This window comes from Pongo abelii, chromosome 4, assembly GCF_028885655.2.
Source record: "Pongo abelii isolate AG06213 chromosome 4, NHGRI_mPonAbe1-v2.0_pri, whole genome shotgun sequence".
Lineage (NCBI taxonomy): Eukaryota > Metazoa > Chordata > Mammalia > Primates > Hominidae > Pongo > Pongo abelii.
The window spans coordinates 168,505,058-168,577,146 of NC_071989.2; the positions used below are offsets into that span (position 1 = coordinate 168,505,058).

Below are 72,089 nucleotides of genomic sequence, written 5' to 3' on the forward strand. Positions count from 1 at the left end.
AGGGTCCAGAGTATCACTCAGGAGCTACTCAGCCACAGGGGCTAGGATAAAAGCAACAGCTTGGACAAAATCCTGGAGGTAGAATGGGATGTGTGGAATAGCCACTGCAAGACAAATGCAATTGCTGAACACCAATGCAGTATCCTGGTACCAACACTAAAGGTGTCCAGAGGGTGAGATTGACACCCTATGTACTGTATTTTTCTCATTTATACCAAAGCCTGCAATGTCCTCCTTGGCTCCTCTGTTTTTACAGATTCTACTTCTCCCTCCTTAAGTCACATGTCCTCCTTGGGACCTTTCCCAACAACTCTAGCCTATACTGAGCTCTCCCTTCTCTGAACTCCAGAAGTACTTGAGACAGACTCACTCTGTTCAGCAGCTAGTTGTTCTTTCAACTACAAAACAGGAGAAAAAGTACCTAGAGGTTTCTCATGTACATTAACTGAAACAATCCTTGTAATGCCCTCAGCATAGTACTTACTGCCTCATCAGTGCACAGTAAACATCGGCAATTCTTCTGCTGTTGCTCCTCCTCCTCCTGCTTCATGCTGATATTATTATGATTGCCTAAACACATGTGGTAGATGACATCCTTGGGAACAACACACTCCGGGAGACAGGGGTGCGTGGGCCGTAGCTGTTATGCCTACTATTTCTCTCCCACTCAGGAAAACATTCTAGAGAACGAAGTGAATGAATATGACATTATTATTGCGATAACCTTGAATCCACTCTAATTCATGTTTGTTTTTTAAATCATCTGTCAATATTGGTACTTTAGCTTCATGAGTCACAAATTACTTGTGGTACAACTCATAATATATTGTGACTCACCGATGTGCTGTGGCCATGAAGGTAAGAACTTCTGCTTGAAGTATTAACCTATGTTAGTTCAGCCTTCCTGGCTAGACTGCACACTCAGTGAGAACAGGGACCCTAGTTGGCCCTGCTCCCCACCATGGGTACACAGCAAGTGCTTGGCAGCTAAGCTCTTGATTGTCATGTGCTGATATACTGATACCTAACAGCACTTCTAGAAAGGTACTGGTTGATTAAAGCTGGCGCTTTCATAGTTATGTCTAATTCTGCCCAATTCCTGTGAAAATCTCTGTGAAGGGAGAACATTTCATGAGGACTTTTCTGTACGTTCATCAGAACTTTTTGGGGTACAGGTGACAGAAACCTAATTCAAACTTCCCTCAGCAAAAAAGACATAAGTTTTTTCATATAATCGAAAGGTCTAAAATTGTAGTTAAATCCAGGTGACGCTGATTCCAGATGCTCAAATCATATCAGTGTAAATGTGTTTCTCTCAGTCCCTCAACTCTGCTTTTCCTCTGAATTGTATTTTCTAGCATGTTCTACACTGCTTGTGGGAAAGATAAGGCACCAACGGCTCTAGGCGCATTTCATCAGCTTGACAACAGCCAGCAAAACCCTGTCACTTTCCTAATCACTTCAGCAGAATCCCAGAGCTGACACTCATGGATGCAGAATGGGTCACGTCTATAACTAAAAACTTCCTGTGACTTAGTTTGACCAGGTATAAGTCACATGCTCAGCTTAGGGCTGGGGTAGAACACATACTATCTAAAACAACAGGTTTGGGAGTTCAGCAAGGATGACTTCCCAAAAGATAATCTTGATCCAGTTCCTAGAGGTAGAAAAAATGGATGCTGGGCAGACAAATATTTTCAACATTTGGTAAGCCTGGGTGAGGCATAATGGTTATGTGTAGAAGCAAGAACAACCGTTTCCATGTCAACTGCTGTCCCCATGGTGAGAAAGACACTGACCCGTTGCATCATCTGTGGACAGAAGGTGGCCTTTGCAGACAGCTCTGCGCCTTGACTTTGGTGCCAGCATTGCAGAGCTGCAGTTTCAAGGCTCTTGCAGAGACTGATTCCATCAGAATGAAGAGAAGTTGATGGCATCTGCTGAGCTTCGTAGAGAAAGGCTTTGCATGTGAGTGAGCCTGGCTTACATAACCAAAATGGGGGGCATCTGGAAACAGCTGCTAGCCAGTTAGCAAGAAGGTGAACACACATTGTCCTGGTGTGATTAGTCTGTCTCAGGAATTGCCTTTTCATGGGGCCCTAAAGAAGACAGTAACTTCTTACCCCATCCCACCTCCATGCTTGGCTTTCTCTTTTTCATTGCCTTCCATTCTCTGTAAACAAGAGTTGACCCTGGCCAAGATTACCACTGTCTATGACTATGGAGAAATGTGCAAGGTGAAGTTTTTCTTGGCCAGTGTGCTCTTTAAGAGAAAAAATTACAATGACTGAAAGACAAGTCTTACTATGTAGACACCTTTTGTCTACATAGACATGAAAGGTGTCTACATAGAAGACTTATGGGTTTTTCTGCTAGAGAACTGGACTGAGTGGTCCTAATGGACATTGCTGATATTTTACAATAATCCATTAATAGTGGTTGGTGGGCAGAACAAGAACGACAAAATTTTAGGATAACAAAGCAAGAAATGACCCTAGTAATCATTCTGACTGTAAGATTTATGAGTTCATCAGCTGAATCTGTCTTGTTCACTGCTATATTCCCAGTGCCCAGCACTCTGGCACTCTGGCACCCTGTCTAGCACTCTGGGAATTCCACCATACCTCTTTACTGTGTTCACAGCAGACATCACTAATCAATCACCATGCTTTTTCCCACTGATGGAGGATATGTCCTCAGAATCATTTCTCAACATGGAATTCGAAGAATCTAATGCCAGTCAATCAATAGTGACACATAAACCAAAACTGATTTTTCATTCCTGACTAATGGCTTCTCAAAAGTTGGTAGGGTCTTAAGGACAGATGACTTTTTTTTCAACCATGTAGCTTCCATTTGGGAGAAACCAGAAACATAAGCAGTTTTCTTGGTCATATTGAATGGTGGCTTCTTCAAGCTTTAAAGTTGGTACAGAACGATTTCGTTTTATACCTGTAGCATCACTTCTCGGAAGAAATTCAAAAATCAAATGTTGTATGGCATAGATTAATTTGTAGAGGCTATGTATGCTTTCCCATGAATATTAACTCCTTAGTAAACTGTAGGATAATAATTAGCATGTGGAAACCAGTCTATTTCAGAGAAAGGTTAGAGATTTAGATGCTAAAGAACATCCCCAGGAGTTCTTTTCCTTCCTTTGGTGCTGGCCATTTAGCATTTCAAGTGATGGAGAAATGGCACTCAGAAAGAAGTGCTCACTCAGGCAGCACACTCCCTTCCTTTGAGATTTTAGCCTAAGTGGCATTAGGAAGTAGTCAAAATGGACAATGTGGGCTCCTGCAAATAACTCTACAAGTTAAATTGACTTTGTATGTAACAGAAACATGCCCCTGGAAGACATTTATTCAAATAACTCATTGTGCAAGGTGGTGGATGCAGCCAGAAAGATCTTTAGCAGGCTTGTCAAATTACTGTAGTAACAGGAGTAAGAAAGGGGCTGGATAACTTAGATAATTGAAGCTGCCGGATGATCAAAAACTCTTTTGTTGAATTGGACTAATAGGCTCCTGATCAGCATCAGTCCTAGTGAACAAGGACTACTACTACATACACTAGCAATAAGGTAGTGCTTCTGATATCTGACCATTAAATTCAAGAGAAGAGAAAGGAAAGAGCCATTTCAAGGCAGGTTGACTTAAAGGCTGTTATGCAAATTCCACAGACATAAATAAAGCCTACTAATCCAGAGGCTCTCTAAGCATCATTGGGCTTTAAGGAACAATCAGCCATTCCCTGCTAGGAAGAGGCAAAAACACCTAATATCAGTCTTTGTTCTTGGGTATTATTAGAAACATCTGGTGATTGAGCATCAGTCAGCAGCAGGGCTCAATAGCAAGTTTCTGACTTGAATCAGCAGTTGGGCTTTGCGCATTTCTAACCAGCAGACAGAACTCACCTTTACGTCTGTATTAGCAACTGATGCAATTGTGTTTATGCTAGAAAGGAGCAATTTGGGAGATAGATTTCAAGACTTTGAGAGAAAATTAGCCTCTGAACTCAGCCTCTTTAGAATGAGTGGTCCTACCCAGCTTATGAGGAATGGATGTGGGTGGGTTAATCATGAAAGAGTGGTTAATAGCTTGGTTTTGGTGTCAGATGAGAGCATATTCCAGTTCTCCTATTTAATAGCTGTCTGGCATTTAATATATTATTTAAGTTGATTGATTTTTAGCCTTTTCTCTTTAAAATAAGGAGGACAGTATCATCTATTGGTTCTTTATTAAAATGGAAATGATAGTACCATTCTTATAAAGATTAAATATAAAAAAAGCCATTTAAGGTGCTTAGTTATATGGAACATCTACCAAGTTACACCATGTTCTGGGACATAAAACAAGCCTTAATACATTTAAAAGGATACCAATGATACAGTATGTTTTCTGACCAAAACAGAATTAAATTAGAGATCAATAACACGAAGATATCTATAAAATCCCCCAAATATTTGAAAATTATATAAAACACTGCTTAATAATCCTTGGATGAAAGAGGACATCAGAAGGAAATTAAGAAAGTATTTTGAACTGAATATAAATAAAAATAAGGCAGGAATTTATGAGATGCTGCCAAAGCAGTATTTAGGAGAAAATTTATAGCACTAAGTGCCTACACTAGAAAATAAAAACCACAATGAGATGCCATCTCACACCAATCAGAATGGCTGTTACTAAAAAGTCAAAAAATAACAGATGCTGGTGAGGTTGTGAAGAAAAAGAAACACCTATACACTTTTGGTGGGAGTGTAGATTAGTTCAACCATTGTGCAAAGCTGTATGACAATTCCTCAAAGAGCTAAAAACAGAACTACCATTCTACCCAGCAATCCCATTACTGGGTATATACCCAGAGGAATACAATTCATTCTACCATAAAGACACATGAATGTGTATGTTCATTGCAGCACTATTCCCGATAGCAAAGACATGAAATCAACCTAAATGTCCATCAGTGGTAGACTGGATACAGAAAATGTAATACATATACAGCATGGAATACTATGCAGCCATAAAAAAGAATGAGATCATGTCTTTTGTAGGAACATGGATGGAGCTAAAGGCTATTATCCTCAGCAAACTAACACACGAAAGAAACAGAAAACCAAATACTGCAAGGTGGGAGCGAAATGATGAGAACTTATGAACACAAAGAAAGAAATAATAGACACTGGGGTCTACTTGAGGGTGGAGGGTGGGAGGAGGTAGAGGAACAGAAAATATAACTATTGGGTACTGAGCTTAATTCCTGGGTGATAAAATAATCTGTACAACAAACCTCCATGACATGAGTTTACCTATGTAACAAACCTTCACATGTGTCCCCGAACCTAAAACAAAAGTTAAAAAAAAAAGAAAATAAGAAAGTTCTCAGATCAATGACCTGAGATTCCACCTGAAAAAAAAAATAGTATGTTAAAGCCAAAGAAGCAGAGAAAAGGAAATAATAAAAATCAGTGAACATGTCAATGAAATAGAAAAACAATACAGGAAAATCATTGAAATAAAAAACTAGTTCTTTGAGATCAGTAAAATTGATAAACCACTAACTAAACTGAGTAGGAAAAAGAAGAGAAGACATTAATTATAAAAGATCAGAAATGAGAAAAGTGACAGAATTACAGATTCTACAGATATTAAAAGAATAATAAGAGAATATTTTGAACAACACTATGCCTATAAAATAAATGATATATGCTTATAAATTTGACAAAAAATGAAATGGACAAATTTATTGAAAGATACAATCTATCAAAGATCTCTCAATGATAAATAGCCTGAATTTGTAGTTAACAAACTTCTCACAAAAATGCACAAAACAAACAAACAAAAACCCCACCAAATTCCAGGCACAGATAACTTCCTTGGAATCCTATCAAAAATATAATAAATAATACACAAACTCTTCCAGGAAGTTGAAGATAAAAGAATACTTACCAACTTATTCTATGAGCCCACCGTTAAAAATGATATTACAAGATAAGAAAATTATAGGCCAATATTCTTCAAGATCATAGAGCAAAAAATCTTAACTAAAACAGTAAATCAAATTTCAATGAATATAAAAAGGATAATATATTATTGATACAACTCTGATGAGTGGAGAACACTAGGTTTTTTTTCTCTAGTGGAAAAAAAAAAACGACACAGACACATGTTGAGTAGTTTTAAGGAGCAGGGAGTTTAATAGGCAAGAAAGAAGGTAGAAGAAAGAAAGATGCTCCCCTGTACAGAGACAGAGGGAGGGGGACGCCAAAGCTGAGAAATGGAACCCCACTTTCAGGTAGTATCAGCCAGCTATATTCGATGGCTGGAGGAGGTGGTATTTGATTTGCATAGGGCTCAGGGGATTGGTTAGACCAGGCATATCATTCATGTAGCCTGCGAAAAAACTGGCCCTCCCACCCTAGTCTTTTAATATGCAAATGCAGGGCGCCATGATATTCCACACATGGGGATATGTGGGGGCGGCCATGCTGCTAGGCACATACGGGGGCAAGCGCAAGAAGACAAAGGTAGGAATAGCCATGTTGGGTGGACCCAGTTTCTAAAGGTTTGCATTTGCATATCAAAGGTTGCCTGCCTGGGTCTAAGAGCCAGGGCTTTCATGCTAGACAAGAGCTGTGAAAAATCTTCCAAGGACCCCCTTTTTCCTCTCTAGCTGCCTAAAATAATTTCTTAATAATTCCTACCTCATTATGACCAAGTAAATTGCATTATTCTAGAGTTTATCCAAGATATGCAAAATTGGTTTAACATTTGAAAAATCAATCAATGTAATTCACCATATTAACAGACGAAAAAAGAAACACACACACACACACACGCATACGAAACCACCAAAAATGCAGAAAAACATGTAACAAAATATAATGTATATTTATGAAAGAAAAAAATTCTTAGCAAACTAGGAATAAAGGAAAATTCCTCAACTCAATAAAAGGCCCATAAAACACCTATTTTGTATAATAGGTGTTTCACAATAATAAAATTAAGTGAAAGATTGAAAGCTTTCCCCCTATAATCAGAAACAAGAAAAAGATGTCCATTTTTTTTTTTTTTTTTTTTTTTTTTTTTTTTTTTTTTTTTTTGAGACGGAGTCTTGCTCTGTCACCCAGGCTGGAGTGCAGTGGTACTATCTCGGCTCACTGCAAGCTCTGTCTCCTGGGTTCATGCCATTCTCCTGCCTCAGCCTCCCCAGTAGCTGGGACTACAGGTGCCCACCACCACACCTGGCTAATTTTTTTGTATTTTCAGTAGAGACGGGGTTTCACTGTGTTAGCCAGGATAGTCTCGATCTCCTGACCTCATGATCCACCCACCTCAGCCTCCCAAAGTGCTGGGATTACAGGAGTGAGCCACCGCGCCTGGCCAAGATGTCCATTCTTACTACTTCTATTCAACATTGTACTGATGTTTTAGCTAATAAAATAAGACAAGAAGAAGAAATAAACAATATATAGAATAGAAAGGAAAAAGAAAGCTGTCTTTACTCTCAGATGATATAATCATCTACATAGAAAATCCTATAAACCTACCAAAAAGTCACTAGAAGTTGTAAATATGAGCATGGTTTCAGGATAGAAAATCAATATAAAAGATTACATTTATATATCATGGCAGTAAACTAAAATTAAGAAACTATGTCACCTATAGTAGAATCAAAAATATGAAATAGGACATATTTTTGACAAAATATGTATAAGATGTACACTGAAAACTACAAAACACTGTTCAATTAAAGAGCTATAAATGGAAATGTATACAATGTTCATGGATCAATGAAGATGATGCAATATTACTAAGATGTCAGTTCCCCCCCAAATTAATCAATAGTTTTAGTGTAATCCCAATAAAAATCGTTGCAGAGTTTACTGTACAAATTTACAAGCTAATTATAAAATTTATATAAAAATGCAAATGACCTAGGATAGCCAAAATAACTGTAAAAAGAACAAAGTTGGAGGGTTAACACTATCTGATTTGAAGACTTATAAAGATACAGTAATCAAGTCAATGTGATGTTAGTGTCAAGACAGGTAAATGAAACAGAAAAGAGTCCGGAAATAGACTTAACAGATATATGCGCAACTGATTTTTGGTAAAGGTGCAAAGGCAATTCAGTGAAGAAAGGATAGTCTTTTTAACAAATCATGGTGGAACAGTTGAGTATCTGTATGGAAAAAACAAAGACAGAACTTCATCCATCTCTTGAACCATATACAAAAGTTCACTCAAAATGAGTCATAGTCCTAAATGAAAAACCTAAAACTATAAAACTCCTAGAGGAAAACATAGGAGGAAATTTTTATAACCCTAGATTAAGCAAAGATTTTTTTAGATGCAACACCAGAAGCACAATTCATGAAAGAAAAAATTGATTAATTGTATTACATCGAAATTAAAGACTTTTGCTCTTTGAATTACATGGTTAAGCAAATGAAAAAACAAGCCACAGAATGAGAGAAAATATTTGTAAATCACATATCTGACAAAGAATTGTATTCAGAATATAAACAGAACTCTCAAACCCAGTAATAAAAAAAAAACAACTCAAAAAAATAAAGAAATCTTTTACATTTATAAAAAATATGTAAAAGGTTTGAACTGACACTTTACCAAAAAAGATACATGGATGACAAATAAGCACATTACAAAAAGGTTCAACATCATTATTAAGTAAATGCAAATAAGACAATGAGATACCACTCTACCCCTGTTAGAATGACTACAATTAAAAAGACTGATCACAGTAAGTATTGCCAAAGACAGAAAGCAACTGACGTTCTCATACACTGCTGGTCAAATGATCCAAGTACATTGGAAAACCTGTTTGGCAGTTTCTTAAATAGTTAAACATATGCATACCCCATGTCCCAGCCATTGTACCCCTAGGTATTTACACAAGAGATGTGAAAGCATAGGTCCATACAAATACTTGTGCATGGGCCAGGTGTGGTGGCTCACACCTGTAACCCTAGCACTGTGGAAGGCCAGGGTGGGTGGATCACCTGAGATCAGAAGTTTGAGACCAGCCTGGCCAACATGACAAAACCCAATCTCTACTAAAAAAAAAAAAAAATACAAAAATTAGCTGGGCATGGTGGCGCATGCCTGTAGTCCTAGTTACTTGGGAGGCTGAGGCAGGAGAATTGCATGAACCCAGGAAGTGGAGGTTGCAGTGAGCCAAGATCACACCGCTGCACTCTAGCCTGGGCAACAGAGTGAAACTCTGTCTCAGACAACAACAACAACAAAAAAAACAAACAACAACAAAAAAAAACACTAAAACCTTGTGCATGAATGTGTATAGCAGATTTATTTGTAATAGCCCAAACCTGGAAGCAACTCAAATTTTCATCATCTGATGAAAAAAACAAACAAAATTGTGTTTTACATTGAAATGCTACTCAACAAAAAAGCAATGAACTACTGATACACACAGCAACGTGGATGAATCTCAAAGTCATTACACTGAAAAAAAAAGACAAAAATGCAGACTTCTTGTATGACTTCATCATTTGAAATTCTACAAAAAGGAAACTAATCTCTACTGATAGCAAATCAGTGGTTATCTGGGAATAGAAGAAGATGGGATGGAGTGGACAGAGGGATTATAAAGGACAAGCAGACTTTGGTGAGGATGGGTATGTTCGTAATGATGCTTATCATAATAGTTGAATAGAGGTACACGTAAGTCAAAGCTTATCAAATTGTATACTTTGAACATGTAGTTTGTTACATGTCAACCATATCTCAATAATGCTGTTTTGATTTTTTTAAACATGTTCAGCACATGGCAGTTGCTTTCTTTTGCTTCCAGTTGTTCTCTGACTGGTTTTGTTTTGTATCTTTCCTGATGAATCTCCAAAGCATGGATAGCTTTGACTTCACGGGCCAAATGGATTTCATGTCTCTGGTCAAACTCTGACCCACTAATAGTGGCTGCCTATACCACTGCATTGAGCAATGTAGACAAAATAATGGCCCCCAAAGATGTCCATATCCTAACCCCTGGATGGAAAAAGGGACTCTACAGATGTGATTAAAGTTAGGGATCTGGAGATGGGTAGGCAATCCTGGATTATTCCGTGGCCCAATCTAATCACAGTAGTCCTTAAAAGCAAAGAACACTTTTGGCTGTGGTCAGAGAGACAGACACCAGTGTGAGAAGGGTGTGGCAAGCTGTTGCTGGCTCTGAGACGTATGGGACTATGTGCATGGACCAAACAGAGGCCTCTGGAAGCAAAAAAAAAAAAAAAAAAAAAAAAAAAAGCAAGGAAAATAGATTCTTTTTCAAAGTTTTAGAAAGAAAGGCAACCCTGTTTGATTTTAGCCCAGTGAAACCTGTATTGGACTTCAGACCTATAAATCTGTAAGATAATAAAGCTGTGTTCTTATAATCCTCCAAGTTCGTGGTAATTTGTTATAGCAGCAACAGAGAATTAATCCAAGTAGCAAAGAATATCATCATTGGTTAATGATGTCTACCTGGAATACCACAGGGGAAAGAGGCATGTGTGCTGCTTTTCTGCCATCTTGGTTCTCTGTTGAAGGTATACTGGCAGTGGCAGCTAGGAAGGCACCTTCATTTGTGGTGTCTACTGTGTGCCAACCTCTACATGAGGTTCTTTGAATATGTTCCTTCAGTCATCTTCACACCAGTCCTTTCATGAAGTAAATATGACTTCCTCCTTTGAGAGATGGGGATCAGAGAATTGAGACCTTATCTAAGTTCTGAATTTCAAATGTTGTTTTTTATTCCTCCTTGCTTGCAAACAAAGCAGGGAATCCAAATAAAACATAGGTGAACAAGGTTTCAAGTGTTGATGGAAAACGAGAACAAACACAGATGAAGAGCCTTTGTCTTGGAACAATACTTGTGGCCCTGGGAGTGGTGCACCTAGCGTTATTATCTCAGCAGGAGATCCTAGAAGTGTCTTGGGAGTGGGGAAGGAACAATACATGTCTAATATTTGCTAATTATCATGAATCTCCTTGTTTACACTTAAAATTCAGCACAGAGGAATACCACTTATTTTCTCTTCAGCACGATATGTGTGACGCATCCAGCCAGCTGCCGCACTGGGCTCCTGGCCCCTCTGGGAGTGGGGACTTGTTTATGCCCCTGCTGAAGAGGCTTCACTGCCTGCATCCTTCCTGCCTGCTCTCTGTCTTCCAAGGACACTCCAGGCAGCCATGCTGGGGACAGCACTACTGAAGTCTCTTTCTTGGAGTGAAATTGCAACATCATGTGTTGGGGCAAGTGAGGGAGCAAGGCCCCGGATAACCTTCAAAACAGAGCTGTGGAACCAGGCCAGGCCACTGTCATTTGCCATTGCACCATTTTTCTTTCAAAAAAAAGTTAGTAGTTGGGGAAGCATAGGGAAAGGTTGAGGGCCTGGGTTTGGCCCTGAATAATTCCATGAGTTAGTCTTTCTGAGCCTTAATTTTTTTCACTTATAATGTGAGAGTAATAACAGCACCTCACATGGATACAACAGTGGCTACTATTTACTAAGCATATACTGTGTGCTAGGCACTGAGCTAAAAAGTTCACATGCAAATCTCACCCCAATAGTCTTATGAAAGACAGACCATTGTCCCTAGAGATGAGAATACAGAGGCTCAAAGAGAATTAGTTACTTGCCCAAATTCACACAGTAGTAAAGGAAACTAAGCAAGACACCTGACTCTATACTCAGAGAACTTTACTGCCATGGTAAAGGACTTAGCATAGCACCTTGCATATAGTACATGTTCAGTAGATTTTAGCTAGAGTTACATTGGCTTTAGTGTTAGTATTCAGTGTTAGTTGGGATCTGAGGTCCCCTTAACCTTCACTCCTTTTATTATTTGCTTACAGTAAAATAAGACACAGATATAGAAAACGTTACAAAACTGCTGTCTGGCTCAATGAGTTGTTATATGACACACACCATTATTTAGCCACCACCAGGTCAAGAAATGGAACTTTCCAAGCCATCCCAAAGCCCACCATGGGCCCCATAAAATCACAGCCATCAACCAAAAGTAACCACAGTCTTGACTTTTGTGGGAATAACTTTGTTGGACTTCCCTTTCATTTCATCACTCAGTGTGTGTCCCTAGACACTGTAGTTTATTCTTTGGTATATGTCTTGTATGTCTCTTAATTTACAGGCATCTATCCCCACCTCAACCCCTCCCCCAGTTCTTTCTTTCTTTCCTTTCTTCCTTTCTTTCTTTCTTTCTTTCTTTCCTTTCTTTCTTTCTCTTTCTTTCTTCTTTCTTTCTTCTTTCTTTCTTTCTTTCTCTTTCTTTCTTCTTTCTTTCTCTTTCTCTTTCTTTCTTTCTTTTCTCTTTCTCTCTTTCTTTCTCTCTTTCTTTCCTTCTTTCTCTCTCTCCCCTCCCTCCCTCCCTCCCTTCCTTCCTTCCTTACTTGAGACACAATCTCATTCTGTCACCCAGGCTGGAGTGCAGTGGCATGATCTCAGCTCACTGCAACCTCCACCTCCCTGGTTCAAGCAATTCTTGTGTGTCAGCCACCCAAGTAGCTGGGATTACAGATGTGCCCCACCACGCCAAGCTAATTTTTGTATTTTTTAGTAGAGATGGGGTTTCACCATGTTGGCCAGGCTGGTCTCAAATGCCTGACCTCAAGTGATCCACCTGCCTCGGCCTCCCAATCTGCTGGTATTACAGGCATGAGCCACCCCACCCAGCCAGTTCTTTCCTTTTCTTACAATTTACCTGGCTTGCTTTCTAGGATTTTCTCACTCTTCCTCCCCATGCATCTACTTGTAACTGGACTTCTTTTTCTTCATCTCTGTTGTCTGTATCCTGCTCAGTTTTTATTCTACTCCCAGCAGTTTTGTCCTTTGTGAGCCCATGTCCTAGAAGGGAGACCAAGGTGTCAGTTTAGGGAGTTCATAGGGGCTAAATTGCTCCGGATCCTCCACCTTTTTCTCAGATCCCTTATGCTGCCCAGCTGATGGCTCAGGCAAAATGCCTCCTAGTTTTAGCCGCCACTCTCAAATTGCTTCATGCGTTCTGCAGTAAGTTACTGCTCCTGTTTTGAGTTTCTCCTGTTCTCAGGTCTATCAGATACTACATTGCTTCCCTTCCATCTGCATGCACAGACACCAACACTGTGTGAGTCTTGGGGAAGTTGCTGCTTTATCCCTACAGCCTGTATTTGGGATTCATGGAAATACCTTGCCATTAATTTTTTTATTTTGTTATGTATTTTCTTTGTTTTTATGTGGATGTCAGGTAAACTGAAAAAGGATACTACCAACGCTCTTATCTACCAAAGTCTCCTAGAACCCTTGATTCTTCTTTGATCACAGGATCCTTTTCAGATCTTGCTTCTCCTTGTGTGCATGCAAGACCACCAAAGTTACCCTACAAGGACCTGCCTCATGATCCACTGAACTCTGCTTTCTATCACTGATGATGGAAATATTGTGTTCTAGCGAGACAGGTCCATATTCCTTCACAACAGATTTTCAACTCAATTTAGCCGTGAAAGAAGCTGCTGGGCAGAGAATAGATCAAAGATCTTGTAGTAGGAGGCAGCTGGACTAGAAATTTAAGATCCCTTCCATCTCTAGTATCTTGGGGTCTCTGACAGTTCAGGAAGGACCCACCAAACATCCCCAGCTTCCTCTAATTAATCTTATCCTGAGAAAATAGTAAAAATCTCTGGGGATTAGACCTCTAAGCCTTTGAATATGAGATTTCCAAAGGTCACCAGAACAAGACTGGAATCCTCTACTCCCATTTGCATCATCATAGGTATGTAAGTGGTTTTATAAAAGAAGTTCCCATTTTTACTTAGCTGAATTAGACACTATCCAAAGAAGTAAGCATTGCGCCTGCTTTTCATGAACTCATGGTCTGAGTCAACAGTATAAATTGCCAGTTTTTATATTTGTTTTATTCATACTTTTAAGGAACCATGAAATAATATTTGGCACAAGAAGGAAAATTCTTATATGATCATTAGCATTAATGGCTTGTCAATGAGTTTTCCCATTTATAAAAAAATAAAACTTAAATACAACAAGGAGTTTTAGGATTTTGCTGAACACCTCTCACCAGTTATCTTTTGGAAAAATATTCAAAACTTTTTAGAACTCTGATGTTCGAGGAAGAAAGGAGAAGATGTTAGCCTCTCTCTCTCTCGGCCCCTCCCTTTCCATCCTTTTCCAGGAGAAAAGAATAATCTGACGGATCTCATCTGAGGATGCTAATTAGGTCCCTATAATGTGTCCCAGAGTCACTGTGTATGTCATGTTTTGTTCTGGTGATAAAAGACATGTATTAGAGGCCTAGAATATTCTTTTAGACCGCTTCCTGTTTTGTTCTATCAATAGTTTTTCAACCACATCCTAAGGACCCAAAAGATCTAAAGGACATCTCAGGGATCCTTAAAAATATTCTTCAAATTTCATTTTTAAATACATATAAACCACTTTAAAATTTGCAATAAACAAACATACCTTCAAATGTGCCATATATCAATTTTTAGTGCTTTGAGTCTAACATATATATTAATGTATCTCACACTTCTGTGTCAAAGTATATATAAATCTTGGAATAAATCTTCTGCTATCTTTTTATTAAAGAGTTTCCTGACATTACAAGATGAACTGCTTTTAAAACCATATTATTATTACAACTAATCTGTTTGAGTCAGATTTTCTTAATATTGGATATATTAGATATGTTTTGGTTGCACAAGATAGAAATCCAAATCAAACTGGCCTAAAAGACAAAAGGGATATTACTGGTTTGTGTAACAGAAAGGTCTAGGGGTAGCACTGGATTAAGTTCCAGCTAGATCCAGACACTTCAGTGGTGTCCTGTGCAGTCCTGAGCCCCTGCTCGTCTGGGTAGTGCTTTCCCCTTGGTTGGCTTCTTCATTTATGTAGTGCTGAGGTGTGGTTGCCCCCAGCAACCCGAGGCTGATGCGCTTCCAGCTTCGAGGCAGCAGGAAGAGCTTGTGTTTCCTGGTGCTCCTGAATCCTGCCTCCCAGACCTACCTCTCTAGCTGGTAGTGGGACCACCTACTCCAGAACGACATGACCAGAATTGGGGGTGGGGAGAGGTGTGGAAAGTAGACAATAGAGACTAGGTCCACAACAGCAGTCCACTCTAGTGGGCCGGGTAAACAAATTACAGGAGCACACTGGACCCCAAGACTGCACTGTCCCCATTTGATATCAGTCTTTGATTTCAAACACCTGAGTTCCCCAGAATGGCCTCATTGTTCTTATATATTGATTGCATAATAGGTAAATATTATGCATTTGAATCTAAAAATAAAGTTAGGATATAAAATAGCTTTTTATCCATTTAAATACTTGGAGGTTCTACATAAGATCTCTCAAAAAAAAAAGGGTGGGTTTGGTACCTTAAAAAAGTTGAAACTTATTACTGTACATGCATTTACATCCAAGGTAAGTTCAGTCAATACAAAGGCTTCTTGGCCACACAAGCTCATGGTGATACCTGTCTCTTTTGCGTGTGTTTTGCTCATTTGGATCTTGGTCTAAGAGGCTGTGAGGCAAAGGGGAAGCTTGTCATCAGAAGTTCAAGTCCAGGCTTTACTCCTTACTGTCCTTGTGACTTTCCTTATCTGTAAAATGGGAACAGTGATGGCTGTTCCCTAATCATAGAGGATAATTAAGCCAGAAGGTTTTGAGGGAAAGTTCTTTACAATCAGTAAATGCTATGTGATTACAAAGTATTATCTTTCATCTTATGTTAATTATATATGTATGTTTGTTCAATGTGTTTGTATAAAATTTAATTATCTACATATTTATCTAGTTCCCTTGAAGTAGATTAATTGCATTAATGACCTCATTTATTTACCCCTACCTTCATCCATATCCTTTGACATGCAGGTATATATTCCCCTCATACTGATTCTGCATTTAACCACGTGACTTGCTTTGGCCAATAGTATGTTAAGTTAATGTGACACAAAGGCTTGAAAAGCACTTGTACAATTGGGCTTGCTTACTCTTGCTCCTGTACCTTTACCAGAGAACAGGCCTAGGCCAGTCTGCTGCAGGATGAAACACATAGAACAAAAGCCATGTTGACCAGGCAGTCATGCCCATTGAAGTCATCCTAGACCAACGAATAGTCAGTCAACTCCCAGACATATGAGCCTAAACCAGAAGAACTGCCCCACTGAGCCCAGCCTAAACTTCCAACTTGCAGATTTGTAAGCTAAATACTCACCATTTTAATCCCTTAAGTTTTCCTTTTTTTTTTTTTTTTGCATCTTGTTGTGGTAATCAATAACTATTGCACTCCCTGATAAGGAGACCGAGCTAGTTATCCATCACTGTGTCTTACAAACAGAAGTTAATAGATATTTGCTAATGGAAATATGTTAAGGACTCTCAGCTTTTATAAGGTGTCAAACTCTGAAGCTCTCCAATTTCTCCAACCCTCTAAAGTGATATGAGAGAAGTGGAATTCCAATATTATTTAAAGCTTTCTAACATTCAGATACTCTATGAGGTAGTTTTTCTGCAGTACTTCATTTAATCTCCACAGTATCCTTGAGAGGCAGGTATGAATTTTCCCATTTTAAAGATGAAGAAACTGAGGATAAGAGAAGTGAAGTAAGTTACCTAAGGTCACACAGCAAGAGTGGTAGAGCTGGATTCTCCCTGTAGGTGAGCCTGCTTCTCAGGCCAGTGCAATCTCTGCTACATTTGAATGCCATACACCCCTTGCTCTAAGGGTTAGAACCACCTCATTTGGCCTCTCTCTAAATACCATCTTTTTCTCCAGTGGTGTCATATTTGTTTATCTTGGATCCTAGACCTTTATTAGATTTTATTTTCTCTCATCATACTGGAAGATAATCTATTTATTGATTAGCATACTTGTTTGATACTTTAAAAATTACAAATTGTTGATTTCCTTGTATTTGTTTCTAAGAAACTTTATTCATTGTAAATAAATGTGGGAAGAAGTTGCTTTCCAAAGATCTTGAGAATCTAGCATTTTCTTAGCCCAAATTTGGCCCTTACTCTGGGTTTCTGGCCCCAATATTTGAGTTGTTCTCCTCTCCACACCCAACAGAAGTTATTTTTAAGTTGCATTTTATCCAAAGAGCATTTTTCAAAGAATGCCTTGGAAGGTCCTGGAGTTTCTCTTCAGCTCAAGAACTGTCCCTTGGCCCCACCCCATCAGTCTGGGGAGTTTATTTTGGTCTATGCAAGAGTTGCATGTTTTCTTTTGATGAAGTCATCTGGGTATTTTGCTTCCATGCCCTTGGTCCTATTTCCTTAAGAAAGGCTGGTCTCTCTGTGATCTGCCAGGGACAGAGAGGTGGGCACTCTTTTCTGTCAGTTAAGAAGCAGAATCACCATGAAGACCCTGCCTCTCCAACCCCAACCACACCCATGGCTTTCCCCTGGATACCCCCCAATCCAAATCCTTCTCTTTCTTCTGAGCCCAGCGCATCCCCCTCTCTGCCACAATGAGCTCCCTGACTCATGAATTTGTAATAATATCCCTCTTTTCTGAATGATTAGAAAACCTAAAACACTCGATTGTCTATTTATTTAGCACATACAGACGGTCCCCAGTGAATGATGATTCAACTTACAATTTTTCGACTTTACGACAGTGTAAAAGCACTACACATGCAGTACAAACCATACTTTGAATTTTGATCTTTTCCCCGGCTAGCAATATGCAGGATGATACTCTCTCATGATGCTGGGCATCAGTGAGCCGTAGCTCCCTGTTAGCTGTACCATCAGAAGAGTAAACAACTGATAAGCTTCAGTGTGCTATATCCGATAAATTACCTAAGATAGTCAATACTTTATTATGAAATAGGCTTTGTGTTAGATGATATTGCCCAATTCTAGGCTTATGTAAGTGTTCTGCCTATGTTTAAAGTTGTCAAGGCTAAGCTGTGATATTCACTGGATAGGTTAGGTATATTAAACATATTTTTTTTAAAAAATTTATTTCCATAAGTTTTGGGGGAACAGGTGGCTTTTGGTTACAAGAGTAAGTTCTTCAGTGGTGACTTGTAGGATTTTGGTGCACCTATCACCCGAGCAGTATACACTGAACCCAATTTGTAGTCTTTTATCCCTCACCCACCTCCCACATTTTCCCCTGAGTCCCCAAAGTTCGTTGTATCATTCTTATGCCTTTGCATCCTCATAACTTAACTCCCATTTATGAATGAGAACATGTGAGGTTTGGTTTTTCATTCTTGAGTTACTTTACTTAGAATAATAGTCTCCAATTCCATTTAGGTTGCTGTGAATGCCATTAATTCGTTCCTTTTTATGGCTGAGTAGTATTCCATCATATATATATATAGCACAGTTTCTTTATCCACTCATTGATTGATGGGCATTTGGGCTGGTTCTACATTTTTGCAATTGTGAATTGTGCTAGTATAAATATGCATGTGCACGTATATTTTTTGTACAGTGACTTCTTTTCCTCTGGGTAGATACCCAGTAGTGGGATTGCTAGATCAAATGGTAGTTCTACTTTTAGTTATTTAAGGAATCTCCACATTGGTTTCCATAACAGTTGTACTAGTTTACATTCCCACCAGCAGTGTAGAAGTGTTCTCTTTAAATGTATTTTTGACTAACACTATTTTCAACTGACAATGGGTTTATCAGGCCATAACCCCATTGTAAGTCGAGGAGCATCTGTACTTACTGGGTGTATACATGTGCCAGGCTGTACCCTCATAGAGCTTACAGTCTGCCATAGATGAAAAACCACAAATAAATATGATACATTCAGGTGGTGACAGTAATTATTTTAAACACAGGATAATGGAATGTAATAAATAGGAGGATGAGGAGGGTTACTTCAGATAGGGTGATCAGGAAAAGAACTCTGGGAAAGTGACATTTGCATTGAAAGGACTCCACCTTTCCTCTGAGGGAAGAGTGGCCCAAGTGAAGTATATGATAAGTGCAAAGGCCATGGGGCAGAAACTAGCCTGGTGTGAGCAGAAAGAAGGCCTGTGTGGCTACAGCAGAGAGGTAAGGGGACAGTGGTGCTAGATAGGGTTGAAGGGGAAGGGTGGGCCTATCAAGTAGACCAGAGGAAGGAGTTTGGATTTTGAACTAAATTCAATGGAAGTATTGGAGGGTTTTAGGCATAGGAGGGATATCTAATTAATATTTATTAAAAATCTCTTTGACAGCTGTGGGAGACTAGAATAACTAGAGGGATGCAGGAGGGTGATGGCTATTCTAGTAGAAATAATAGAGATTTGTACAAAGATGGAAGAAAGATTGTCATGTTTTTTTTACCAGCCTTTCCCTACATGTAATAATCTCCTTTCTATGTATATTAAGTTCACTTACTTTTAAACTTGGACTGTGTCTTGTACTTTGTTCTATTACTTACAAACCCAAGCCAGACTAGAACCAAGGCAGGTACTTAGATATGTGACCAATTAACTCTGTTTAATTAATTAATTTTTTTTTTTTTTTTGAGACTGAGTCTCACTCTATCATCCAAGCTGGAGTGCAGTGGCATGATCTTGCCTCACTGCAACCTCTGCCTCCCAGGTTCAAGTGATTCTTGTGCCTCAGCCTCCCGAGTAGCTGGGATTATAGGTGCCTGCCACCTCGCCTGGCTAATTTTTGTATTTTTAGTAGAGATGGGGTTTCACCATGCTGGCCAGGCCTGTCTCGAACTCCTGACCTCAAGTGATCTGCTTGCCTGGACTTCCCAAAGTGCTGGGATTACAGGCGTGAGCCAATGTGCCCAGCTAACTCTGTTTAATTTTAAATTTCTATGTATTTAGATTGGGCATCTGGTAAACCACCCCTCCCCCAAACTGTAAGTTAAATTTGGAATGCACCTTTGAAGTCTTTGGGTCTAAGTTTACATTTCAATTTGCCACCTACTAAATCTTTGCATACCAACCTTCTTCCAGACTGATTTACAACAGAAATGCCCATGCCATTGACACCAGTGTGAAGCAGTGTCTGCCTACTTGCAGATGTATGATTACCTGATAAAATAAACCCTGTCTCGTATAACATATTCTCCTCTGGTCTCTGTACCTTGCAGCCACTCACAATCCTAGTTGATATAATTGATCACTTGAACATTGTTTAGACATGCCTATACCTTCTTCTACTCTGTGAAACAGTCAATGACATATGGTGGTAGGTTCTGGGGCTCTGCCAGACACCCTTCCAAGGATTTCACACATTTACAAGGCAGCAGGTGACACCTGGGAAGTCTCCAGGCATTTTCAATGCCTCCTCTTCAACAATTTCCTCGCTCACTGTCAGATCTCACATCTCACCAGCAAAGCTTATTATTCAAGGTGGCTAAACTCCTCCAGGTGAAGTGAGAATATCCTGACCTTTCTCTGTGACGTGTCACTCTTTTTGTAAGCTCAAACAGTGTTGCTAATGGATGATGAGATGATCTACCGTGCACTTTGGTTCCTATAGATTTCTTAGGTTTATTTGAACAAGTCTTTTCTCTGCCCCTGGTAGTTGGCTGGGTCGAGGAAAGGCAAGCCAAATAAAACCTCTGACAAACTTAAAGTTTCCTTTTTAGCTAGAGGGTACTTTTAGGGTAAGGGACTATTTGATTCTTTAGTATAAGATTTTTAGAAACAGAGGACTTTAGAGTCAGAAGAGCTCTCACACATCATCCAATCATTTGGCAGAAGAAAAATGGGGAGCAGAAAGTTTAATTCCCTCTGACATTGGAACTATGCACTATTCTGAGTACCAAGGCAAGGCAATCTCATGTGCATAAAATATTATTTTACGCTAGGCACTATAGTAGGTTTTATACACAAATTAATTTTATTTCTTCCTCCCAACAATTTTAGAAAACAAATGCTGATATCACCGTATTGCACAAGGAATAACTGAAGCCCAGAGTTTCAAAATCTTTAGACAATGTGGTAGCTTGCATTATTATTTTCCATTTTCACCTCCTTCTCCCCATATTGGTACTTATCCCTACCACATAGATGTTGGCCTTAGCAATTTGACTTGCTTTGACCAATGGAACATGAGCAAACACAGCATAGGTCACATCCAACCAAGCAAAGGCTTTTAATATGATTGCATGATTCAACTTGGTTTGTTGTTCCTGTGCCCTCTGTTATGAGAAGTCATGTCCCAAAAGCTGCTTCTCCATTAACTTGGGTCTTGCAGTAAGAAATGAATCTGAGCCCACCAATGCCCGAGGAAGAGCTACAACTGACCTGTAGCCAACAATATGTAATACGAGAAAGAAAGAAATATTTTGTAAGCCATTGAGAGTTGGAAGCTATTTGTTACACAGCATGGCCTAGTGAAAGGTAATGAACACAAATGGACAGAGCCGGGATCTATATCCAGACCTATCTGCCTCCAAATGCAATATTCTTTTCCCCACCTAACAGTCCTTTCTGTCCACTCCGGTATGCTTTAGTCTCAGTAGCAAATACTGCTTTTTCAGACCCATACCTTTAAACTCCCCTCTCTAGCACCCAAGACATTTTCCTTGACCATTTTCTTTAGGCTCAATATCTTGCTCACACAAGCGTCCCCCTGCCAGCTCTCACAAAATGATGAACCACCCTGCCCCACAAAGAAAAAGAGGGGCTAGCATGCATAAACTCCTTCAGCTTCCCTCTTGCATTTCTAGATGTATCGATACCACTGCCTATTTTTTCTCATCACCTCTCACCTCCACGGAAAAGCTGTTCTATCTCCTGTCTAAGGCTGACCTCCCAGCTGTTCTCTTTATCCTCCAGAATCTCACTTCAGCAATTATCTCTTTTTCTTGTTTCATTCCTTCATCTCTCTCCACTTCCTTTTTCTGTCACCCTACAAGCACGTAAGTTTCCCTATTTTTCTAAAAAAGCAAGAAACATCTCTAATTTTATTTTCTTCCCAGGCTACTTTTTTATTTCTTACTTTCTTTTGACACCAAATCAATTCCCTTACCAGTTTTGCTGTTCTATATTTTTTACTTACAAAATCTGACAATCCTATCAACTTGCTTCTCTTCCAATCTGATCTCAATAGCAGGTTTTTCTTCCTTGAAATCTTCTCTCTCGGGGTCCAATGATATTTCTGTTCCCACCTCTGTGACCACTCTTTTTCTATCTCCACAAGGGTTCTTCTGTTTTTACCTAGGCCATAAAAGTTGGTGTTCCCAGGGTTATGTTTTCAGTGCCCTTCTCACTCTAGGGAAACTGATCCACTGTTCTGGATCAGTTACGGATGAAACCACTGTTATGGTTTCATCTCATTAATGCTGACTTCAAATATTCACCACCAATTCTATTTACTATCTCGCCTTTTGAACATCACATCAACATACCCAGTAATTAACTGAACATATCCTCTTGGGTGCCTGCATGAAAATCTTGACCTCAACATTCTTTAGACAATACTAGGTCCTTCCTGCAAATACGTTCCTCCTCCTATGTTCTCTTCCTCAATTAAAAGCATCATCAAGCCCAAAAATCTCAAAGATGTCATTGATTCCCATCCTGTCCCTTAAGCATCTCATGAACTTAATGTCTGTCTTTATTCTGCTCTCTCCTATCTACGCCATGGCTACTGTCCCAGTTCAGGTCCTCATTGTGACTTCCCTGCCCATCTCCTGTTCGCTAGTCTTATAACCCCTCCTGGCCATACTCTGCACTGTAGCCAAAGTGATCTAAGTTCTTTACCTCTCTCCTACTTAATAATGTGATTGTTCATAGGATAAATCCTAACCACTTAATATGATATTCAAGGCTCATCAAAATCTGATGTCACTTTATTCTTTCGGCATTACCTGCTGACACACCTGTTCATGAACCCTATGCTGTAGCCACAATTGATGACTCATTATTCCTTAATCACAAACTATGCTTCACTTAACTCACTTATGCACTTTCCTTTGCAAACATTACAAATATTACAAAAATGTTATTATATTCTCTGTCCAATAATCTTACCCCTCCCCTTCTACACACATACTTTCTTTGTTTCTCTGGAAAAAAATTACATACCCTGCAAAGATCATTTGAAATGGCAGCTCTTCTGCAAAAGCTCCCCGGTTCCCTCCATAACCAGTTTCCCTAAATAATGTAGCACGTAGTAGATTCTACTTCAGATTTGTCAATGAGTGAGTTTTCTAAGACATGCTAATATTAATGAACACATCTTATCTCTTTTTCAAAGAGAATATGATACTACCAGAGGTGTGTCTTTTATGTGGTACTCGGGATTAGAAGGTAAAGTCAAAGGGTACAAATGTGCAGTTAAGTAGAATCAATAAGTCTAGAGATCTAATGTACTGCATGAGGCCTATAGTTAATCATATGTATAATGAAAATTTGCTTAGAGAGTATATTTTAAGTGCCCTTAGTACAAAAAAAAAATAAGGTAACTACGGAAGATGGTGAATATGTTTCTTTGTGTGGCTGTAGTAACTATTTTACTATGTATGTAAATATCAAAACTTCATGTTGTATACCTTAAATATATACCATAAAAAATAAATATTAGAAAAAGAGTATAGAATTTAATGTCAACTCCAAGGGTAGTTTGGCTCTGTACTCTGTCACCCAAGTTGCTGAACTGAATTGACCACTAATTGAGCAAAAGCCCCTTTCATCCCTTCTAGCTCCACACATGTGCCCCCTGAAGCTTTCAATTCAGTCAAAGAGGGCAACTCTCCAAAGCATAAAACAGGACCGCAGGATGCCAAACAGGCTTCATTCTTGGTCTAACACCTTAATCAATTAGTAATATCTTCCTAAAATACTATATGGAGACAAATTCCAAAGCCATGTCCAGATTTAGAGAAAAGAGTGGTATGACATTAGTTTTGCCTGCCATGGACCTGGACAGATGAGTAGCACTCATGTCATAATTTTGCCATTTTATCAAAGGTATTTGAATAGCTACAGTACCATTCTATAATCACCAAATAAGCCTCCATGGTTATGGTCTTAATGTGAAAATGTGTGTGTTTGCCTAAAGTCCTATTGGTACTTATATTCCCTTTAAATCACATTTTTATTCATTACAGTTTATAGCTCTGATAAAGAATATTTAATTATAATGTTTAACTCAAAGAAAACTAACAAATACTTTTTTAAGCATACAGTATTAGACAAAGAAGCATGAAATATAGTCTCTGTCTTTAAGGAAATCACTATCTGGATAGAAGATGAGCCACAAATTCATTAAAATATTTCAAAACTTTTGAGAGTTAAAATGACAATACAAATAAAAATGCAAACTATATTGCATTCACTGCATGGTTAATTGCCAAATGAGTGCTTTGAATTAGTGTGATAGAGACAGCATGAAGATATTTGTTACAGCCTTGATTGCTTTTGCCTCTGGAAGGAAATGATTGGTGAGTTTAGATCCTTGCTAGAAAACGCATGATGTAAAATGCACGCATGTCTGTGAGATGTGAGTATATCATCTCTGAGGAACAGTAAGACAGTAAGGAGGTTTTGCCTAATAGATTACTGTTTGCTAGTAGTAATGACTGATTTAGATTTTTTTCTGAAGAATTCCTCACTGGTTAGTCTCCCTGGTGGATATTTGAAGTGCACGTCATCTGGTGATCCAAATGGGGCTCTCCATTTCTTGTGAGGCATAAGCCAGTTCCGTTCCTTGGCCACAGTGCTTGGTTCAGGATAGAAGCGTGGCCACACCAAACTAATCAGGCTCAATTCTAGTTAATTGTGGGACTTCACTTGCAAGGCAAGGAAGAAAGAGTCATTCATACTTTCCCACCAGGCTTTAACTTGAAAGGCTATAACCACCAGCCTCTTTACCCCCTCCAGCCACCTTGTCCGTATGTGGAGTCTAGGAATGAAGGCACCACACAGAGGAGAGGATTGCTAAATCCAGAGACAGGGTCCTAGTAGTATTTTTTTGTCCTGAGCCCATCTGTGCCTGAAGCAAGATCCAATCTTGGACTTTTCAATTACATGCACCAATAAGTCCTTTTTCTTGCTTAATCCAGTGTGGGTTGAATTTCTATTATTTATAACTAAGAGCTCTTAGTGTTAAAGTCCTTCGTCTCATTTCAATAGAACATCTTGAATATATCATCTAACATACTTTACATATAACATCTCACACTACACCCTTCTACTATTCTCCCAAAACTTGTTCATCCATAACTGACTCAACTCCTCCCACAATTTTCTGAAGTAAAAATAAGATTGGACAAGCATCATTGGCTTGTCCAGTTGATAGAAGCATTGACCTTAACCAAAAGGGTCTGAATTACTGATGCTCCGAATGGGAGTCCCCAAGTTAAAAACAAAAAATGCCTGGACTAGAGCCCAGGTCTCTTGATTCTTAGCCCTGGTACTAAATCTTACCCCCACCTCCAAATATTCCCCCACATTTCATTTCTGCACCTGCTCGCTTGTAGCATCATTCCCAGAACTGTGATTCCTAGTCTGATTTGGGTAGAATAGAAACACCTTTTCTGTTGAAAAACCTTCTAAAGGTTGCTGCAGGACCAAGGAGATTTTGTTGATTAGGGCTTCTTCAGCCAGAAAATTACCCCTATTAAAGGATAATTAGTGCTTTGTGATGGTGATTATGATGATGATGATAGTGATGATGATGATGATGATGACAATGACAACACAGCATCAGAATGAAGAACTCTTCAAATGAGCAGCAGGCTCTGAGGAACCAAGACCCAGAGACTGACCACATTTGCAACTAGCAGTGACCACCACTGACAACTCATTGCCCTCAGCAGCCTTCACCCTCACAGTGACACCTTGTGCTAAATTAAAATGTACTCAAGCTGGCCAGGTGCGGTGGCTCACGCCTGTAATCTCAGCACTTTAGGAAGCCAAGGCAGGCGGATCACAAGGTCAGGAGTTCGAGACCAGCCTGACCAACATGGTGAAACCCCATCTCTACTAAAAATACAAAAAAATTAGCCAGGTGTGGTGGCACGTACCTGTAATCCCAGCTACTCAGGAAGCTGAGGCAGGAGAATCACTTGAACCCGGGAGGCAGAGGTTGCAGTGAGCAGAGATCACACCATTACACTCCAGCCTAGGCAACAGAGCGAGACTCTGTCAAAAAAAAAAAAAAATGCACTCAGGCTGAGTGATGGAGTGCAGCATCATTGGAAATCAGAACCCCAGGTTCTGGAAGCCACTAGAGCCTGGCACGTAGACAGAACCACTTGGCAGTACAATATCCCCCTGAGGGAGCGCACTGGAAGTGAAATAGATGAATTTAACAGTGTGAGCTATCACCAAACATAAAACTATTTCCCATGCAAGACAGTAAGAGAATTCTGTCCTCTAGAGAAGGGGTCCCCAGTGAGAGGTCAGAACCTGCCTGGTGGGTCTCAGTCTTCCCAGGAGATCTTAGATGCCAGGGTGTAGCATCCCTTATCCAGCCTACTGACATCAAGAGCTGATTTGCCTCTAATCCAATAGTAACCACCACTCAACCTACCCTTGCTCTTCCTCCACACTTTGATGGGTCTCCCACAGGGAGGTTAATTCTGGGCCTGAATCTTAATTCGACCTCCCCACTTCACTCAGAAATATTCTCCACACCTCTTCTCATCCCCACTCTTCATGGAATAGTATTTGCTACCCTTCCAAGAAAGACTGAAATCCTGTATTTATAAAGGCAACTTCATTGTTTTTAAGCCAATTTACCACAATCAACTTCAAATCAGTTATGAATGTTCATGCATTCACTCCTTTGGCACAAATTTATTCATCATCTACTATTGCAAAGCACCAACATGTCAGAATTTAAGATGTTAAAATTTAAAAGTTCTAACTATGTCAGGTTCACCATCATATCGTAGTCCCTAATCCGTGACTTGGCACATAACAGCATTCAATAAATATTTTTTAAATAAAGTAATAAGGAAATTTAAAGAAACTGAACATTAAAAACCTATGCCTCAAGAAGCTTATAGAAAGTCCTCAACTATGTAAAAGTGAAGAAAATATTGCTAAGACCCTTCCTCAGTCCAAAATCCTAAGAATCTGTGATTCAAAGTCTTAGTTAGAAGACAAAAAGGTTAAAAGACAGGGCAGGGGTTATCACAAAGAGTCAATAATAAAAATCATAGGGCTGGGCACGGTGGCTCACGCCTGTAATGCCAGCACTTTGGAAGGCCAAGACAAGCGGATCACCTGAGGTCAGAAGTTCAAGACCAACCTGGCCAACATGGCAAAACCCCATCTCTACTAAAAATACAAAAGCAATTAGCCAGGTGTGGTGGCACGCACCTGTAGTTCAGCTACTCCAGAGGCTGAGACACAATTATCGACTGAACATGGGAGGCAGAGGTTGCAGTGAGCTGAGATCATGCCACTGCACTCCAGCCTGGGCGACAGAGCGAGACTCTGTCTCAAAGAAAAAAAAAAAGAAAAAGAATAATCATATGAGAGGTAAAGATTGAATGTGCTAGAAGTGATCAGAAGAGGGAGAGATCTTTTAGGCCCGCAGAAGGAAGTCAGAAAGAAAAAAATGTGGAGGAGATGGAACTTGCACAAGACCTTGAAGAAAGGAATTGTTGGGAAGGGCACAGAGCTAACAAAGCTGGGAGTTATTCCAAGGGAACAGAGGAGCTCAGCCTTCAGGGGGCTCAAATGGGACAGAACTTTCTGAGCTGGAAGAAAAAGCAGCTAAAAGGAATGCAACACTTACTCCATGGGAAGTACTGTTCTACTTAGTTTATCGAAAGTTTTGCAAACTTTTAACATTATTTATTAAGCACCTATTATATTCCAGATGCTCTCCTTAGATGCTAGGGACACTGCAGTCAGCAAAATGCTCCATGGCCTCATAGAGCCTCTCATGGGGAGAGCAGGCAATGCACAAAATAAGTAAAATACAGAGTGTGCTGAATGATGCTAAGTACAATGGAGAAAAAGAAAGCAGAGAGCAGGGATGAATGTTTGTAATAGAATGAAACAAAGTGGTCAGGAAAGAACTCGCTGAGAACATGATATCTGAGTGAAGACCTGAGGGTAGTGAGGGAGTGAGACTTGCAGGTGAAGAACATTGACAGCAGAGGAACCAGGAGTGCAAAGGCCTCCAGGTAGAACGTGTCCCATGTGCATGAGGTCAGCTGGCTGGAGCTAAGGAGGGGAGGGAGAGAAAGTCAAAGAGCTAACACGGGTCAGATCAGAGAGGCCTCGTAAGCTATTGTAGTGAACGCTAAGCCTCTGGTTGACTCACAAGCTACCTGTCATTCATTTTCCTTTACAAAGGGACTGAAGCTCTGCGAGGCTGTGTGGTTTACCCAAGAGCACACAGATAACAGGTAGCAGAGCCAGGGTCTAAACCCAGGCTCGCTGGCCCCTGCTACTTCACCTGACCCCACCCTCCCCTCTCTTCATGATTCATTCTTGTGTGTGTGTGCACGTGTGCATACACATGCATGCACACTCACACCTCGCCCTACTATTTTCAGTCCTCCAACACCCCCAGGTCCTCCTTGTCTTCCCTCGTGCTGTTCCCTTTGGCTGGAGTGCCCTTCCCCTACTCTTGATCTGATGGGTACAGCTTTCAGGCCTTGGTTCAAATTTAATGGCCTTTCCTGACCCTCTCATATAATTTGGCTGTGCCTTGCTGTACCTTCTCAAGGCTTCCAGTTCTACTTTCCTTTGTAATTACATGTTTATTTGTGTGTTCGTTTTTCTTCCCCCGCAAATTCTCCCGCCCCAGACTGTGTCTCTACCCAGCACCCAGCCCAGTGCCTGGCACATAGAAGGCACACAATAAACATGTATTGAGTAACTGAGAAGACCAAAAGGGCAAAGACAAAGTAGGAAGACCTCAGAGAAGTTTCTGGGCATCAGTAAGAAAAGGAAACCAATGGCTGTTGCAAGAGAGATTTGGGGTTATCTGTGGCCCAGCCTGTTTCCTGCCTGGTTTTGGAATGAGATGCTGCAGCCTGTCTCTGGCTGCTCCACAATCTAATACATTCATCACGTGACTCACCACCCCCCTCAGCAGCCTCTGGAATGAATGTTATTTGGAGTAATTGGCCAAGCACTTAGAAAATGCTAAGGTTTATTTTTAAATATGATTACGACCTGTCTCTTGCTTTCCGGAAAATCACGTGTGCTCTTCAGAGATACAAAATCCGATCATTGCACTTTTAAAACCAACGTTTTAATCTTGTCCTCTAAACAAACTTGCTAAGTTGGTTTAGGGGAAAAGCATAACCATCCCCATTCGATTGATAGGAAAACTGAGGCTTAGGGGAGATTAGATGCACCATCTCAGGCCAAATAGCTATTTAGAGTAGCTATCTTGAAACCAGAGAAAGCTGCGTCCACTCTACTATCCTGCCTCCCCCATGCAAATAGTGCAGATGGTCCCCCAAAGAGAAGAAGAATCTAGAAAGAGGAAACCATGGACTTCTTGGTTTGGTGTTTTATGTGGCAGCAGGGCAACCAATCGTTCTAATTAGGCCACAGGAAGCCTGTTTCTCTTTAAGAACCTATTAGCAAGCTGGCAAAATCTCATCCCATTACCATGTAAATAAATAAGGATAAATGTTCCCACATCAGCCTCCCAGGGCTGAACCAAAACTCTCCTCCTTTGAATATTTTCGATAACCTGCTTATTCTGGAATACCTCACAATTAAAGATAGCATGCTCTGGACGTCAATAATTCATCGTGGAGTGGGAAAAAGGATGAGATAATGAACATTCTCTGGCTGGCTTTGGCTGGGAAGTAGTTTAGTAAGCACAAGGGCATGTTTTGGGCTATTTCCATCATAAGGGTAGAATAAATAAAATGGATCCTTTCGCACACTAGACTTGAAGGATTCGTGTCAGGCTAGTTGGCCCCAGAGCTTTCGGAGTTGGGTTTAGATCCCCACTGTGGCAAAGGCAGCTGATCAGCAAATGCAGCCCCAGGGCCGGACTGGGTAGGTGGGTTACAGGGAGTAAGGGCAGCATGTCTCAAAGCCACTCTTTAAGCTTCTAGCTCATACTGTAAGCTTTAACTTTTTGGCGAACTGCTCTCTGACCTTCCATTTTTTTCTTCTCCGATTCCTTTTATCAAGCCGTGTAACTTTGATGGGCCCTCCTTAGTTTGCCCTTCTGTAAAATGGGAAAGATAATGTGATTTCGAGTAATTGGCCAAGGACTTAGGCGGGGTGTCTAATCTTTTGGCTTCCCTGGGCCATATTGGAAGAAGAAGAATGGTCTTGGGCCATGGATAAAATACGCTAACACTAACAATAGCTGATGAAAAAAAAATCACAAAAAAATCTCATAATGTTTTAAGAAAGTTTGCAAATTTGTATTCAGCCTCATTCAAAGCTGTCCTGGGCCACATGCAACCCACAGGCCTCCAGCTGAACAAGTATGCCTTAGAGCAAGCAGGATTACTGAGGATTAAAACATCATCATTATCATCATCATCATCATCATCATCGTCGTCACTATCCCTTATGAATCATTTATGATGTGCCGGGTTTTATCATGTGCTAGATATATTTCATTTGCATTATTAAGTTTGATGCCTACTGGGATAGATGATCAGTCTTCGAACCTCAAAATAAGCTGGAAATAGAATTTTTAAAATTTTGTATCACACGGTTGAAAATAAACTAATGAAACACAGAACCCCAAGGGGGATAGCACAAGCAGTGAGAGAGTTTGAGTATATTTATGCATGACAGAGCCATAAATGGGTGCTGGGATATACCTAACCTTTATGGTTGACGTCATGGGGGAAATGGCTTCTCTGTCTACTAACCGAGATCAAGGGACTGTGCCCTCTGGGTGCTCATCCCATGGGACCTCTGTTGGCAGCAGAATATGAGCCTGTGTGGACTTGTGTCTGTCCCAGTATGGCAATTCCTATATTTTATGTTGTTATGATTCCTAAGAGAAAACAATTTTTTCAGCTGAGACTCTTGTTTCTATGATGATGCTCTGACTGGTACCTTTATTCCTTCTACATTCTATTTTCCTAATCGAAGTAGTGAAAATTAGTAGCAATTTACTACAGCAAGTCAGAAAGGAATTGTCCTAAAATGTCTGAGCATTTTAACCAGCACACGGAAAACTGTCCCCCACCTCTGTCCTATTTGCACACTGTAACACCCCTCACCCATCTTTGCCTCCTTTCCTTCAGGCCTGGTTGAAGGATCACCCTCCTCTAATCTAAGAATTTAAGACTAGTCTTGCCACCTGCACTTCATTTTGGTACATACTGCTCAGGTATCTGACCTTATCTGTAAACTCTTCCTCTGTCCATCTTCAGTTGCCCTCAACTCTCTGGCTGGCTCCTTCACAGAAATAAACTTCTTCATCTCTCCCACCATCTTAAAATAAGCCCTCATCTTAAAAATAAGCCCTCCCTTGATCCCTTATCCTTTTCCAGCTACTGTCTTATCTCTTGCTCCCCATCAAAGCCAACAGTCTGAGTTGTCTTCCCTTGTGTCTCCACTTCCTCACTTCCCACTCTTGCCCCTGCAATACAGGCTGGTTCCACTCCTGGTTGACCTCTGAAATTGCTCTCACCGAGATTACACACTTGGTAGTCCATTCCAACAGGCACACGGAGCCACCTTATTCAATGGCTCTATGGTGGTTGACAGGGAGGGCCTCCTTCTTAACACTCTACTCTTGGACTTCCCAGGATGAGATTTCCTTGCATTTTTCCTCCTCATTTTTCTTCAGCGGTTATTCCTGATTGAACCTTTTCTAGGCTGTCTTCCCCTTTCACTTCACATCATCTTTCTGGGAAATTCGATGTTATCATCCAGTCGATATGCTCTCTCCCAGACAGAGCATGTCTATCACTCTACCGTCCATATCTCCATCCCAGATGTTTCCTCCTCAGTCCTTGGACACTTACTCCTGCCTGGACTTCCCACAGGCCTCTTGTATGAGTTTCCCACTGCTGCTGTAACAAATCGTCACCAACATAATAGCCTAAAACATGCAAGTTTGTTATCTTACAGTTCTGGAGGTCAGAATCCCAAAATCAAGTGGCTAAGTGGGCTAAAATCAAGATGACAGGAGAACTGCATCCTTTCTGGAGGCTTCAGGATAGAATCTATTTCTTACTTTTTCCAGCTTCTAGAGCTGCCTGTATTCCTTGGCTCATGGCTCTGCACACTCCAACCTTGGCTTCTGTTGTCCATCTCCTTCTCTGACTCTTACCCCCTTTCCTCCCCTTATACGGACCCTTATTATCATATTGGGTCCACCCAGATAACCCAGAATCATCTCCCCATCTCAAAATACTTGAGTTAATCTCATCTGCAAAGTCTCATTTGCCATATAAGGTAACATATTCACAGGTCCTGGAATTAGAATGTGGACATTTTGGAGCAGCATTTATTCAGCCTACCATCCCCCTAAAACTCAGTTCATGTCCGAATCTGAAATCATTTTTCCCACCAAGATGAACTATGACTATCCATCCCAACTGAGCCAGCCAGAAACAAACATGGCATTATCCTGACTCCTTTTCTTGCATCCCTATATCCAATCAATGAGCAAATCCTATCAATTCTTAATATCTGGCCAATAGAGTCACATCTCTCCACCCCTCCTACTGGTGTCTTGATTTGAGCCACCACTGTTTCTCATCTGGAATACTGCCACATGCTTTTTTCTGCTGTTCTTGCCTCTGATCTTGACTCCTCTCCTCCATTCTGAATGCTGTCCACAGAGTGTTCTTTAGAAAACACAGATGTTAAAGTTCTTCCAACTACTACCACCACAACCACCATTACCAGGATAGGAAAGGCTCCTTAATTATAATATTGTGATATGATAAAAATATATATCTGGTCTTCATCCTGGGCTCCTGGCACAGAGCTCCTAAAACCCTTGGAATTTCCTGAGTCTTAGGGGCAAGATGAGCATCTTTTGTTATTCACAAGCCTAATGAGGTGACTCCTGGAAGATGCAGGATAGTTGCCAGAGAAACCAACCATGTGATTAGAGGATTGGAACTTTTAACCCCAGCCCCAGAAGGGAGCTGGGGCTCCTTAGAAGGGAGAAGGGCTGGAGATTGAGTTCAATCCCCAATGGCCAGTGATTTAATCAGCCATGCCTATGTAATATAGCCTCCATTAAAAAAAAAAAAAAAACATAAACTAGGGGTTCAGAGAGCATTCGGACTGGTGAATACATGAAGGTGCTAGGAGAGGCGGGACAAGCCCAGACACAGTATGAAGCACCAGACAGCCCCTCATCCCCATAACTTGCCCTGTGCATCTCTTCCATTTGACTGAGTTGTAGCCTTTGCAATAAACTGGTAATGGTAAATAAAGCACTTTCCTGAGTTCTGTGAGCCACTCTAGCAGATTGTCACACCCAAGGAGGGTGTCCTGGGAACCCCTGATTTATAGCCAGTCAGAGAATATGGATCATAACCTGGGACTTGTGACTATTGTATGAAGTGGGCTTCGGTGCTGTGGGACTGAGCCCTTAACTTCTGGGGTCTGTACAACTCCAGGGAGTTAGTGTCATAATTGAATAATAGGGCACCAAGCTGATGACCAGAGAGCTGGAATATTGCTTAATGTAAGGAGGGAACTCACTCATGTGGTTGCCTAAATGTTCTCGGAGTATAGAGAAAAGCAGTTTATCCCTTTTACTAATGTATAATTGACTTCAAGGTCCTTCAAGACCTGGCTCCCTATTTACCTTTCAAACATCATCTCCTGCTGCTCTCCTCTTGCACTCTTAGCCTTTAACCACATGGAACCACTAGCAATTCCCAGATAGGGCTGTGGACTTTTGCACTTGCTGCCTCATCTACTCTAAATTACCTTCTCTGCAACACATCAGTCACTCTTCACCTAGCCAACCTCAATTCATCCTTTAAAGCTAGCTCAGTTACGATCTCCTTCAAAAAGTCTTCCCTGATGTTGCAGATGACACAACTGGTCTGAATACTTCACCCCTTTCTACATCCTCACCCTTTGCAGGGTAGCTTAACAGCTCATCCCATTAGGAAGGAGATCTGGGTGGGGCATGGTGACTTATGCCTGTAATCCCAGCACTTTGGGAGGCTGAGGCAGGTGGAGCACTTGAGGTCAGTAGTTTGAGACCTGCCTGGCCAACATGGAGAAACCCTGTCTCTACTAAAAATATAACAATTAGCTGGGCTTGGTAGCACACACCTGTAATCCCAGCTACTCAGGAGGCTGAGGCACGAGAATCGCTTGAACCCAGGAGGCAGAGGCTGCAGTGAGCCAAGATCACACCACTGCACTCCAGCCTGGGTGACAGAGCGAGACTCTAACTCAAACAAACAAAAAACAAAAAGAAGGAGAATCTATTTCCGTATTCCCCACCATTTTCTCATGTGGCTTGCTTTGGCCAATGGGGTGTTAACAGCTTCACATGCAGAGATGCTTTGCTTTTGGGGTTTTGTTTTGCTGTGACAGCAGTTTCCTCATCCTGCAGCTCCTTTGGTGGCCCAGTTCTGTGTCGTGGTTTGCAAAGTTGTCTTCCAGGAAGCTTGCCCTAGAGATTGTTTATTCAGCCCACCCAACAATTGTATGAAGTATTTAGTAATAATACTCCAACAAAAACAACAAAAATAATAATAAACATATCAACCTATTTATTAATAAATTCCTTCCTACTTAACTAACTAGAATGGATTCTGTTGTCTGTAATTAGGACCTCTAACTATTATGGAAGAGGAGAAAAGGAAAAATGAGAAGAGAAGGGAAGGAGGGAAATAAGTGAAAGGGGAAGCAACTGGCTGGGCGCGGTGACTCACGCCTGTAACCCCAGCACTTTGGGAGGCCGAGGCGGGCAGATCACCTGAGTTCAGGACTTCGAGACCAGCCTGGCCAACATGGTGAAACCCCATCTCTACTAAAAATACAAAAATTAGCCGGGCATGATGGTGCATCCCTGTAATCCCAGCAACTTGGGAGGCTGAGGCAGGAGAATTGCTTGAACCTGGGAGGTGGAAGTTGCAGTAAGCCGAGATCGCACCACTGCTCTCCAGCCTGGGCGACAGAGCAAGACTCTGCCTTGGAAGAAAAAAAAAAAAACAGAAGCAGCGACCAAGGTGACAGCTTATTTTCTCTTTATAGATTTATTTAAAGTATGTTAAATCCATGCAAATATGTTCATGTCATGCTACATTTTTAAATTTTATTTTTTTAAATATATAATATAATCAATTTTTGCAAAGAAAAAATCATATACACATATATGCATATAGATTGGTAATAAACATTTTAAAGAACAGAAACATAACATACAAGTTGTTATTTCTAGATAATGGAATCAAAGATATTTTCTTTTTGATTATTTTTAATTGTTCTAGAATAAGCACAGATAATAATAGGCTCATCTCATTTTCTCCATACCCTATTCTTATTCTCTAATCTTGGTGAGTAATAAGTTTTTCAGACACATCAGTCCTTGCAAATGGATGCAAGGCCTAATATACAGTACACATTTATCCCTAAAAGGTGTCCCTATTTTCACAGAAAAGCAAGGCTCAGAGAGATGGCATAACTGATCCAACTGAACTCCTTTTAACATGCTAACCTCTACAGGTAACAAATGCCAGCCATGACAGTAGCAAGAAGCACTGGCTTCTAATCATTTTGGTCATTTAATAGCTATGTAAGCACTGGACTTTTTTAACTTCTGTGAGCCTCCGTTTCTTTCATCTGAAAATTCGGTATAATAATGGCACCTACCTCCCAGAGTTGGTGTAAGTCTCCAATGAGATATACATATGGAAAGCTAAGGACACTGCTTAGCAATAAATGCTCAATAAATATTGGCTGCTACTATTACTATTATTATCCTACTGTAATAGGGTTACTATCATTAGCCTACATTATTACTATTTTTATATTACTCTAATTACTATTACTACAGTTCTTATCCTACTATAATAGAATTCTATCGCTCCTATTTCTTTAATTCCGAGAGAGTCAGGTGGAGATGCTGCCCTCATTATCTGTGTGTTCCCAGCATCCAGCATAACAGATGCTAATTTAAACGAGTGAGGGTGTGGGTGGATGGATGGATGGATAGATGAATGGATGGATGGATGAACTGAGACAGGTAGAGAGATGGGATGTAAATAAATGTGTGCTATGGACAGGTGCATAGAGGGGACCTTAAGTAACTCAGTATTTCAAATGCCTGAATAGGAAGGCAGGTAGGTGGTTGGCAGAGGAGTGGACGGGTGGATGAATGATCAAACGGGTGGATGGGTGGGTGGGTGGATGGATGAAAGAGATGGGTCTTAAGTGACTTAGTGTGAGAGCCTGAATGGCTAACGGTAGAGCAAGTGACTGAATGAGGGGTGGACAGACGCCCAGATGCCTGCTTCCTGGCTTTTCTCCCGCTCTGTCTTCACAGCCTGCCCTTCCTCGGCTCCAAGGCGCCCCCGAGGGGTGAGCTTCCTGGGCGCGCTCCGCAGCGCCCTCCGCCCCCAGCTCGCGGGGAGGGCGTCGCTCGGCTGCTCAGCGGGGCAGCTGCCTAGCGGCGCGGACCTGGGTCTCCTCCCTCGCACCCGGCCGAGCGCCGGGCTCGTCTGCATTGACGTCTGCGGCGGCGGCTGCAGCAGCCGGGCTCTCCGGAGCCTGGGTGAATTATGATGCACATCCACCGCGGCTGCTAAAAAAAGGGCGGTGACTCACCACTGGCCGCGGAAACTTCCACGAGCGCCGGCCGCACAAAGGCGGGGGCGCCAGGCCAAGGGCGGCTGCGCCCGGGGCGCGCGGCAGCAGCCAGGTGTGTCTCGAAAGCAAAACGGCGAGGACCGTGGCGCGGGGTCGGGAGGGAACCGGAGAGACCCGGGGCCTGTGCCTCGGCTGCTACCAGCCTGGGTTCCACAGCTTGGAGCTCAAAGCCGGCCCTTGACCGGAAGGAAAAAAAAAAAACAGATGCGATGTGGCAAGTGACAAAGGGGAGAGCAATAGCTCATACTCATCGCTCTACTACATGTACTAAGGTCATAATTCACTTAAACCTCAAAACAGCCCTGAAGGCAGGTCACGTGATTATCCCTGCTTTGCAATGGGGATACTAAGGCCAGAGAGAGAAAGGGGCTTGCCAGCGGTGGCAGAGCTCTCAGTATGCCCAATAAAATAGTAATGTGGCAGCACTGTGGAATCCCTGCCGCGTGCCCAGGCCTGTGCTGGTGATACAGAGATGGACAAGAGTGGTCCCGCTGCGTGGAGCTCACTGTATAGCACCCTTTCTGAGATATGTCCAGAAGCATTTACCTGGGGGTGTCAATTCCATCCCCTTCCACCCGACAAATATTTTCGAGCTCTGCTGTGTGCAGAGAACAATGGCAGAGGAGACAGAGGGTTACAAAGGTGACTAAGGCAGCCTTAATTTAATTTTTGTGCATTCACCAAGTAGTTAGTAAGCACCTACCATGGGCCAGGTGAGCGAGGTAACACTGACCTGTCCCAGCTCTCATGGAGCGCACGTTCTAGCAGGGAAGACGGGTAAACAAGGTGTGAGAAACGCTACATTAGGGGGCTGGAGGCACACACAATACAGCGAAGGAGCACCCAGCCTAACCTAGGCAATCAAAGAAGGTTTCCGGGTGGCCGTAACTTTGAAGCCAAGGCTGGGAAGCTAATTGGAAGTTAAGAATATGGAGAGGAGGTTCGGGAAGAGAGTTTCACTCAGAGAGAACAGCATGTGCCTAAGCCCAGAAATGCCAGAGATCATGACGGGTTTGAAGAACTGAAAAGCATTCAGTATACCTGCAGCAATGGGGTCAAAGTGGAAAACAGGAAGCTGGGAGCGGGTTCACCCCAGGCACCTGTTTGAGGACTAGCGACTTAGCCAGAGGGCAAAGGAGCTAACAGCTCAGACAATAGCCAGCTGCATTCACAAGGACAGAGGGAAATCAGTTCTATTGGTACCAAAGCAGGCAGAATGAATGCCCTACTGGTGGGAAAGGAAGATCAGGGAGAGCTTCCTGGTGAAGGAGGCATTCAGGCTGTCCCTGGTTGATAGACTTTCTGCCGAAGAGGAAAGGAGAACAACTAGGAAGAGGCATGGATGCCATAGCGCCTCACCCAGGCCCTTCATGGGCCCTCTTGAAAGGCCAGAGAGCCATTTGCAAGACTAGGGCTAATGCAGTAAGCTTCTTCTAGGGTCTGGGGTATGGGCGAAGTGGCCTACAATGAGCTCCATGTGAAAAGGAGGCACAGCCCTGGTCTTTAAAGAGGCTTCTTCTATCCATTGGTGCTGGCAACTGAAAAACGGAATTCATGTAATTATTGTACAATACGTACTGAGTATTTACTGTGTGCCAGGTGCTGTGATAGGCAGTAGAAATTCATTGGAGGGCAATAACAGACATGGTGCCACTCTCATGGAGATTAATTCTGGAAGGCAATAGGTCAATTTTTAAAAAGACACAAATAATGGTGAAATTCCCACATGAGGGTGCCCCCAGACACAGGTAAGTGGTCTTATGAGAAGGCGGGTGAGGACTGCGGTATTCTGAAAGGCATGGACAAGATGCTTTAATGATGTAACAGTTGCACAGGATCTAAAGGATGAGAAGAAAGTAACAAAACATGGGTGGGAGGGGCAGTGCTTCAGGCAGAGGGGACAGGGCAGGCAAAGCCCTCAGGGAAAGGCCAGTGTGACTGGAATAAAGAATGGGGAGAGGGTTGGGAACAAAATAAGACTATCCTAGGAACAATGGGATGTCATCCTGCCTGTAAGCTGGGCAAGTGCCATGGGGATGCAGAGAACCAGAGAGGACCAGAGAGCCTTGCTCTTTATTCCTTTCACCTCATTTCTGTTTAACAATAACTCTGCAGCTGGGCGCAGGAGCTCATGCCTGTAATCCCAGCACTTTGGAAGGCCGAGGTGGGTGGATCACCTGAGGTCAGGAGTTCGAGACCAGCCTGGCCAACATGGAGTAACCCTGTCTCTACTAAAAATGCAAAACTTAGCCGGCCATGATGGCGGGCGTCTGTAATCCCAGCTACTGTGGAGGCTGAGGCAGGAGAATTGCTTGAATCCGGGAGGTGGAGGTTGCAGTGAGCAAAGATTGTGCCACTATATTCCAGCTTGGGTGACAGAGGAGACTGCGTCTCAAAAAAAAAAAAAAAACTCTGCAAGGTTCTAACCTCCATCTTAATGAGATGAAACCTGACACTCAGAGAAATAAAGTGACTTGCCCATGTCCACAGCTAATTAAGTTGAAGAAACCAAGATCCAAACCACAGTCTCCATAGCCCATGATCTTTCTACTGGGGATGAGATCAGCCTCCCAGAAGAAGGTCAACCCAGAAGTTAGTAGAAAGTAGGATGTGGATAGCCAGATGGGAGGTGAAGAGACCTTTCCCAGAAGGGCAAGATACCATCAGCAATGTAGGGACGAGACTAAGATGGCATGAGAGAAGCAATACAGAAGCTACCTACATAGAAGAAAAGACTAAAGGAATTAAACAGAGAATTCTCTCAGTGGCTTATCTCTGAGAATTGTGAGTAACTTTTTCTTTTCTTTTTTGAGACAGAGTTTCACTCTTGTTGCCCAGGCTGGAGTGCAATGGCGTGATCTTGGCTTACTGCAACCTCCGCCTCCCAGGTTCAAGCGATTCTCCTGCCTTGGCCTCCAGAGTAGCTGGGACTACAGGCATGCTCCACCATGCCCAGCTAATTTTTGTATTTTTAGTAGAGACAAGGTTTCTCCATGTTGGCCAGGCTGGTCTCGAACTCCTGACCTCAGGTGATCCACCCACCTCGGCCTCCCAAAGTGCTGGGATTACAGGTATGAGCTACTGCACCCAGCCAACTTTTTTTTTTGTTTGTTTTGCTTGTCTGTGCTTTCTAAATTTTCTACAATGGGTAGATGTTTCTAATGTAAATAGGGGAAATAATAGCAGTTATATATAAAAGGGATCACGTAAGCTTTATAAGTTCTTGCAGGCAGTGTCTGTATTGTATTGTATTTATTTATTTTTACTTTATTATTATTATAAGTTTTAGGGTACATGTGTACAATGTGCAGGTTAGTTACACATGCATACATGTGCCATGCTGGTGTGCTGCACCCATTAACTCATCATTTAACATTAGGTATATCTCCTAATGCTATCCCTCCCCCCTCCCCCCACCCCACAACAGTCCCCAAAGTGTGATGTTCCCCCTCCTGTGTCCATGTGTTCTCATTGTTCAATTCCCACCTATGAGTGAGAATATGCGATGTTTGGTTTTTTGTTCTTGCAATAGTTCACTGAGAATGATGATTTCCAATTTCATCCATGTCCCTACAAAGGACATGAACTCATCATTTTTTATGGCTGCATAGTATTGCATGGTGCATATGTGACACATATTCTTAATCCAGTCTATCATTGTTGGACATTTGGGTTGGTTCCAAGTCCTTGCTATTGTGAATAGTGCCACAATAAACATACGTGTGCATGTGTCTTTATAGCAGCATGATTTATAGTCCTTTGGGTATATACCCAGTAATGGGATGGCTGGGTCAAATGCTATTTCTAGTTCTAGATCCCTGAGGAATCGCCACACTGACTTCCACAATGGTTGAACTAGTTTACAGTCCCACCAACAGTGTAAAAGTGTTCCTATTTCTCCACATCCTCTCCAGCACCTGTTGTTTCCTGACTTTTTAATGATTGCCATTCTAACTGGTGTGAGATGGTATCTCATTGTGGTTTTGATTTGCATTTCTCTGATGGCCAGTGATGGTGAGCATTTTTTCATGTGTTTTTTGGCTACATAAATGTCTTCTTTTGAGAAGTGTCTGTTCATGTCCTTCACCCACTTTTTGATGGGGTTGTTTGTTTTCTTCTTGTACATTTGTTTGAGTTCATTGTAGATTCTGGATATTAGCCCTTTGTCAGATGAGTAGGTTGCGAAAATTTTCTCCCATTCTGTAGGTTGCCTGTTCACTCTGATGGTAGTTTCTTTTGCTGTGCAGAAGCTCTTTATTTTAATTAGATCCCGTTTGTCAATTTTGGCTTTTGTTGCCATTGCTTTTGGTGTTTTAGACATGAAGTCCTTGCCCACGCCTATGTCCTGAATGGTAATGCCTAGGTTTTCTTCTAGGGTTTTTATGGTTTTAGGTCTAACGTTTAAGTCTTTAATCCATCTTGAATTAAATTTCATATAAGGTGTAAGGAAGGGATCCAGTTTCAGCTTTCTACATATGGCTAGCCAGTTTTCCCAGCACCATTTATTAAATAGGGAATCCTTTCTCCATTGCTTATTTTTCTCAGGTTTGTCAAAGATCAGATAGTTGTAGATATGTGGTGTTATTTCTGAGGGCTCTGTTCTGTTCCATTGATCTATATCTCTGTTTTGGTACCAGTACCATGCTGTTTTGGTTACTGTAGCCTTGTAGTGTAGTTTGAAGTCAGGTAGCATGATGCCTCCAGCTTTGTTTTGGCTTAGGATTGACTTGGTGATGCGGGCTCTTTTTTGGTTCCATATGAACTTTAAAGTAGTTTTTTCCAATTCTGTGAAGAAAGTCATTGGTAGCTTGATGGAGATGGCATTCAATCTATAAAATACCTTGGGCAGTATGGCAATTTTCATGATATTGATTCTTCCTACCCATGAGCATGGAATGTTCTTCCATTTGTTTGTATCCTCTTTTATTTCGTTGAGCAGTGGTTTGTAGTTCTCCTTGAGGAGGTCCTTCACATCCCTTGTAAGTTGGATTCCTAGGTATTTTATTCTCTTTGAAGCAATTGTGAATGGGAGTTCACTCATGATTTGGCTGTTTGTCTGTTATTGGTGTATAAGAATGCTTGTGATTTTTGTACATTCATTTTGTATCCTGAGACTTTGCTGAAGTTGCTTATCAGCTTAAGGAGATTTTGGGCTGAGACAACGGGGTTTTCTAGATATACAATCATGTCATCTGCAAACAGGGACAATTTGACTTCCTCTTTTCCTAATTAAATACCCTTTATTTCCTTCTCCTGCCTAATTGCCCTGGCCAGAACTTCCAACACTATGTTGAATAGGAGTGGTGAGAGAGGGCATCCCTGTCTTGTGCCAGTTTTCAAAGGGAATGCTTCCAGTTTTTGCCCATTCAGTATGATATTGGCTGTGGGTTTGTCATAGATAGCTCTTATTATTTTGAGATACGTCCTATCAATACCTAATTTATTGAGAGTTTTTAGCATGAAGTGTTGTTGAATTTTATCAAAGGTCTTTTCTGCATCTATTGAGATAATCATGTTGTTTTTGTCTTTGGTTCTGTTTATATGCTGGATTACATTTATTGATTTGCATATATTGAACCAGCCTTGCAACCCAGGGATGAAGCCCACTTAATCATGGTGGATAAGCTTTTTGATGTGCTGCTGGATTCTGTTTGCCAGTATTTTATTGAGGATTTTTGCATCAATGTTCATCAAGGATATTGGTCTAAAATTCTCTTTTTTGGTTGTGTCTCTGCCAGGCTTTGGTATCAGGATGATGCTGGCCTCATAAAATGAGTTAGGGAGGATTCCCTCTTTTTCTATTGATTGGAATAGTTTCAGAAGGAATGGTACCAATTCTTCCTTGTACCTCTGGTAGAATTCGGCTGTGAATCCATCTGGTCCTGGACTCTTTTTGGTTGGTAAGCTATTGATTATTACCACAATTTCAGAGCCTGTTATTGGTCTATTCAGAGATTCAACTTCTTCCTGGTTTAGTCTTGAGAGGGTGTATGTGTCGAGGAATTTATCCATTTCTTCTAGATTTTGTAGTTTATTTGCGTAGAGGTGTTTTTAGTGTTCTCTGATGGTAGTTTGTATTTCTGTGGGATCAGTGGTGATATCCCCTTCATCACTTTTTATTGCATCTATTTGATTCTTCTCTCTTTTCTTATTAGTCTTGCTAGCAGTCTATCAATTTTGTTGATCTTTTCAAAAAACCAGCTCCTGGAGTCATTAATTTTTTGAAGGGTTTTTTGTGTCTCTATTTCCTTCAGTTCTCCTCTGATCTTAGTTATTTCTTGCCTTCTGCTAGCTTTTGAATGTGTTTGCTCTTGCTTTTCTAGTTCTTTTAATTGTGATGTTAGGGTGTCAATTTTGGATCTTTCCTGCTTTCTCTTGTGGGTATTTAGTGCTATAAATTTCCCTCTACACACTGCTTTGAATGTGTCCCAGAGATTCTGGTATGTTGTGTCTTTGTTCTCATTGGTTTCAAAGAACATCTTTATTTCTGCCTTCATTTCGTTATATACCCAGTAATCATTCAGGAGCAGGTTGTTCAGTTTCCATGTAGTTGAGCGGTTTTGAGTGAGTTTCTTAATCCTGAGTTCTAGTTTGATTGCACTGTGGTCTGAGAGACAGTTTGTTATAATTTCTGTTCTTTTACATTTGCTGAGGAGAGCTTTACTTCCAAGTATGTGATCAATTTTGGAATAGATGTGGTGTGGTGCTGAAAAAAATGTATATTCTGTTGATTTGGGGTGGAGAGTTCTGTAGATGTCTATTGGGTCTGCTTGGTGCAGAGCTGAGTTCAATTCCTGGGTATCCCTGTTAACTTTCTGTCTCATTGATCTGTCTAATGTTGACAGTGGGGTGTTAAAGTCTCCCATTATTATTGTGTGGGAGTCTAAGTCTCTTTGTAGGTCACTCAGGACTTGCTTTATGAAACTGGGTGCTCCTGTATTGGGTGCATATATATTTAGGATAGTTAGCTCTTCTTGTTGAATTGATCCCTTTACCATTATGTAATAGCCTTCTTTGTCTCTTTTGATCTTTGTTGGTTTAAAGTCTGTTTTATCAGAGACTAGGATTGCAACCCCTGCCTTTTTTTGTTTTCTATTTGCTTGGTAGATCTTCCTCCATCCTTTTATTTTGAGCCTATGTGTGTCTCTGCACGTGAGATGGGTTTCCTGAATACAGCACACTGATGGGTCTTGACTGTTTATCCAATTTGCCAGTCTGTGTCTTTTAATTGGAGCATTTAGTCCATTTACATTTAAAGTTAATATTGTTATGTGTGAATTTGATCCTGTCATTTTGATGTTAGCTGGTTATTTTGCTCATTAGTTGATGCAGTTTCTTCCTAGCCTCGATGGTCTTTACAATTTGGCATGATTTTACAGTGGCTGGTACCGGTTGTTCCTTTCCATGTTTAGTGCTTCCTTCAGGAGCTCTTTTAGGGCAGGCCTGGTGGTGACAAAATCTCTCAGCATCTGCTTGTCTGTAAAGTATTTTATTTCTCCTTCACTTATGAAGCTTATTTTGGCTGGATATGAAATTCTGGGTTGAAAATTCTTTTCTTTAAGAATGTTGAATATTGGCCCCCACTCTCTTCTGGCTTGTAGAGTTTCTGCCAAGAGATCCGCTGTTAGTCTGATGGGCTTCTCTTTGTGGGTAACCCAACCTTTCTCTCTGGCTGCCCTTAACATTTTTTCCTTCATTTCAACTTTGGTGAATCTGACAATTATGTGTCTTGGAGTTGCTCTTCTCGAGGAGTATCTTTGTGGCGTTCTCTGTATTTCCTGAATCTGAATGTTGGCCTGCCTTGCTAGATTCGGGAAGTTCTCCTGGATAATATCTTGCGGAGTGTTTTCCAACTTGGTTCCACTCTCCCCGTCACTTTCAGGTACAGCAATCAGACGTAGATTTGGTCTTTTCACATAGTCCCATATTTCTTGGAGGCTTTGTTCATTTCTTTTTATTCTTTTTTCTCTAAACTTCCCTTCTCACTTCATTTCATTCATTTCATCTTCCATCACTGATACCCTTTCTTCCATTTGATCGCATCGGCTCCTGAGGCTTCTGCATTCTTCACGTAGTTCTCGAGTCTTGGCTTTCAGCTCCATCAGCTCCTTTAAGCACTTCTCTGTATTGGTTATTCTAGTTATACATTCGTCTAAATTTTTTTCAAAGTTTTCAACTTCTTTGCCTTTGGTGTGAATTTCCTCCTGTAGCTCGGTGTAGTTTGATCGTCTGAAGACTTCTTCTCTCAACTCGTCAAAGTCATTCTCCATCCAGCTTTGTTCTGTTGCTGGTGAGGAACTGCGTTCCTTTGGAGGAGGAGAGGCACTCTGCTTTTTAGAGTTTCCAGTTTTTCTGCTCTGTTTTTTCCCCATCTTTGTGGTTTTACCTACTTTTGGTCTTTGATGATGGTGACGTACAGATGGGTTTTTGGTGTGGATGTCCTTTCTCTTTGTTAGTTTTCCTTATAACAGACAGGACCCTCAGCTGCAGGTCTGTTGGAGTTTGCTAGAGGTCCACTCCAGACCCTGTTTGCCTGGGTAACAGCAGCGGTGGCTGCAGAACCGTGGATTTTCATGAACCGCAAATGCTGCTGTCTGATCGTTCCTCTGCAAGTTTTGTCTCAGAGGAGTACCCGGCTGTGTGAGGTGTCAGTCTGCCCTACTGGGGGGTGCCTCCCAGTTAGGCTGCTCAGGGGTCAGGGGTCAGGGACCCACTTGAGGAGGCAGTCTGCCCGTTCTCAGATCTCCAGCTGTGTGCTGGGAGAACCACTGCTCTCTTCAAAGCTGTCAGACAGGGACATTTAAGTCTGCAGAGGTTACTGCTGTCTTTTTGTTTGTCTGTGCCCTGCCCCCAGAGGTGGAGCCTACAGAGACAGGCAGGCCTCCTTGAGCTGTGGTGGGCTCCACCCAGTTCGAGCTTCCTGGCTGCTTTGTTTACCTAAGCAAGCCTGGGCAATGGCGGGCGCCCCTCCCCCAGCCTCGCTGCCGCCTTGCAGTTTGATCTCAGACTGCTGTGCTAGCAATCAGCGAGACTCCGTGGGCGTAGGACCCTCCAAGCCAGGTGCGGGATGTAATCTCCTGGTGCTCCCTTTTTTAAGCCCGTCCGAAAAGCGCAGTATTAGGGCGGGAGTGACCCGATTTTCCAGGTGCCGTCTGTCACCCCTTTCTTTAACTAGGAAAGGGAACTCCCTGACTTCTTGAGCTTCCTGAGTGAGGCAATGCCTCGCCCTGCTTTGGCTCGCGCATGGTGTGCTGCATCCACTGTCCTGCGCCCACTGTCTGGCACTCCCTAGTGAGATGAACCCGGTACCCTCAGATGGAAATACAGAAATCACCCGTCTTCTGCGTCGCTCACTCTGGGAGCTGTAGACCGGAGCTGTTCCTATTCGGTCGTCTTGGCTGTGAAGCTCGTATTTATTTTTTCATCCTCCTACCGAGCTCAGCACAATGCCTGGCACATAGGAAGGTACTCAATAAAAGTAAACTAAACAATGAAGTAGTTAGAGATAAGGGTTAGGAGAGGCAGAATGACAGAAGGCCAAATCCAGCATTTTGTTTTGAAGCAAAGTTCAAGCCTATGTGTCAAAAATCAATTAGTCTTGAAATAAGCCCTTGGAACTGAATTCACCTGCTGTTTCCTTCATAGCATGTAGTGACCACACTCTGACCATATGCCACCCTTCCAGCCAGCAGATTCCACCACAAATTTTATTTGAGCTCCTTCAATGTGTCCAGCCCTGCAAGGGCTCCACAGGGGAAATAGACCCAAGAGAAGAATAAACCAGCGCCCCTTGCCAGAGCAAATATTTTGGTGCTGAATGATTTGGCGAAACCTGAGAACATTCGCTCAGAGGAGGACTGCCTCTCCTCACCAAATGGCACAACATACTATGATATTATAATATTAGGTTCTTTATCACGGAAACACTGGCATCTGTTTCGGAGGAAGCTCCCTCCCAGATGGTGCATCCCACTGTTTTTGTCGTCTGGAACAGTGTGAGATTTCTTAAATGGCTTTAAGTTTCCAAATCATCCTCCATACAATGGCAGCCTGTTAATTAAGTGGTCCCTTTGTGATTGCATTTGATAAATATAAGATAAGAAGGGTTTATTGAGATGTGAAGGAAAGCAACAGGGAGGAGCTCCTCAGAGCAGACAGGCCTTTGTGTGGGTGTCATTCAGTGGGCTTCAGGGGAATCAGGCACAGCTTTGGATGAGCAGAAAGGAGTTAGGGATTCACACAGACGGAGCCGTCTCTACCCCGTGGACACCCAGCCATATGCAACCGGTGTATAAGGGGCTTTGTGATGACCTCACCTCATCCATCTCTTTCCACCAAGGGCAGGCAGGGAAATGGAAGCCTTCCACTTCTTTCTGGGAGCTGAGTGACTCGTGCCATTCGCAGATGTGCAATTGTCAGTTACACTGCCAGGAGCTCTTTTGACTCCAATGGACAAGATTTGGGAAGTGGAGGTCCAAAAAAGGTATTGCTTTGGAAGCAGTGTTCTGTGTTCTTGGAACAGCAGATGACTGGTGACAATATGTAATTAAATATAAACTCTCGGGCCAAGAACTTGACTCGGAGGGTTGGTGGACTTTCCGGTCTGACTTGTGCAATTTGACCTTCTCCAAAGACCAGGCAACTTTCTCCAAAATACAGCACACCAAGGAAGACTAAAGACACGTAGTTTTCAAGGGAATATAGATCTCTGTCGACTCCCCTCCTGCCGCCAGGCAGAAATAAATCAGCCTCAGGCTACATAAAAGGATCTATGATTACCAGATGGCATCTTTGTCTTTCCTTCTGGTTCAACCTTAATTCAATCATTTATGCAACAAATCTATATTAGGCATCTACTAGGAGGAAGGCACATATCTGGGGATGTAGTAGCCTGGCTCATGTGCCCCTGCCCTGGAGAGGCTTACAGTCCAGCAGACCCATGACTCTGTGAGCCACTTGGGGGCACAGGATTTGGCTTTGATCTTTACCTTCCCAGCACCTAGCACAGTGCTTGCTGCATACTTGGTGCTCAATAAATGTTTTTTGAATGATTGCATGAATAAATTCCATTTCCCACCCTCTTCTGCAGTTAATATAACTCTGTATCTTTTATATCTTCCTGCTGTCATTAATGCTTATTTTCTGGCTTTGGTTGCTATGAAGAACAGCTGTTTCTCAACTTCTGTACCCTAATGCTTCATACACTTAGAAATTATTAATAATTCATCTTTTTGCCTTCACTCCTCCAGCTCCCTCTTGTCTTCCCCTGGCATCAGCATCTGCTCTTGGTCACCTGTAATAAGAAAAATAATTTGTTTTGGCATCTAATGATCTTTTACAGTTTGCAAAGCTTTTCACTTGTATGATTTCAAGGACTTTTGGAAGAGCCACTAACTAGCCCCAGCATCGTCCAGGCCGCACCCTGCCAAATATTACCCCAACCCCAAATTAACACCCCCACCCCCCGCAACTTGTACCTTCAACCTTAAAGTCCAACATCAGCAGATTTAAACATTAATTCTATCATTAAAATAAGATCCAGAGAGGCAGGGCATGGTAGCTCACACTTGTAATCTCAGCACTTTGGGAGGCCGAGGTGGGAGGATCACTTGAGGTCAGGAGTTCAAGACCAGCCTGACCAACATGGTGAAACCCCATCTCTACTAAAAGTACAAAAATTAGCTGTGGGTGGTGGCACAGGCCTGTAATCCGAGCTACTTGGAAGGCTGAGTCATGAGAACCACTTGAACCTAGGAGGGGGAGGTTGCAGTGAGTCAAGATTGTACCACTGCACACCAGCCTGGGCGACAGAGCAAGACTCCATCTCAAAAAAAGAAAAAGAAAGAAAAATAAGATACAGAGAATACCTCCTCTAAAACAGTCATCACATTGACCTTGAAATTTTTTTACCCTGTAGTATAAATTATACCAGATCCTATGCTGAAAGTAGGTTATAATAAATAGAAAAGAAAGCTGGGAAACCCACAGGAGAATCCAGGTTTGCTAAACCTGCCCAGCAGCAAATCTTTGACCTTAGTAGAAAAGCTCAACAGTTATATATTTGTATCATTATTATTTCTAGTATTAAAGCTACCACTCCTACTATTACCATTAGTATTGTTTCCACTCTATAAACGCTAGTCCAACAAATGTCCAACAAATTTCAGCTTCTTTCGTGAAATGTATGCTTGACTGTCAATTATGTTTTCACAACTATCCACAAACCAAGCAGATCCTTTGGTTTTCATTCATTTTAAGTGTTAACAGATGTTCTCTTAAAATATTCACAAGCTGTACCAAAGGGAAAGGTTTAGATGGCCAGTAAATTTAAATAGAATTGGGACTAAGAGGAAAGGATTTCTTTGGGGTTATAAGGACATGAATGTGTGAGTTATAAGTGCAAATAAGTGTTGTGGTCTAAAGGAGCCACTTACTTCCTTGACTGCCTTTTAACAGTTTTTTCTCCTTCCCAGGGATGGGAAATCCTCAGTTCAGCAGCTGACATCCTAGAATACTTTGTGGAAACTGGTTAAACTCTCTCATGTGTTCACATGATGCGTGAGTAGCATCCTTAACTCTGAGCACTTCCTTCCCATCACAGCCAGGTTGCCCTGGAAGACCCACTTGGGTCTTCACTCCTGAAGCCAGACCCTAGGATGGCTATCTTCATCTCACACCTGCTCCTCCATAGAGTAAAGTTGCTAAGAGGCTGCTCCTCTGGTCATGTGATCCTGCCTCCTCTCCATGGCCCAGTCTATTCTATTCATGTGGCTCCTGATCTGCTACCTTCTGAATTCTGTGTATTGCTTGACTCTCTGCCCAGTCTGTTTGGATCTTCTTCCATCCAAATGCTTCTGAGGTACATGCTGCCCTTTTTGTCCGATTTCCCCATGCCTAGCTTCCTTCCTGATCTCCACAAGCCATCATGATTGTAGCTCATGCATAACGAATACAGAGAATACAAAGCTGTTGCTTCCCAGACATTCCCTCGGGATGAGAGAGTGTAGAAGTCTGGCTGCAAATTGCCAGACAGGAAATGGGTCACAACCTGCTGCAAACAAGGCCTTGATCATCCTGGTTATTCCAGTCCATGGCCTGAGCACTTCCTCATGTGATGACAACTCCCTTCAGATCCTTCTTTTGTCTTGATTGGCCCTCCCAGTAGGGAAGAAGACATTGAATGGCAAATGGAAAATCCATAGAGGAGCTGGAATACTCAACTCCTCCCTTCACCCTTGCTTACAGGGAGACATAATTTCCTCCAGAAGCATGGAAGAGAATGTTGCCCAGGCTGGCACAGCAAAATTAAGTGGAATGGTAGAGAGTTCCCATATACCTCCTACCCACACACTGCACAGCCTCCCCCACTACCAACACTTTCCACGAGAGTGGTATGTTTATTACAAATGTTGAACCTACGTTGATGCATGATTATCACACAAAGTCCATAGTTTACATAAGGGTTCACTCTTGGTGTTGTACATTCTATCTATAGGGTTGGGAAAATATATAATGACATGTATTCAACATTATAAAGTCATACAGAAGGATAGTTTCATTGTCCTAAAAATCCCCTGTGCTCAATCTACTCACTCTTCCCTCCCCACAAACCCCTGGAAACCACTGATCCTTTTAACATCTTCATAATATTACTTTTCCCAGAATATCATATCACTGGAATCACACAGTATGTAACCCTTTCAGATTGGCTTCTTTCACTTAGGCATTAAGTTTCCTCCATGTCTTTTCATGGCTTGGATATTGGCACTGAATAATATTTCACAGTCTGGATGTACCATAGTTTATCTGTTCACCTACTGAAGGACATCGTGGTTGCTTCCAAGTTTTGGCAATTATGAATAAAGTTGCTATAAACATCCATGAGGAATGTGTTTTTAAATTACAGTTTTTCTCAATGATGACATCTTAATGAGCAGGGATTAGTTATGACAAACGTGTAGCTCAGTATGTAGAATACATAGCCAAGACTTCCCAAATACCTGTCCTCAAGTAGTCCGTAGATAAATCACTCCAGGAGCTTGTGAAAAACATAGATTTTTGAACACCATTCCCAAAGACTGATTGAGGAGGCCTATGAAATCACCAGGCTTAAGAAACAGGCTTAACCTACAAAAGGAAGAAAGCAATGGAAAGTTAAAATCACTCTGTTCGCACCAGAGAGGATCATGCACAATGAGAAGGTTGGAGACTAACATCGAAAACTGGTTTGATGGAGACATTTTGTTCTTCATTGAGCCTCTTGGGGAAATGACATGGTGGCTTAAAGAATTGTTGATATGTGCTATCCTCTCCCACTAAAAGGAGCTAAAAAAGCCCTGGGCACCAAGATGTGAACTATTTCCTTCAGGGTAGAATGGAGCCACTAAAAATAGCCTTGGAAAATAAGGAGTTGTAGAGGCTCAACAAGAAAAACAAATCAGAAATAAATCTGGTACTGAGAAAGAAACAGGGAGAAAGACAAGCTCTCGCAGGCAGTTGAGAGAAAGAAGCTATTAGCTTGGGCACATAAAAGCAGGTACATTTTTCCCACCCACAGAGCTGCTGGCTGGCATTCCCACAGAGTAAATCAGTCCTTCTAGAAGGAAGGAAGATGAGTCAGAGAATCAGCCAGGATGGGATAGGTTATGACAGGGTAACAAACAACCCCCCAAATTTCAGTGGCTTAAAAGCACAAAGGTTTATCTCTTCCTTGTGTTACACATTCAGTGTGGGCTCGTGGGGGCTCTGCTCCTTGTCATCACTCAGGGATCAGACTGGCAGAGGCCTCATTTCCACACATGCTTCTAGGACCTCTGTGGCAGGGGACAGGGGGTGCTACACGTCCAGCACTGACAATTAAATGCTCAGAAATGATGCATGTCACTTCCACCCCCATATCATTGGCCGATGGTTGATGCACATCACATGGCCTTGCTTGTGTTTAAGTGGAATAAGAAAGTGAAATCACATCACGTGTCCAGAAGGAGGATAATGAAAATTGGTGCAAACAGCTCCATGGCTACTATAGTCAGATAAAGGAGCTGAGGGAGGACGCATGGGAGACAGTGGAGGGGAGGCCTCTTTTGAGCCACTAATTTACAACTTGAGTTTCATCTCTCTCCTTACCCATCAAGAGAAGCAGGCCCATTCAGAGCTCCTGAGGGTTTCTGGATTCACTTTCTGCCTGAAAGTAAAAGGACAGCATGGTGGTGAACAACCTAGGCAATGGAGTCACACTGACCTCTGTTTGTATTGGGAAACTACATTTACTCTCTCTGGACCTCAGTTTAGTGGTCTAAGGTGGATGACAATAGTGCCTGTCTCATGGGGTTGTTGTGAGGATTGCTAAGTGAGATGACACAAGGAAAGAGCTTTAGACCAGAGTTGCTCAAACTGGGCTGCAACAGTGAGGCACTTGAGGAGCTTGTTAACATGCATTTCTGATTCAGTAAGTCATAGGTAGGGCCTGAGATCCTGCGTTTCTAACAAGCTCCTGGGTAATGCCAATATTGCTGGTCCATGAACCACACTTCAGGAGCAAGGATTTAGAGCAGGCAGTGCCCAGCTATGGTCCATTATATGTATTCTTAAAACTAGATCAAGAGATTCCAACAGTTCTGCTGCCCCCACCCCCAAGGAATGAAAGTTACAACTGCTTGTTGGTAGAGATGCTCATGTCTGATGCTTCCAGAGATGCATGTTCCAGGGAACCCTCGTGGTTAAGGGAGCAGGTGCTGAAGTCAGGAGTGCTGGGTTGTCTCCAAGCCTTGTCACTTCGCAGCCATGTGGCTTGGATGAGAAGCTCTCTGAACTTCTGTATTGACATCTGTAAAATGAGCATAATAATGCAGACCCACTATCCCTCATCTGCAATTCTCTAGTCCAAAGAGCTCTAAAAAAGACAAGTTTCTTTATTAAGTTTGGTATGCATTGACTTGGATGCAAAAGTCAACCTGCATTAACCTGAAGCTATTTATGGCTTTTATCCTTCTTTTGTGACTATTTCTATGTTTTACCACAGAAAAGTGAATGTGTTTGATAGGAAGATGCTGCTGCAGATTCTGTTGAGGGTGTGAGACTATGTACAGTACCTACTCCATGTTACCTTCCTAAAAACTAAAAGAAATCCTGAATTCTGAAACACATTTGACCTCAGTGGTTTTGGGGGGAAAAAATGTACCTAAAGTGTCTCTTTCTCCAGTAGTTGAAAGGAGTGAGGGGGAAAAATGCATGTAAGACACCTGCTACCATACTTAGCACATTGTAAGTGCTCAACAAATAGATGTTATTACTGAAATTATTGTTTTTCCCAGTGCTTCTCATAGAAAGAGGGTAAGGGAATATGGAAGATGGTGCCTTCAGGTGCTGTAGAGATAGGAGGACAGGATCAAGATTGTCCCTATCTGTTTGAAAGCCCCTCAGTTTGTCTTCTACCTTCTCCTTAAAGAAAGAAAAGAAATATGCAAGGAAATGAACACATGCAGTGAGCATGCACACAGGAAGCCTGGACAAAAGCAAGACTCAGGCCATGGAAAGAGCTCTTGTCTCTGCCTGCAGAAGCAGCCCAGCAGGAACCCCAGCTTCACAGTCAGCCAAGGACAGCTGGCCTTTTTTGATGTGTCTTTGAATATACTATTGAGGAGTCTCACTCAAGCTAAGGACTCTGAGGGAGGAGATGGGATTTCCATTTCTTACTCTGGCATTCACCTGCTGGGGGAACTCAGGAATGCCTTTATCTCCACAGGGCTCGGTTTTATGATATGAAATGGGCCAGTAATACAGATCCTGCTGTGACTGCCTTATTGAGGGGGCCGAATAAAAGCGATCGCAGATGTGAATGCATTTTGAAAGGGAAAATCTGTGTTTGCAGGTAGAGTATAATTATTAATCTGACTACAAGTAGGAGATCAGTGAGAGGACTGACCTCATGCAGGGAACGCTGGTTAGCACGCACTTTAATCACACTTCTGTTGTCAACTCTGATGGCATTGTCATTTGCGCTTGGCTCCCTCACCTTCGCCAGAGCCATTTGTGCTTGTCAATTAGACCCGTATGATTGGGTTTTCACAAGATGTGAATTGAGTGAGCTGCTCTGGCCCCACCACCGCTGACACACACCCAGATCAAGACTTTGGGATATTGTTTTTTAAGCCAATAAATGACAATGATTAGAAAAAAATAATGGGGCACAGCTTTGAGGAGTGTCCCAGGAGGTGTCCCTGAATATTCATTCAAGGCTTTTGAGAATCTGCGAGTATATCCTGGAGTGCCAGCAAATGGGCAACTGCCCCAAAGTAGCACTGATGGCTGATTCCAGCATTTTTGCAAGGGACTCCCTTCTTCCTTAATACCCACCCTGACTCTGAAGGAGCCAGCCACAAAGACTTGAAAGAAAGTTCAGCACAAGTGAAAAAAGACACCATGTGCCCCCTCCCAACCCACAACAGATCCCTATAGCCTGAGTTGGGGTTGGGGGGACTTTGAATAGGATGGGAGACTGAAGTTTGGTATAACCTTGAGGGACCATTTAGCATCTGAAATTGAGTATAAATGACAAAAGTAAGACAGAATAGGGATCCTCCTTTTTAAGAGCCTGCAGATCCCAAATCCTGATTTCCTTCAGGGGAAATCCCAGGCACCTAGCTAGTCCCAGAAAGAAATAATTTCTTAAACACAAAAGTAATAGTAGCCTAAAACAATAGCTAAGAAAGTTACAGTCCAAGAGATGTTTCCTTTCCCTATAGAACCTCAAGATAATATCTTAACATGTGTCCTTGAGTTGTCTTTCAGAAACTCAACCTCCACTGAAGAGATCCAGTGACATGTAGATCTCAGATAAGGAGAAAATAATGACTAAACTTTAACCAGCATTCTTTATTCTAAGTTTCTTCCTGGGGGGGAGCTTAGAAAAAGTCACACCACCTAGCCAGTTAACAGTCTTCCACTGACCTCAAATTTTTAAACAAAGTTTTTCTTCCCTAACCAATTACACATCATAAAGCCTTTAAATCTACCTATGACTTGTAAGCTCTACTTCAACATATCTCACCCTTTTAGGTCCAGTGTGTAACCTTCCTGTATTAATTTATGATTCATACTGTGACTTCTGCTTTCCTGTAGTTTACCCCTGCCTTTAAAAATCCTTGCCTACAAGCCATCAGGTGGGTCAGGATTTAAACATTCAACAATTTGGACCCCCTCGCTTGGTCCCTTACAATAAAAGCCTTTTGTTCCATCACTACAAACCTTGGGGTAGATACCTGGTTTTACTAAGCCAGGCAAGCTGACTCGAGTTTGGTTGCTAACAAAAACAGTACTTGTTAAGCTAAACTGATGAGAAATAAAAGTATGAATCTGTCCAACAAGTCATCCAGGGGCTGGAGGGAGTTAGCAGAGTGTTTGGAAGTGCAGCATTTGGAGGGAAAGAGAAATCCATTTCCTGTCTGTGTCCCTGTTGAGTTCAGTCCACTCAATAAACTGTTTCCACATATCAAGGGCTTGACTCTGGGACCAGTATATGGCTCAGCAGTCAGATGACAGCAGTTATTACCATTATTTTTATCTTAACTTTCACTGAAGGTGGATTTAGACCTTTTAAGTTAATCTACAGAAATACAATATACCTAGTAAATGAGAGAGTGGAGAGACTTCTTATCCTGTTTTTAAATTTTTTTACATTCCTGTCTTCACAGGTGAATTTGGAACCATCTTCAGAATCAGGCTGCCGTGCCGTCTGTCAATGTATTGTAATTGAGACCTGCAAGGGCTCTTCTCACACCTGGGAACATCATGGTGACATTGCATCTGCCACCAGCTCCAGCCCCAGGAAGGTAGCATGTGAGGACAGGTGTGGCTGGTTATCGTCCTGACGCCTGGTTAAGGCATAATAAAAATCAGATGCTGTTGGCCTCCCATCGAAACAGTGTCTCCAAAATGCTCAGAGCCCTCTTCTCACTGTTTTCATTGTTCCTCCCTCAAAATCTTTTTATCCCAGATCTCTTTTCCTCCAGTTCCTGCTCTCTGCTTTCCTAGCCTGTCTGATAAACCAAGCCTTTTGTTGACATAGCTTCAAAAGGCCAGGGGCCCAAATTCAAATTCTTGTTCTTCCATTTACTACCAGGAAGCCTTAGCCAATTATCTTCCTCTCACCTGACTTCTGCTTCCCACCTGTAAAATGGGAATGGCGACAGCTGCCCTGTTGATCAGGTGCCACAGTGTTATTCTAGGGTTCAATTGCAGTTGTAGATGTGGAAGGGCTTAGGAAAACTTTAAAGCACCGTATAAATGATTATCAAGGATCTCAAGAATGTAATGTCTTCATCTCTTTTGCCCAGATAACACTCTGCATGTGAATAGGTTGGACCTCAATGCGTTTCAAAGGTAGAATTCTAGAAATATGATAGGGTCAGTGTGAAAGACATTTTTGACAAACCCCAACCTGTCCCAGTAACTGATTAAAGATCCAGTTGGGCTTTTGACTAAAATCCCTATAGACATAGTATTTGATCTAGCCCATTCGGGATCTGCCCAAAATTTACTGTTAAGAAAAAAAAAAAAAAAAAAAAACTATCAAAATAGGAGGTTTCTCTGGAACTTTCTCCCTCTTACGAAAACAGTCCCCAGGCTGGGCGCTGTCGGTGCCTCTAAAACAGTCAATATTGTGGCTCAGCCCTGCCCTCCTGTTGACTAAGGATTGTATCTATCGGATGTCCCTTGCCAGTCTCTTTGATTGCTGATCTGGTCAGATTCACCTGTGCGGTACCCTGAACTGGCCCAGAATCTTCCAAGAGGAAGCCTTTGTCCTCAGGGCTGACAAGCAGGACAAGGGCTCGCAAGCCAAAGAAAACATTTCCATGGGCCCCCAAGAAATAACATCCAAGTCCAGTTGTGGCTCCAGACTGAATCGAGCAATTAAATCCACATTTGCCCCTCCCCAAAACCTCAGAAATGTTAACATCTTACACGTGTCAAAAGGGTTATTTATGAAACTATTTGCTTGTCAACCCCAGGAGGACATTCTGTACTTTTTCCCTGGAATACTGTATATTTACAAGCCATGGCTCAAAAACTAACTTTGGCAGGAATATTTACCCAAGAAAAATTCTATCAACCCCTTGCAAAGCACAGCCTGCGCTCAGTCACCAGCGCGTGGTAGCTGGGCCGGGTCCTGGTACAGAGCTGGTCTATGGCTCACTGCCTCAGGGAATGAATTCCAGATGTGTGCTTCTTCAGGGGTAGGATTGCAATTTCAGATAAGAAGCTTGTTTTTTTTTTTTTCCTTACTTTTTCATTTTTTTTTTTTAACCTCCATTCCCAATCTAGAAGCATGTTCAAATAATTAGCCTTGAATGTGTGGAGCATGCAGCCTTATTTGTCGTCTCCGCATTGGATATTTGATGTGTTATCATCCTCCTCTCTGACCTCATAAAGGCCCTCAGTTTGCAGAGCTAAGCTTCTGATGTCCCTGTTTTAGGATCCGGTTGTCTATTGCTAGCATGTGACACACAGAGAATCACTTAGTGGGAGAGCAGAAGGCCTAGTGCCATGTGGATAGGCTCTAATCTGAGACAGTAAAATACCTGCCAGGAACTGTTGCCATGAGCCTTCCCTAGGAACTGGTGTACCTCCAACATGGCCCTGCCATCAGCTTCATCAGCCAATAGAGTCTTCTGCTGACAGGGGTCCCAAGCCTAGCCATCATCATAGCAGATTCCTTGCTTTCCATGAGTTTGGCCAATCAACTTACAATCCATTTTTCTGCTCTCTTCGGGGTTGAAGGGCCCAAGGCGAGAGCAGTCTCTAAGTGTGTGTATGCTGTCCAGTGACAAGTAAAAGGAGACAAGGACATGTATATGGGGACTTAGAGAGACAGAAAGATCAGAATAACAGAGAGATCTTGACACTCAGAGACATGACTGTGAGATTGATTCTTATGCAACCTCTGCAACATTTTTCTATAGCTGAGATGCCTATATGTTTATTCTTAAGTCTCTTGAACCTTGATTAAAGACCTATTCCTAAATGTCTTGGTCCACAGCTTTTTTAGAGATAAAATAAAATCCCTTTAGCTAATTTTTCTTTACCATGCCATATGGTAGTATACTAAAATATTATTATCATTGTTGCTGTTTATTAAATATTTGGCATTTGGTATACTCTATTTGTGGTTCTTAAAAACTGCAAATATTTTATCATCCCTAATTTACAGGTTTAAAAATGCCAAGGCAGGGAGAGGTTATGCAGTTTTCCAACAGTCACAAAGATGATTGTAAGGGAGCTGGTATTTGAACCCAGAATTTACTGGTTCTTTCATGAGACAGAAGAGAAAAGAACTAAGAAGTTGAAGGAAGGAAAGAGGATGAAAGTTGAAGTATAAAACAGAACCATCAACTCTTGAGAGTTTGATATTGTTTTCCCCGAGCTGCCCTTCCAGCCTCAGTCGACCTTCCCGAGTGAGGCACGCCGTCTGAAGGTCATGTCCCTGTGAGGAGGCTCCAGTGTGCACATCCAAGAGGGCTGAGGGTGGGAGGTCTCCGTGGGGGAGGCTTCCATGTCCTCTTTAGGCTTTTTGGCAGTGGAGACACCAGCAGATCCAGCAGGGGGTTATTTGGGGCCAAGTCAAGAATCTAAAATTCCTGAAAGCTTCTGGGGCTGGTCACTGGGACTCAAACTCCCCTGAAGACCTCTCCTAACCAAGATCAGGGCACAGAATCAAGTTTTCTCTGTACTCATTCCCCTCCTGCCCCAAGCAGGCACCTTCTTGGCAGGGAGCACTGCCTCAGAGCAAATATATGGAAGGTAAAGAATCCTAAGTTCTTAGTCGCTACCTTGCTGACTTTGGACAACTTACTTTGGGAACTTCTGTGAGCCTCGGTTTCCCCAGTCTCTAAGATGTGGAAAACAAATGTCCATATTTCAGGTTTGTTATAAGGATTACAAGATATAAGTACTAAGCACTTAATAAGTTAAGCACCTACCTTACTTTTTTTTAATGAGAAATTTTATTTTTCCATAAGTTATTGGGGTAGAGGTGGTATTTGGTTACATGAGTAAGTTATTTAGTGGTGGTTTGTGAGATTTTGGTGTACCCATCACCCAAGCAGTATACACTGCACCATATTTGTAGTCTTCTATCCCTCGCCCCCCTCCCACTCTTCCCCCCAAGTCCCCAAAGTCCATTGCATTATTCTTATGCCTTTGTGTCCTCTTATCTTAGCTCCCACATATAAGTGAGAACATACAATCTTTGGTTTTCCATTCCTGAGTTACTTCACTTAGAATAATAGTCTCCAGTCTTATTTAGGTCCCTGCAAATGCTATTAATTCATTCCTTTTTATGGCTGCATAGTATTCCATTGCATACATATCACCTACTTTACTTCTTCTTGCTCACTTCAGTTAAATGGGTATTGGACAAATTCTCTAAAATAGGAGAGCCCTCCACCTTTATAAACACCCTGATGGCTGAGCACTAAATAGAGACACAGGAGCCACATCTAGTCAAGAGAGCAGTGTGAGCTGGGGCAGGAAGCCCTGCACTTTCAACATTAGAAATGTCAGACTGATATTATTTTTAATTTTTAAGAAAATTTGTTGGCCTTATTGAAAAATCAAGAGAGAAACTTCAGGTGCCAGAAATGAAAAAAGAAGACAAAACTTTTTGGATGTGGCACATCTCAGAGGGGAGGCAAATCCCAGCCTTGGGTCTGCCTCCGTCACCGTGGAGGCCCATGCCTGCCCAGAACGATGACCATGCAACTATGCAAAACCTTCAATCAAGAAACAGTCATTATGGCTGTAGTGCTACTCTTACAGATACAAGAAGGAGGACTCGTACACTGTAGAAAGATTAAGTCTTAAGTATCCAGAAAATTCCATTACCCCGAATCCCACACTCTGCTGCTTTCTTTTACTCCAGGTTTTACCGTGTATATCAGGAAAAGATTTTACTAACTTTTCCCTTTATCCATAATCGTGCAGGGTGTTCAGCCATTTTTCTTTTCTACATTGTTCTGCTTCTTTGGAGGAGGATGGGAGACCCTCTCCAGGCATGAATGAAATAATCCAACTATGATTTCAAGGGACCAGGAGCTTCTTTCTGAAGCACCACTAAATTCGGGGGTAAAAGTGGACACTAGGGTTGTTGGTGTGGAAAGCATAAGTGAGAGTTAGAGAAGGAAGGCGGAAGGGGATCGGATGACAGTTTGGTATGTAAAGAGGGTTGTTTAAAAGAAACAAGGGCCCGGGTCAGAGGAGCAGAGGAGGATGCAGAAAAGGGCTCCATTTAAGCCATGCCGGATTAACCATCCCTTATAGGAACTGAGGACAGAATGGTGTGAGCTGAACCCCGAAAGGAAGAAAATTAGAGTTAGCAAAAGCTCTGCACCTGCCAGGAAGTATATGATAATCAGGGCCATAGGATTTAAGATACTAAAGAGCAACCCACTCCTTGAAACATATTCCTACAAAGAAGACTGAGAAAGCTTTCTAACAGGAATGTTGTTTTGAGATTTGTGAAAATGCCCTCACCTTAAATCTCCAGCTGACAAAGAAATTTCCAAGTCATTGATGTTGAGTGCAATAATAAAAATGAAATAAAATACATCTTTGAATCCTAGCCTTACCTCTTACTAACAGCATGGCCCAAGCACATCACTTCTTATTTCTGAATCTAAATGTTTTCACCTATAAAATAGTACCCACTTCATTAGGAACATAGTGGGAATTAAATGAAAGAATGTATTGCAGTATTTATTAAGTACAGAGGTGGTTCATCATAAGCTCTAGATACATGGCTGTGGTTGTGATTAGGATTATTAAGGCAGGGGCAGGGCTGTTTACCCAAGATGCTAATCAGCTTTTCTGTGGCCTTAGCAGGCTTTCCTCTGCAAATCTGAGCTTGTAAATATAGTGATCAAGTGTAAATATATTACATATTGTGTAATGTCACTGAGCCTCATTTTTTCAATCTATGAAATGGGATGATGACAGTACTTACCTTATAGCAAACACAAAACATTGTGATTATTGATTTCAAGAAGGCAATTCTGAGATTGTGGGTGTATTCTCCCTAGGTCAGACCCAAGGGGTTACCCCTTTCCTGCTGTCCTTTGTACCTTTTCTCCCTTCCTGTTATGTTTATGGTTCCTTTCCCACTATTGGAAAGTGGCACAATGAGGGTTCCACACCCATGAAAGTCACAGTTATATTAGGGACCCCACGCAGGCCACTTTCAGGTTCTAATATTCAAACTGCACTGCCATGGTTGCTGCCTCAGAATCATCACACAATTCCTCATTGTTACAGGGGGCCGCTAAAATATCGGCAGCTAAAATCATAATTAATGTTATTAGGGGCAACAACGAGAAGGTGGGACAGGGGCAGGGGCTACACAATTACCCAATGGTAAAATCAACCTCCAGTAAACAATCCCTGCTAATTGTCCAGAAAAGAAAAGCTTCCATCTCCCCTCCCACTTCCCATTCCTTCTGAAATCCCTTTCAGAAAAACAGAGACATAAGTATAGATTAGAGCTCAAATAAATGGCAAGTGAGTCAAAATATTTAAAAGGAAAGAATCTCTGATTCATATGCCGCTGATCGCAGCTTCTAATTGCTCCTTTCACGCTGAATGGGCTTCCCGGGTAAGACTGGGAAATCCAGCGGGCCCCAGTGTAGCAGCCAGGTATGGGGTTCTCCCTCACGTGACTGTGCTGTACTAGCAACGACACTCAACAATGGAGCACCAGAGGCCAAGAAGGAGCTGTGAGCATGTCCCAGGAGATGTTTGGGGCACTAGAATACTGAAGCCAGGGAACAGGGAAGTTGGGCTGCATCGTAGTTTGGAACCTAGATTGTAAGGGCGAATAGACGTGGTATTAATCCACCACTTCCTGTGTGGTCTTAGACAAATGACTGAATCCTCTCTAAGGCCCAGTCTCCCCCCATCTATGAAATTTCATAGGACTAATGACAGAATTAAATTAAAGTGTGGATATACACCTCACAGCACAGGGCCTGGCACCCATTAGAGGCTCTACAATTTAGCCATTCAATATGTGTTTAGCCAAAAAGAATGACTTGATACTTGTAATGGAAATCTCAGGACCAGAGGGGGCAGGCATTTGCCCAAGGTTACTCATTCAGTTATTAGAACTCAGGGGTCCCAACTCCCAGGCCAGTATTATTCCCCCAGCTGGTATAATTTAATCATTCTTCCAACTCTTGGGCCAGCCCACCCCTAGAGCATCATGCTCCTTTAGAGCTGCGTGATCTCAGGGACACCCTGAGACCGCAGGTGCCCCCACAGGCTTCCCTAATGGATTCTCCCTTCTAATCTGAAGTTCTCCATTCTCTCTAGGTTAGGCAACAGGGCAGAAAGGGACCAACAATTCCTGAATTCTCTTATGTACCAAATACTGTCCTTGGCATGTTAAATATATTCATCTCCTTGTTTATTCTTCCTAACTTCCCTGTGAAGTATTTTTGTTCCCAATCTGCAGATGAAAAAAACTGAGGGTATTCAGGACTGCATTGTATCTTCTGAAGCCCATCTGTTGAAGTCTTAACCCCCCAGAACTACAGAATGTGACCTGAGTTGTAAATAGGATTATTGCAGGCATGATTGGGTTAAGTAATATGAGGTAATGAGGGTAGGCCCTAATCCATTATAACTGGTATCATTATAAAAAGAGGAAATTTGGACACAGAGGGGTGCCTAAGGGAGAATGCATGTGAAGATGAAGACAGACATTGGGGGTGATGTGACTACAAGCCTAGGAACATCAGGATTGCCAGCAAATCACTAGAAGCTAGGGAGAGGCCTGGAACAGATTCTTCAACACAGCCCTCAGAGGGAGCCAACTCTGCCAGCACCTTGATCCAGCCTCTAGAAATGGGAGATAATAAAGTTCTGTGGTTTAAGCCACTAGTATGTGGTACTTTGTTATGGCAGCCCTAGCAAACTAATGCAATAACTGTGGACACACACAGAGCCACTCAATTATTCAAGCCAGAAACCTGGGAGTTATTATTGATTCCTTGCTCTCTCTCTTATTCCTCAATCCAATCCATGGCCAAATCCTACTGATGCTTTTCCTTTTTGGTATGTCTCAAATACATCACCTCTTTCCATCTCCATCGCCACTCGCCACCGTCATGGTCCGCATGGTCCAAGCCCCCATCATCTCTCAGCTAGGTCAGCACAAACATGTTGAATCAGGCTTCCCTGACTCTTGGCCTAGCCCAACGCGGATCCATTCTCTTACAAAAGCCAGGGTAATCTTCATCAAATAAATCAGATCGCATTACTCCCCCCTGCTTAAAAACCTTCCAAAGGCTCCCCTGTCCTCTTGGGATGAAAATGAAACTCTTTGCCAAGGCCAGCAATCCTAGTCTCTATGCCAGCCCTACCTCATTTTATCACTGACTTATGTGCTTCATCCACACTCACTTACTTTTGGTTATTCAGGCTGGATGGATCAAGCTCCTGGCTACCTCATGATCTTTACACATGCTGGTTCTTATGCTTGGAATGCTTCTCCATCCACCTTCCACCCATATTTTCCCTCAGTTAACTCCAATGTAGCCTTCAGCTCTCAACCTCAATGATTCCTCGAAGAGGCCTTTCCTGGCCACAACCACACTCTACGTGATTTCTACCTTGTTACTCTCTGACTGGGCACCATGTTCTTTTTTCTTCAAAGACCTGATGACAGTTTGATATCCAAAAATTATTTAATGTAAAGACTTCTGTCATGAGTGGCACAAGGTCAGACATAACCAGGTCCATACATATTTGTGTCTTTCCACAAGGTCAGTGTTTTTTGTTTGGTTTTTGGTTTTGGGTTTTTTTTTTTTTTTTTTTTTTTTTTTTGGAGATGGAGTCTCACTCTGTCATCCAGGCTGGCTGGGGCTGGAGTGCAGTGGTGCGATCTCGGCTCACCAAAACCTCTGCCTCCCAGGTTCAAGTGATTCTCCTGCCTCAGCCTCCCAAGTAGCTGGGATTACAGGCACCCATCATTATGCCTGGCTAATTTTTGTATTTTTGTAGAGATGAGGCTGCACCATATTGGCCAGGCTGGTCTTGATCTCCTGGCTTAAGTGATACACCTGCCTCAGCCTCCCAAAGTGCTGGAATTACAGGCGTGAGCCACCGCACCCAGCCAAGGTCAGACTTTTATTGATCTCAGTCGTAAAAGCCACTAGCTACATGGAGTTCCCAAGGAGGCAATTCTCCTTAACACTACCACTTCACTCAGTATTAGAGCTGTGGGCACACAGACTCAAACCATTCCACAGGTTAATCAATATTGCAAACCATACGTAGTAGTATAATTAATCAATATATAAATGTTGGAGATTAATATTTCATACCAAACAGAGTGATATTTAACATGAAGAGAAAACAGGAATAGGAAAAAAAAAAGGGGGGTTTACGAAGCAGTCCAAGGAGAGTGGTGTGGACAAGGAGAGTGTCCTGGCCTGATCCTGACAGTCATCAGTGTATTACAAGGAAGAGTCCTTGATTTGGCCAGAGCCTTCTGCAGCAAATTCCAGGTGCCAGTCATGAGTGACAGCCAGATGGGGTCTATCAAGACAACCATCTTGAGCTGGTGAAGTCCTGCTAATTTTAAGGTCCTTGAGTCCTCTAGTGAGAACTCATAGTAAAGGGTTATGCCCTTAACTGGTTAGATGTTGTCTCTATTGATTAAGTGAACATCTTGTCCCTGTTGACATAATGTCCCTTGAAATGTAAAAATCGAGTCTTTTTCTAAGATGGCATCACTTGTGTCAAGGGTGCCCTATACAACTTCCCAAGGAGACGTTATGAGAAGGAGGACCTCATGTGTGGTTCACCATTGTATCCCCGGTGCTGAGTACAAAGTGCTTAGAATATTGCTGGCATGCAATAAATATTTGTTGAATGAATTCATGAAAGTCAGTGCTGGTATTCAAGCTAAGTTTCATATGTCTGAGGTTCTTCTACCATAGCATACAGGAATCACCTCTTGAAGGTCATGATTTAAATTAAACCATTCCATAACTTTTGTTTCTGACTAGGATGAAGTAGCTTAATTCAGACCATCATCCCACTGAAAGCAAGTATAAATGTTGGATTAAAGTAAAATACCAAAAAAGAGTCTGTTTAACAGCATCAGAGAACAACCAAGGCAGCCAGGGCTTGAGGACACAAGATCTCAGAGAAAAGGGACTCAGAGAGAAGAGAGCCTGGCATTTTGCTCCCCTTTCTACCTTAAGGCATTTGCTGAATCTTAAACTGGGTGAGAATGGGAGGCCAAGAAACCAAGTGGAGGGCATCTGCATAGGGGCTAAAAAAAAAAAAAAAAAACTCTCACAGAGCAGGAGAGATGAAATTTGGAGGGAGTTCACAGATGCTAAGAAGGAGGGTCCCTGGCAAACACGCCAAACTTCCAGTTAAGACCAAGAATAAGGACAAACTGGAAATAGACCAGTCCTCACTAACTCCCAGCTTAGAACCATCTCAGTCACTGGTTGGGTAAGCTTGACCTGTCCCCACTGTAACTACTGGCCAGAATAAAATAAAGTCTTCTTGGGAGAAGGATGACATCATCTAGAACATGTACAAGTTTTTGTACACGATGTCCAGCATTTTCCTCATTGAGACCCTAAAAAGTCTATCATCTTCAAAGAAGACCTAATGTGAATTCCATGTAAGTCTGAATCTGATTGGACAGGCCCAGGCAGATCTCAGGGGTGGAGGACAGAATGAGGAGGAGAATCCTGGGTGACCAGACAAAGCTGACAATTTTAAGTTGTTAACTGAGAGCTCAACTGACTTGAATTTCACCTGGAAAATGGAAAGCTGCCTACTGTGCAGTCAGCATGCAGACATAAGGAAGTCCTACACAGAAAGCATGCAAAGCATATGTCAGTGAAGGTCCTACTTCCCTTTTGATCAGCTATAAAATTGGCTTCAATTATTAGAATAATATAATGCTCCAGCCAGCAGGACCTTTGAAATTTGTCTAAGCCCAACCTTTAAACTCTTTGCTTTTATGAACTTGGAAGCCCCAAGATGGGAAATGGCCCTTCTATGACCATTTGAAAAACTCAGTCGGTTCTTGAACCCAAATAACTGGGCTCCCTGTGCAGCCAGAGTCCCTGCTTCACTGCCTTGCTAAAGCTCCAGGCTCAGACAACTCTAGCCCGCAACCCATCAACACTGCAAACAACTTCAACAGAACTATAAATGTCATGTTAGACGTCAGATGATAAATGCGATTCCTCCTCAGCAAAGGGAGCCCGAATGGGAGAATACAATGGGATTTTCCCAAGGAATTAAATTCTGCGTCTTCCCAAGGACATCAAAACAATTTCTCATTTATAGTGTTGTCCTAATAAATACAAAGGAAGTCATAATTCACTACTATTATTTAAAATAGTCATCAAGTCCTGGATTTTATAACTCCACACTGGGCAGGATGTTTTTTATCAAGTAGCAGCTGGGCTTTTATAAAACCCAAAGCTGGCGCCTCTATCTATGTTGTTACCTGGAAAACAGTGACGGAGCTTCAGCATCTGGGGAAAGGGCTGCCAATGGGGTGGCAGGAGGGTCAGGTTCTAGTCCTGGCTTTGGCACTCTCTGGTCTAGGGGCTTTGGGCAAAAAAGCCCCAAATTCTTAACCTCAAAATAATGACAATACTTGCTGAGATCTGTGTTAAGAGCTCACAAATATCCTCCTGTGTGAGAAGGGGCACTGAGGAAATGGAGGCTCGGGGGCTTTTGTCTTGCTTAGGGCCATGAAACTGATATGACAGCTGGAATTCAATCTCAATTACAGGGCATTTGGCCTAGAACCCAAATCTTTTTTGTTTTTTTGTGGTGCATTTGTTTTTATTTGTTGTAACCAATGTCCTGTTGCCATAGCTTCCTCATCAGCATGCAACCCTAGTGTCAGCTGAAGCCTCCCATCTCTCAGATATCTAAATAACCTTGATGCAGACATCATCTCATCCACTGCCTGTGGCAGACCATAATTTCTCTAAATCTTCAAGGATGTGCCTTATCCTGGGCGTCTTTGACATCGGATCTGCAAGTACAGAACTGTCCCTATCCATTCCACAGCAGCATTCCCAGATAAGAAACTCAGGCCTATGCATCTGAAAAAGAAAAAGGAAAAGTGCAACAGGGAGTCCATGGGTTTAGTGACTTTAAAAACAATTTGAGAGTTCATGGGAGAAATCGCAGCACACAGTTCAGCCTCACCCTCACCCCACCCCATCTGCCTGGCTCTCTCAACTCTTCTCCCTCCTTCTCCCAAGCCCCCAAAAATGTCTTCACAGCAGCAGCATTGGCCCTTTTTCAGAGGCCCTGAGGTTGGCCAACATTCATGAACTACAAGGACTCACCTGCCCAAGCAGATTTTTCCAAACAAACATTGCCTCAACACACAGCACTCTCTCTAAATGGTAGTCTCAGGCATTGGCTAAGAAAACAAATCTTTTTCCGTACCTTACATCCAAAATATAGAGGTTAAAAGGATCAAAGATACCCAAACTGGGATTTATGAACCCATAAGATCATGAACTATTGTCAGTATTTCCAAAAGTGAGATCAATTCTGCACATTTATTTTCAGTGAAGGTATATACAATGTTAGATGTCTGTTTGGGGTTTAAAATTATAACAGTTCTGTGTAGTATCTGTGGTTTTCTCATGCTGATCAAAAACTCTGATAGACATCTATTTATGTTCCTGGTTCAATAAAAGAGCTCACATAAATCTCTCATTATTTAACATTTGTTCATTCACTCATTCAGTAAACATTTATTGGTCAATTACTCTATGCCAGGCTTGTGTATACTGTGGTAAATATGATAAAGTTTCTACCTTCAAGGTGGTGACAAACAGGAAATAGATGAATATATTTGCATAGTAGTATTAGATGATGATGTGCAAATTCAGAATTTGGGGATATATGTCTGAGTAAGTCTCCCATTTAAGCCCAATCTGAAGATTTCAAATCAGTTTCACAAGTTTTTCTGTGATAGTTTTAACCCAAAACACATTCTAACTGAGGACATGAACCCAGATGAGATTTGGTGTCTGGTCTTCATTGGATTCTGAACCTAAAAATATTTCTTTTGGGGACACGTGACACTACTGCAGCAAATGCTACAGGCTGCACAGTGAGAGCCCTAGTTCAGTACCTGATTTGCATACAGTGCATCTTGGTTCTTAATTTAGACCTGGGTGCCAAAGCCTTTTCCACTGAAAGGGAATAGGGCAGTGAAAGATGGCTAAGAAAGAGCAAAGTGCCTGAAAGTTCCTCGTTTGCTCTTTCATCTCCACAGACGCGTAATTAACCAGGCGGCCCCTTCCCACTGCTTTCATCACTCTCACTCAGAATGAGTCTTTTCGGGGCACAATCAAGTGCTTTCACAGCTTTGAAGTCACAGCTTTTCAGTAAATGTAGCTTGTCCGTTTCCATTCCATTCAGAATATGAGGGGAAAAGATTACTCTTTGCCAAGTGAATAAGAAATGGGGGGTGGGGGGTAGAGAGGAAGGCAGAAAACCAAAGACAATCTATATTCCAAAGGCGACAAGTAACTCTGGAGATGTTTAAATACACAGGACTATGAGCAGCCTTTCAAAATTCCATAGGCTCACTGAAGGTAGTGTTAGAGAAAGTCTTAGAGACAGTGCAAGTCTAATTCTGTGCATGGATATAAGGAGAAACGAGTTCCAAAACGGAAGAGCGGTCTTTCCACACACGGTCATGTGGATGGTGGCAGAACAAGGACTAGAACTCTGACTATCTGAACAGCACCCTTTCCATCACACCAGACCACTTCCATATTCCCTTTCTTCACTTATCCTCTTCCATGTTGTTTTTATTAATTTGTCGTGCACATGGGGTCCTCCCTTTTGTACTTAGGCAAATGCTCCCTCACTTTGAAAGACCAGTGTCTAGTCTATGTGCTTTTGAAGAAGTTATCCCAGTTGCTCTAGGCATAATTTCTGCTTTGTTCACCCAAATCACCACATTTGTAATCTGAGTCATGCCCTTGTTTGTGTTATATCTTGCAAGTGACAATTTAGAATTTAAATTGTCTTAAGCAATAAGAAAAAGGAATCTTTTGTTAGTTGCAAAATTGAAAAGTCCAGGAGTAGATCTCACTTCAGGCACGACTGGATCCTAGAGCTAGAATCACAGCCTCACTATTTTTTCCACCTCTCTGTTTCTTAGGCAGTGTCTCCACCTTCGGATGGCAAGATGGCTTCAGGAAGCTCCACGTAGCATTTTGTTATCTTAACAGCCCCAGCTGGAAGCAGATTCTCTCTTTCCCAGCAGTTCCACAGAATTCCCACATAGGAAAAGTCTCATTGGCTCAGACTGGGTCATGTGTCTGTTAGCCCACTGTGCTCACCTCCTCCTGGACCCGGGAGATAACTGTCATCATCCAATGGTTAAAGTGCCAATATAAGGACACGTGGTTTTTATTGTATGACTTGTGGATAATGTAGCATGGTGGTGTTAATGGCAAACTAAGACACTGAGAAGACTTGCTAAAGTCAGTTTTTGCAATCATAATGCTGAAGTTTTATAGTATGATGTCTCACAGGGAGCTTCCTGAAAGCTGATAGCAGCTTTTGCCTGACAGGGACAACGTCATCACGGCCAACCCAAGAGCATCTTCCAAGAGGAATTGGAGCCCCTCAAAAAGTTGAAGTCTCTGAACATCCCATAGCCTGTTGTCTCCTGCTATAGTCTGCCAATAATATATCCTTTGAGCTTATCAGAGTAATTTGTAACTTCCATAAGAGCGAAGTTCAGAAAATGCATTTTTGACAAGTTTCTGATGACATCATCCTCATCTGTGAACCAATCACTACTGTAGCCACAGATATGGGATGTTCCAGTTGCTCAGGACTGGGTCACATGACTACCTGGGCTATTGCACATGGCCACAAGGCAGAAACGATCATAGTGTTGGATTCTTTTAATAGTACATTTCTTCTGGAAAACACTGAAGAGCTCCTAAGAGCATGGAGTGTGGGAGTGGTGATTCCACCAAGGAAATCCATGGTCTGTTGCCAGAAGAAGAGGAAATAGATGTTGAGCAGGGGGAAAAAAATGAAAATCTATAGTAAGCATTGTTCTCCCACTATTTCATATGTATAAACCTTGCTTTTCCCAAATCAAGTATAAGCTCATTCATGAAAACAGAACTCAGTATCTAACTAATAATCAATATATTCTTATTGATTAGTCAAAAGCAAATATTTATTGGGCATCCACAAAGAACAAGATGCTATGATGCTTAGAGAAATCTTAAAGATCCAGATTTGAGACTTTAGTTTAAGTGCAACAAACAAATCCTGAATACCCACTGTATGCCAAACACAGTGCTAGTGCTAAGGATGCAAAGTTGAATATGATACAAGCTTCGCCCTTAAAAATCCTCACTTAGCAGAGTAAAAACAGTAATACCAACATTTATGGAGTGTCTACTATGTGCCTATATTCCATATACATTAATCTTAAGTCTTAGTACAACCCACTCAAAGTATGATATATTATTTTACTATGATTTTACTGAATCCCAGAGAATGACACTTCAAACCTGATAGTCAAACTTAGAGGTCAAAATGTTAAGAATGCCCAGCTAATTAGTAGAGTGGAGAAATCTGGTTATGAGGTGGCTCAGAATTGGTTCTTATAATCTATATATGTAGATATTAAAATAGCTTTTAAAAAATCCATTGCACAAGTACTTTTAGCAGTCTTTCTTTTCTGAAGATTCTGAAAAGCCCTTAAGACTTCATTGCTTGTCTCTGTAAACACATTCACACACCCTTCTTTAATTTTACTTTTCAATGAATTGCATCCTCAACGTTTTTCTGTGAATATCAAAGCTATTCAATCTATTAGAGGAGCTCAGTGCCAGATAAATACAATGTATTATAATTACTATTTTGGTCATAAGTCTTTTTTTTTCTTTAATGGAGCATACTCTTTGTGGCCACTGAACCCTACTTCTGGTTGATTAGGCTCTTAGTATTTAATAAGCTTCAACAGGAAATGAGTAGAATTAATACAGTGTCTTGAATAATGAGCTGTTAATGTATTTTTAATGACCAAGATGTTCCAACAAGAAACTTGCTGATTTTTGTTACAAAACATCATTGGAAAAATGATCTGCACGTAGCCTGGATGGTGTTTTATGTGAAGTGAGATGATGTTTTACTACATTCTGAGTATTCTTTTACAAGCCAACTTGATTTAGGGAAGTTGTTACAGGAAGAGGAAAGAGCTTAGCAAGTAGAACTGAGTATAAACTGTAACTTTTTTTAGGATTTCAGTCACAGAAAAAAATGTATTTCTTTTTTTTTTTTTTAGACGGAGTCTTGCTGTGTCGTCCTGGCTGGAGTGCAATGGCATGATCTCTGCTCACTGCAACCTCTGCCTCCTGGGTTCAAGCAATTCTCCTGCTTCAGCGTCCCGAGTAGCTGGGATTACAGACACCCAGCACTGCGCCCGGCTAACTTTTTATTTTTAGTAGAGACGGGGTTTCACCATGTTGACCAGACTGGTCTCAAACTCCTGACCTCGTGATTCACCCGCCTCGGCCTCCCAAAGTGCTGGGATTCCAGGCATGAGCCCCCGCTCCCAGCCAAAAATATATTTCTTATAGAAGATCTCACTTTGTCTCTTTTGTTCCTTGCTTGATAGTAGTTATTAACCCATTTTACAGATAGACAAAGTGGAAAAGCTTGTTCTGCTTTTTTTTCTGTAAAGTAGAAGAATCATTTCCATCTGGGTCTGACTTTTTTAGTGGAAGAGATTTTATAAACTTTCTGGGTCTCAGTTTCTTTATCTGTTAAATTAAGATAATAAAGTGCATGTGTCAGAAGAAATTGTAAAAACTAAATGAGATAATTCATGCAAAACACTACTAGATCTTTCTCTTCTGTGTTCCTTAGGACAAGTTAATTAATATCTCCTTAAGATATTACTCCTTTGGGAAAATTTTGCATTTTAGTAGCCTTTAATACTCTAATTGCATTATGAGCTCCCTAAGGTCATTGTGAGCTCCATAACTGTACTTTAGACATTTTTCTTTTTATTCCTTGCATTTAGCACAATACTGGGCTCAGAGTGGGTGATCAATAAGCACCTGTCAAAAGATTGCCTCCAAGGTGTCTCCCAGGACTTACGTGCTGTAATTACTTCCAACAGACTTCTCCTTAAGGAGATACAGAATGTAAATTTGTACCTAGAGTCGTCTGTTCCTTTTGTAGAATCATGGCCCAAGAATCCCAGGTTTCAAGTTAAGAAGCACGAAATTGGTTCATTCAGTGATCATTCACTATGACATCAA

The 72,089-nt window shown here is 41.8% G+C and overlaps 1 long non-coding RNA gene across 2 annotated transcripts; it reads left to right on the forward strand.

The window, feature by feature from the left end:
• The first annotated feature begins 1,827 nt into the window (after positions 1–1,827).
• On the forward strand, positions 1,828–55,785 carry LOC129059600 (uncharacterized). 2 transcript variants are annotated; one of them, XR_008525598.1, is made up of 4 exons: positions 1,828–1,968; positions 49,194–49,278; positions 53,465–53,590; positions 55,413–55,785. It is a non-coding gene; the product is annotated as an uncharacterized LOC129059600 (long non-coding RNA). The 2 variants fall into 2 exon arrangements; XR_008525597.2 differs by lacking the exon at positions 1,828–1,968 and adding an exon at positions 36,521–36,772.
• Positions 55,786–72,089: the final 16,304 nt, after the last annotated feature.